This window comes from Clytia hemisphaerica, unplaced genomic scaffold (assembly GCF_902728285.1).
Source record: "Clytia hemisphaerica strain Z4C2 unplaced genomic scaffold, Clytia hemisphaerica genome assembly, whole genome shotgun sequence".
NCBI classification, from domain to species: Eukaryota; Metazoa; Cnidaria; class Hydrozoa; order Leptothecata; family Clytiidae; genus Clytia; species Clytia hemisphaerica.
Genome location: NW_027104535.1, coordinates 443,109 through 512,335, shown reverse-complemented (window position 1 = coordinate 512,335; position 69,227 = coordinate 443,109). Strand labels below are relative to the sequence as shown.

The window sequence follows — 69,227 nt, the reverse complement described above, 5'->3', positions numbered from 1 at the left end:
ATTTTTTTAAATCATTTTATTACTGGATTATTACTGGAAGACAATAAAAATACTTTTGAAATTAACCTTACTAGTTTTCGTCAATTTTGGCGATGGGGTCATCATTTGGGCCCTTTTGGTACTGGAATCTGGACACCTATATCTCATGATCGGCTTCTCCGTTTACTTTCAAATTAGGCATGTGATACCTTGACAATAACGCCTTGAAATTAACCTAATAAGATTTTGTCAATTTTGGTGATGACGTCATCATTTGAGTCCTTTTTGGTACTGGTATCCGGAAACCTATGCCTCGTGATGGGCTTTTGAGATAACGAACGAGATAACTCCTAAACCTATCAATTTTCGGTTCAGGTCTTAGGTTGCTTTGCATTCTAGCTCATTCTTTGAAAAAAATCTGCTTTGACAACCCCTGATATTATACTATATTCATGCTTGGGTCAAGGGCTATCGTTTGCAATTCTTAGATTATTTAAAAAGCTCCTACTTTATGTGACAGAGAAAATTCTTTTGGTTGATTTCAGGGCTTGAGCTTTAGCTTTAGAAAGAAATGTGTACATAGTCTAGAACTTTAGATGAGAAAAAAACCCTGAATGAAAAGTCTGAAAGAATCATATTAAAACGTCAAAATGTTTTTATTTTCCAATTCTTTTCAACCCAAGGCATTTTTTACAGAACAGTTATATTTTCAAAAATGACACAATATCAATCAATCCAAATAAAATTAGGGGAATTGGGTGCCACTACTCTGATACAGGAGTGCGGGCACAGATATCTGTAAAGCCCGAAGGGCTAGATTTGCGGCTTTTATCAAAAAGTGAAGCCTAGGTTTGGTAGGTTTTGTAGAGCGAGTATGAGAAATAATCTTAATGAATTAGTAAATCAGCTGGAAGTTTAGCTCTTCTAAGTGATTACACATGCACTTTCTTGCCTAAAAGAACCAACCCAACCCGCCGCCCACTCATCCTCGAAAAGTTCAAAATTGGAGCTAAAGGAGATAAACATTTAGAAGTCAATATTTCCAAGTTCTTATAGTTATAAATTTATGTTTTTCTAAACTTGCCAATAGATGAGCCATGATGCGCCGTTCAAATTTACACAGGAATTATGTTTTAGTATCCTTTATTGAATTCCTACAGCGGCGATTTGAAAATAATCTGTGTCGGGTTTGACAAATCAAAAGGAACGGTCGCCAGCCGTTATGAAATTACGACAAAGTCCAAAAACGATCATTGTTTTTCAGTCATAACACTGTGAAAATTTCTCCAATCTTGTTCAAATTTACACATGAATTGTGTTTTAGTATCCTTTATTGAATTCTCATAGTGATATGTTTGTAAAAAATCTGTGTCGGGTTTGAAAAATCAAAAGGAACGTTCGCCAGCCAATTTGGTGATGAATACGACAATAACGAAGTCCAAAACAGGATCATTTTCAGCCATACACATAACACCACAAAAACTACTCAGATCGTTTTCAAATTTACACTGTAATGTTGTAATTTTAGTATTCTCTTTTGAATTCCAATGGCTGTGTGTTTGAAAGTTTCATTGTCAAGTTTACAGAGTTTTATGGTTTTGTGCGTCTAGAAGAGAAGTTAGCCATAGTTATATGCAAGATTTAAGCACTCGATCAGCTGACGATTCAAGGCCAAAATTCTCCAAAGTCTTTTCACATTGTTAGACAACCAGTATGCATCAAACTTCTCATAAATCATGTCCGAAACATCATGAATAATGATGCAAATGATCAATTTTTCACTGAGATTTGCTAGCCCACTTTCGGCAGCCATCTTTTTCTAAATACTTTCGGCCAATCAAATCACAATATTATCAGAATCCAGATAATCCGTTTTTATTAAATCGGAATAGATCATCGGATTAGATAAACAAAAAAAAATGTCTTGACCGTTGTTGTCGGAAGAGAGAATTAAAGGCTCCTAGGCCGGAGCAAAAAGTTGAGAGTTGTCAAAATATATTTTGCCTTTTTTGACCTCCCCCTTTCTTGGCGGGGGTTTCAGGGGGTACCCGATTCCGCAATTCCGCCAATTTTTTCTCCAATTTCCGTCACACCGTCTTAAATTGAACCAAAATTCCGTCACCGAAAATTCCTTTGAAATTCAATATTTTTGTCGAAAATTCCGCAAATTTTGAATATCTTTTACCAATTCCGAAATTCCGCAAATTTTTTTGCTAAATTCCGTTTTTCCGCACTAAAATTGTCTAATTTTCCGTCTCCGTCAGAGAACCCAATTTCCATAATTCCGTCTAAATTTTCGCCAAATTCCGTCACTCCGTCCGAAAAAAGGGCCGATTCCGCTCCTCCGCCAACCACGAGCCCCCCCCCCTTTCTTTCACTTTTTAGACCAGTTTTTTTCTCTCCAAGAAACGGTTTGACAGACTTCATTTTTTGGCTTTGGTAGCAATAATTTCATGTCACTAGATCCAATCCCTTTTTGGAGAAAATCAGAAAGAAAACCGTTATTATAGTTTCATAAACTTTGCTGGGGTTTTAGAATATATATTACATACACCTTTCCCGAGTTTATTTCGTCTTTTTAAAAACACTACCTTATATCGGGGAAAAAATGTCAGAGTTTTATTTAGTCGGGAAGAATTTCGTCACCCCCCTCAAAATTTTCGTTACTTTCCTCCGACATTCTTCAATCATCGAATCATGGACAAAAGGTTTGTAGACTTCTGCAATATTTGCAAAATACTTCAATATCGATCAAAAGCAAGTTCCCAAGAGGTTCTGGGTGCTTTCCAAACCCATCCAAAGCTAAAAGCTGATCAAAGTCTTTCAAAGTTACCCACTGTAATCTAACCACAAGAGCTAGATAAACTGGCTTACACCAGTATCGAAAGGCTGATTTTTTGTTTGTGGTTCCCTCAAAAGCAATTCAAAAGCAATGCAATGACTTCAAAAGTGTTTTTCTTAACTTCCCCCTCCTTTCAGACACATTGAAGAGTCATTTTGCTCTATTTCTCATCATTTTTCACTGAAATTTCATTTGTCTACAACCTTTTGTCCATGATTGTTTTCCTCGTTTGAAATACTTGAGTCAAACTGCACTGAAGTGACACTACTTAGAAAATCTTTGTTTCTTAAAATTATAACGGGAATTTTTAAAAATATCAACAAGAGAGCTCATAAAACCAGAAAAAGTTTGGTCAATGCAATGCAGACAAAATAACACAAACTTATCAACGCACCGTATAGGATTCGAACTCTCAAAATTAGAACTCTTATTCATACCAGTTAACCGCTTTATCCACACGGCCACTAGAGATGATGGTTAATAATACCATACTTTTATTTGGCATGACCTGTATAATTTTATTTGCCCTGTCAAGGTATTACCTTTTTAAACAAATGATTTTAGATTATTTCAAACATGCAGGAGCCAATCACTCATCGAGATTTTTAGGACTCTTTAGTTGAAGAGTGACTCTTCTTGACTTATTCCAATTCTGTAAGGGGAATGTAACAAACGGGCTGTAAACCCTGCTAGTGCCTATGAAATTAGAATTTCCATCTGGGGGGGTTAGGACACTCTCTAATATCCTTAAAGTCTCAAAAGACTGAAAAGAGAAGCTTTTTCTTGCATACAGTACCCATATACGAGCCCATATACAGCAGACAGAATTCACAGAGCGTACACGTGAGGGCGTTTAAACACGATCGCGCGGAATGCGGGTCAAAAAATTCCCGTGAGCAATCTCGTTATTTATCAAAAAGTCACCAATGCTCCATCCCACCATATTCGGTATTCTATCGATCGTGAACATTTGTATGATTAGTGTTAGGACAATAAGAAGTGATTGAAATCGATCATATAAACATTATATTTAACAAAATCAGTTTTTGTTGATGCGCAAAATCCTGCTTTACCGAATTTTTCTTACGATGCCTGGGGACGAGATGGAGTTTTTACAAGTTCTCATTTGATTTGGTTGGTCGTTAACCAGTAATAAAACAATTTTGTTACTTTTTCTAAAGAACGCGTCATTTTTATTACTTCAAATGACCAATTATTATTTCATAAGCTTATTTCAAATTAACAAATACAACGAAATACAAACTTACTTTATTGTTATAACGTCGACAGGGAACTTCCCTGTGAACCACAAGTGGTTATTAAGCGCATAACGAATCGTCTCTCTGATTCACGCTTGAACGCGCTCAGTTGGAAAAAGCTGGTGTTTTATTAACCTCCAAGCAGCTCTTCGTTCTCCACGCATTCCACGCATGCGCTCTAAAGGGAATGGTTCTGTAAGAAGACCTGCGAAGGTTCTCGGGTTTTCGACACTCTGAAATTTCAGAGTACTTTTCACGATTCAATCGCGGGCATTCGCATAAAATCTATTGATTTGCTCGGGCCGTCATAGGATGTGTTAGTCTGAATCGCAGACCTCTTCAAAACCCCATGTAGTATAGGTCTGCTTAATGATCCTCTATAAGGAGCACGAATCCGTTAGTGGATGTCAGCAGCCTGTCAGGATGCGTGGGGTAAAGAAAATTGATTGACTCCGGACAAAATCCAAGATGGTGCCTGAAATTCACGTTTTGGCTGTTAGTCAACGTTTTGATTTTTTATGGATTTTGAGACTTTAAAAGAAAAGTTCAATGTTTCAAATGTTGTTTAATTAGTTAAGTGTAGCTTCGACTTACACTAACAAAAGTGACTGTTTTATACTTACTGACTTAAAAGCTTTGAAAGACTGTTTTGAAAGTTGCATTTTTTCACACAGATTTTGCTTGGATGTTTTTTCAACTTTGTTCAAGATGAAAGCCCAGGGGGGTACTAGGGCAAAATGAGTTACGGGGATGCGCCGTTGGTCAGGGTACCTTTTTTCACCTTCAAGAGTCCCAGATAGGGTCGCCAAAACACCAAAAAAGAAAAATCGGTCCCCGTAGGGTGCCTTTTTTGTGTAAAAAGTAGCAAATTTGGAGAACATTTTGGTATTTCAGTCCCATTCAGGTTCACTTTTTTCTCAAATTTCGGCAAAATTTTTCAAAAAATTAGTCCCACACGTAGGGTCTATTTTTCGAACCTCAGCGGAGCACCCCCGTCGCTCGGCAAGGGTAGTACCCCCCCCCGGATGAAGGTTCAAACATCAAACAAATTGGTATGTTCTTTTATGTAATGTGTACTTCTTTCCTGCTATCTCCTTGATAATTAACTGGAATAAAACATTTTTTCAGAATAATCATAACTTAACGTGTGTGAAATGTGTGTCTGGTGCTCAATCGAAAAAAATAATTAATTCAAACCCCAAGAGATTGACTAGTTTAGGCTCTATTTGTATTGTTGGATATTTGGATACTCTTTTTGGATAAAATTATGGTGAAATTTTATGTTTGTTGAGCTTTTTTAAGCGGTTTTGATGCTCAGTGTTTTGGGTTGCATACTTTTTTGGCTTTTTGCAATCAGACTTCAAAAACCTTTCATGAGAACTTTTTAATATTTGGAAGATAAACAAATACCAACTCTAAGTTCTGGAAATAATTTTTTGGCTTGAAAAGGTCTTAAACTCCAATTTAATTCATACTGTTTACGATTTCGTAGCTATAATATTTTCAGGTGCTCAAAGGGCATTCTATGAGCAAACAAGTTAATATTTTTGGTAGGTGAATATCAGATTGTTTCATGTACAATTGCCTGTTATCATCTATCAGAAAATATTCAATATTTCAAAAGATACAGAGGTTTTTGCTACTTAGTTCTTAAAAAAACTATTTCTTATAAAATGATAAAATAAATCTTGAAAACTGCGGGCCAATCGGATACCGGTATCTGGTCACGTGTCATAGTTTTTTTCCCAGACCGCTAACGCGGTTTTGTAAAATTCCACTGAATAAACTTTTCAGACCATATGCCTTCGCAATGGTGATCGGCTATGAGGGGGTGGGGGTTTCAGGGGGTACGCAAAACAAAAAAAGAAAAGAAAATTAGATTAAAGGCTTGGGGACACGAGAAGTTTTTTTCGCGTTAGTGCAATGCAACATGCTCCATCCATGGATTTATCATAGAACTCTGAATACACAACGAGCTGGTTTTTCATCGATTTCTCATGTTTTAGCCTTGTCCGCAGTAATAACATTACATATTGTTCACCCTCCACCATTCACTAATCATTGTTTCGTAAATTTTTTTATTGCTGTTTTCATCAAAACACAGCTATACAATTCCCAAATGAGACTTAAAGATCTCTCAAGAGAGTCAAATGCATCAAATTAATTGCTAATAATATGTCGTTATGACATTTCAAGCTATGAGAAAGATGCGACAAACATGCTATAAGAAATTGAATGTTGACACCAGAAATTTTCAAACTTCCACCTCGCCAAAACCACTGTGCCACTACGTGCTTCCAAAAGATTTTCATATCACTATGAAGCCAAGATACTCCAGTCAATCCTAGCTCTTCCCAGGAAAAAATTGGAAAGTTATTGCCAACCTTATTTTCAGCGTCATTCTAGGCTTTTTACTCCATTTTTCTTGTTTGATGATATTTTTGTCACATTTGATTTCATAAATGTATTCGTTAAGCTTTCTTGCTTTCATTTTCAAAGTTTCATCCAGTAAGTATGCAAAAACAAGAAGTTACAGGACTTTTTAGAAATGGGATTATTATTAAACATTTTTCAAAATCAGAGACGTTCGAGCCGCCATGACAGTTGTCCTTTGCGGACAAAGCTAGATCCTCAATTGTTTTCTAAAACAATGGAAAGACAATGGTTCGCTCTCCACCGTCGTTTTATTTGATGTTTATCCAGAGTTCTATGATAAATCCTTGCTCCATCCCACCATCAATGACAGCAGCAAGCAGAGAAACTCCCTTACTAATGTAAAGACACTTGTTTCGTCACAGACAATGGTGTAAGCCCACCCGACCCCTTGCACTGGTAAAATTGACCGTCCTCGGTGAAAAGATATCCTGAAATTCATTCTCCACTAGCAAGGTTTCAACATTAAATTCATTTTCATTTGAATCGAATGGGAAAAATTACCATCCAATCAACCTAGTATCCGTAATTCATGTTACCATTAAACCGCCAGAGACTATTTTGCGCTGTCAAAGGATCAAAAAGCGATAATACGCAGGGAACGAGCGGTTGCACTTCATTGCTATGCAACCAACTGGGGCTTTGAGCCTAACAACAAATTTTAGGACTTCGTATATATACCTTAAAGGAAGACATTTTTGCAGAAATCGGGAAGACCTCTTCTTACACCCCAGTGTCACAAACCCGCTGGGACAACATGGAAAAACGGAAAATTTGGCAAAAATTTCTTCCCAGTGGGAAAATACCCTGGAAACTCAGCCCCACTGGGAAATTGACTTTTATTTCAACCCCTTCCAAAACTCAAAGTTCAAAAATTGTGCTCCAAAACCATCCCACTGGATTTTTTAACCTCGAAACAATAGAATTTCTATCCACATTAGGATTTCAGGATCAGGTCCGGTTGGACTGGTCGCTGGTTGGATTCTTGACTAGTTTTTGAAACTGGTCAACAACCCACCCGACCTGGTCAAGGGCCTGCCCCTCAACTGGTCAACTATCCACCCGACCTGGTCAAGGACCGGCCCCCCAACTGGTCAAGAATTCACCCGAGCTATGCAAGAATCTACCCCCAACTGGTAAACAATCCACCCGACCTGGTCAATGACCTGCCCCTAAACTGGTCAACTATCCACCCGACCTAGTCAAGAATCTACCCCCCAACTGGTCAACAATCCACCCGACCTGGTCAAGGGCCTGCCCCCAAACTGGTCAACAACCCACCCGACCTGGTCAAGGGCCTGACCCTCAACTGGTCAACTATCCACCCAACCTGGTCAAGGACCTGCCCCCCAACTGGTCAAGAATTCACCCGAGCTATGCAAGAATCTACCCCAACTGGTAAACAATCCACCCGACCTGGTCAAGGACCTGCCCCGAAACTGGTCAAAAATCCACCGACCTGGTCAAGGACCTGACCCGAAACTGGTCAACAATCCACCCGACCTAGTCAAGGACCTGCCCCTAAACAGGTCAACAATCCACCCGACCTGGTCAAGGAAAGTCGGCTTTGCTATTAAACGATTTTCCGCGATTTTCCTTTATTGTTGGTGTTGAGATGATATTGATAGTGTCGATAGTTTAGTTTTTTTCTATTAAAAATCTTAACTTCTCAATTTAATTTTTAATCTCTGAAATCGTCGTACACCATAAAATGGCTTAGTTTAGCTACAGTGAAATGATCAAGAAGTATTCAGTCCCTTAACATAGGGACTGTAAGACTTCGGCTATTTAGTGTAATCGGGACTTTTTTTCGCACTAAAATCCGTTAGAAAGCCTTGAGGAGTGATTTTTACATGTCATATTTGATGTTTATGTTTGCTCTTTTTTATATGCACTTTCGATACGTGCAATAGTTTTACATTTTGCTTGCGGCCTAGATCGTTAATAAACGGCTCACCCACCCACTTGACCTTGATTGAACGTTCCGCGTTCAGTCGAATAACATGCGACATATATTTATTTTGTTGATCTCGTATGAAGAATTCTAAGTCACATGTATGACAAATTTCGTGTAGACGTTGATTAGATATCATTTTTCGATAGTCTTTTTCAGTTGGATTTACAAACTTTTGACCATTACATCATTCGCCGAAGAAAAGAACGATAACTAACGTTCAATCTATCAAATTGATTTTTTGTTAGGTTCCAGTTTTGACACGCGTACGAAAGTCGACTTCTCACAAAACTATTGAGGAAGTTGATTCGGTTGCGAAGGTTGATTCGCTGATTTTGAAGGAGGTTTGACATTTCGTTGAATTTAGCAGATGCTATTTGAATACGATTATTGACTTCTTCACATTCCCGGTATTGGGCTCGTCATGGCTGATGATTATCGATCCAAGATATGTGAATTTGGTGACGTTTTTGATTGGTGTCTCGTCGAGTGAGATAATTGTGTCGTGATAGTGTTGTTCAAGAATCTGGTGAATCAGAACCATAGTTTCTGTTTTGAGTTTGTTAACTACTAGCCCAAAACTTTCAAAAACTTGGTTTAGAATTTCAGAACCAGATAGAAGACCTTTTTTGTCAGTAAAGAAAAGTACTAAATCATCCGCATATCTAATCCATGGGAGTTCCGCTTGTCCAAACGTTTGGATGTTTTCATTTCGTATTTGGTACAACGGTTCGGGTGAGACTTTTCAAGTTGATGCAATATTTGTGTTTGAAAAAGTTGATATCATTTGATTTTTCTTTGAAGAGTCTCATGACAAAGTCAATATAGAGATTGAACAAGAAGGGACTTTCTGGTCCTCCTTGTCGAACACCAGATGAGGTTTGAAAGGTTTTATTTGCATCTTCGTAAGTCAGACTTGTATTTTGATAAAGTTTTTCAAGAATGTCGAATATTTCTTTAGCTTTTCAAAATACTTCCGTACCAAGTTTCTACTACATTCTTTGTTCTTTTCGTGGTGTTATCACAAATAAAAATGTACGATATATCGCAAAATGCAGGTTTGTGGCCCCATAGAATGCAGGTCTCATCGGCAAAAAATAATAGTGAATCGTGGAATATAGTCGTAAAGAAAGTGTAGAAGATACAGTCAAAAATTGGACCTGGTAAAATTTTCAACGCTGCGGTGCTTTTTGTGAAGTCGATTTTAAAAGGTGTAAGATACCATCGAATAGAGTGTAAGATTCTGAACAAGAAAATGTACAGCAACTTGCTTCTTACTTCAAAATACTAACGCAATTACGGCGTTTCAAAGCGTTTAAAATCACGGTAAAATGCGCAACTTGGAATTGACGTCAAAATTAGTACTTTACGTCAAAAAAGTCTGAAAACTGAAAATGCAGGTCTCAATTTATCGACTCCACGAAAATCGAAATCTTAAGGTAACCTTGACTTTGATATATTTTGAAAGCTGATACATCAGCGCACTTTTCTGTACCCCTTTTATCGACTTATCTTCAATCTAGCGATCAGCAGTAAAGAAATTGTAAAATATTCGAAGAAAAAACACTCCTCAAAATTTCTTAAATCCTCAAAATTATCGTTTTATCCTCGTTATATTTTGCTGAATTTGGTTTTTTTATTCAAGAACACAATGTAAAGTATCAGTCCGACTAATCAAAAGTCTTCTAAAGCGTGTTAGTGACTTGTAACTGACGATTTACGTCAGACCTGTATTCTGTGCGGCACCTGCATTGCTGTGGGCCAAGGACTGTACACGGGAAAAAATTCTCCTTCCCCCTTTGCTGGGTGTCCATCAAAGTAGGCTTTTTTCACCCGCGTTTGCAATTTTGGAGGTCCCCCAGTTAACCCTCAATTTACGTATTCACGTGCAAATTTTTGCACATTTCACGTATTCACGCGCGAAAAAAAAGCCATTTTCACGTTCACGCGGTAATTTTGCTTTTAATTCTTTTGTTAAACGATCGTGACCTTATTGGGCTAAATATGACCTTTTTATGGCCTCTTTTAAAGCTGTGTGACCTATTCTTATACAAAACATTTTCGCCAAAATAAAGTTTTTTGCAGTTTTATGACCTTATTCTCGATAGCGTCGACCCTTTACGGCAATGTTTCAGGTCTGCCACGCCAAAGTTACAAAGAACTACCTCTCTGGCGTATGGTGGTCTAAAACCTGCCTGAATTTACTTGTTAAGGGAGGGAAATGCTAAGTTAAGCCTTAGCTTTAAGGATCTTCCCCGGATTTTCTTCGTCACAGACGCGTATAAAATCGTTTATATTGAAGATAAATTTTAAATCGAGTTTTGGCCTAAAATCATGGTCTGGAAAGTCGCAGGCTTTAAAGAGATAGTGCAACCAGAGGCCCCAAATTCCAGAGTCAATTGTCTCATAGAAGGACGCGAGCGGAGGGAGCGCGAAATTTTTTTGACAATTTCCACTCTCTTAAACACGCTAAATGTTACCCAAGTATGCCTTCTTGGTCACACAATTCATTCAAAATCTTTGATTATATTCAACACTGACCATTTACTGGCAAAAACCTGGCACGGTGAGCGAAGTACCTGTCGTACACATTCATAGTTTCACGCAAAAGGAAGATGAGAAAGCATCTTATAATCTTAGGGCTAGTTTAGAACTACCTACTTTTGCAAATCATTGAAGGAGCTGTCTCCAAGTTAACGCGGTACTATCTACTGCATTTAGTAACAATATACGTGACTACAGAAAGACGACCATCATTAGCTCCGACGGAGAAAATTTTCTCATTTAGAGTCTTTTGTATTGGATCAAAACGATCTCGTTAGATGCAGTATTTGCATCACAAAAGTTGTCATTCAATATTACATAATGCGCCCTCAGAAAAATAAGGAAAAAATATTTGTTTATCTTTAAATTTTATAAAGTTTTGATTATTTTGAACAACTTTACATTGACAATACGTCAATATATCCAAGATTGTGCGAGTGAAGCCGGTGAAGCGAGCAAGAAAATTTTACAGATTTAGGTTTATTTAGTTTTGTTCTAGACAATAATTTTCTTTTCAAGTTCACGCTAAAAATCTCGATTCACGAATTCACGCTGGAAAAATCTCATTTTCACGTTCACGCTGATATCTCAATTCACGTATTAACGCGCCGAAAAAGTCCAATTCACGTATTCACGACAGAAAAAAGTGTCATTCACGTGTCACGCCAGCCCCTAGGCGAACCCCATTTAGCTGCCTTATCCCGAGTATCCATCACTCTGGGTTTACAACTGGGCCTTTTCTTATCCCGAACGCCTACCACCCTGGGTTTACAATTGAGCTTTCTCTTATCCCGAGTAACCATCACCCTGGGTTTACATTTGGACCTTTCTTAATCTCGGGACCCTGGGTTTACAATGAGGTTTCTCTTATCCCGAGTGACCGTCACCCTGTTTTAAAAAAGTCTTTACAATTGGGCTTTCCACTTTCACACGTACACTGAAGTTGAGCCCATAGTACTTTAGCACGTTACAGTATTTTGTGACGTTACGTCAAAAAGAAGATGCTCTATTGTCATCAAATTTGTTGAGTGGTGTCAAATTTTGAATATATAACTTCCACACAAGCTATATATTCGATTATAGTGGACTGTAAAGAAGCCAATGAAATCGGGTAATAATCACGTTTATACGCTTCTACTTGTTGGTTCTCTAGCTGACCCAACTACGTCAAAAAGTTATTTTCGTTTGAGTTTACGAATTAGACAATAACCAATGTCTTTACCTGAAGCTGAGCGCTTCCAATTTGTTCACGATTTTTGCGAACGACCCTTTAAATCACGAAATCAAATTCCCACAAAAAAGTTGTTTTGATCGACACAAACTATAATTCCTAAGAAAGGCTTTTCTGATTTTCTTGAGATTATTAGGACATGAAAACGGGGTTTTAAGATTATTCTACCAGTGGGGAAATCTAATTTCGCAAAAATCATTCCCTTGAAACAAATCAATTGTGCTGATTTGCAAAATTAAGTTCCATGGAGACATGCATGGCTTGTTGACCAGGTGAGAAGCAGGTCCTTGACCAGGTCGGGTGGATTGTTTACCAGTTTCAGGGGTAGATTATTGACTAGCTCAGGTGGATAGTTGACCAGTTGAGGGCATAGTATAAGAAAGCCGCGGCTGGAATGATGACGCTTTTGTTTTTGTCGTAAATGGATGTTCTATCTGTGTCTCCGTGGTTTATAAGAACTAAGTCGAAGGTAACAAAATCTTTACCTTAAAAGTGTTTATAATATGCAATTGAAGAACAACTACTTTTCAAGTCTCAAATTTTTCCCACTATCCTCTCTTATTACCTTATTTGAAGTATATTTTTATAAATTCCAAATAAATTTTTATAAATTTAGGACCAAATAACACACATTTTAATAAAAGAACTATTTTCCAAATGTTAAACTTTGAATGCTTGCTGTCATCTCAATACTGTTGTTTTTCGAATGGAATTTTTACAGAATGCAGCTTGAATACTTATTTACTAATACCAGTGATAATTTTTCAGAATAATCAGGAAGGCATTTCAAGGCACTCAATTTTCTTCAAGTTCTTAAAGCACTGACATTCTGACGTTCTAGTACTTTTAAACCAAGATTCTTTTCTTTTACTTTGATGTTATGAATGCTTGAATTATCAAGAGATTTGCGTTTATGAGCAAAATTACGTCTAACGAGGTAGTTTGTTAAAAGTCAAATTAAATTGACAATAGAAATTGTCACCGAACCATAAAAAAATTCGTTATTACGACATACAGGGTGTCCCTAATAAAAGTATCGAGTTTGAACATGCGATTGAGTAGAAAGTTTTAAGTGTGTATTCACAAAATTGTATTTTAAGCTCTCCCTCTTTTTTCTTTGTCAGTTATACGTTGTAACTACCTTTTGTAATGAGCCTATGTGATGGAGAACGTTCTTATATTTTAGCGATAACACACACAAACTTTTCTACTCAATCGCATGTTCAAACTCGATACTTTTATTAGGGACACCCTGTAGATAGAACAACAGAAATTCAGCTGTACTCATTCCAGCCGCGGCTTTCTTATACTATGTTGAGGGGCAGGTCCTTGACCAGGTCGGGTGGATTGTTGGCTAGTTGGGGGTAGATTCTTGACCAGGTCGGGTGGATTGTTGACCAGTTTTGGGGCAGGCTCTTGACCAAGTCAGGTGGATTGTTGACCAGTTTGGGGGTAGGTCCTTGACTAGCTCGGGTGAATTCTTGACCAGTTGGGGGGCCGGTTCCTGACCAGGTCGGGTGGATTCTTGACCAGTTGGGGGGCCGGTTCTTGACCAGGTCGGGTGGATAGTTGACCAGTTAGGGGGCCGGTTCTTGACCAGGTCAGGTGGATTCTTGACCATTTGGGGGGCCGGTTCTTGACCAGGTCGGGTGGATTGTTGACCAGTTGGGGGGTAGATTCTTGACTAGCTCGGGTGGATAGTTGACCAGTTTAGGGGCAGGTCCTTGACCAGGTCGGGTGGATTGTTGACCAGTTGGGGGGCAGGTTCTTGACCAGTTCGGGTGGATAGTTGACCAGTTGGGGGGCCGGTTCTTGACCAGGTCGGGTGGATTCTTGACCAGTTGGGGGGGGGCCGGACCAGGTCGGGTGGATTCTTGACCAGTTGGGGGGGGGGGCCGGTTCTTGACCAGGTCGGGTGGATAGTTGACCAGTTAGGGGGCCGGTTCTGACCAGGTCGGGTGGATTTGACCAGTTGGGGGCCGGTTCCTGACCAGGTCGGGTGGATTCTTGACCAGTTGGGGGGCCGGTTCTTGACCAGGTCGGGTGGATAGTTGACCAGTTAGGGGGCCGGTTCTTGACCAGGTCGGGTGGATTCTTGACCAGTTGGGGGGCCGGTTCTTGACCAGGTCGGGTGGATTGTTGACCAGTTGGGGGTAGATTCTTGACTAGCTCGGGTGGATAGTTGACCAGTTTAGGGGCAGGGCCTTGACCAGGTCGGGTGGATTGTTGACCAGTTGGGGGCAGGTTCTTGACCAGTTCAGGTGGATAGTTGACCAGTTGGGGGGCAGGTTCTTGACCAGTTCGGGTGGATAGTTGACCAGTTGGGGGCCGGTTCTTGACCAGGTCGGGTGGATTCTTGACTAGTTTTGGGGTAGGTCCTTGAGCAGGTCGCGGGTAAATTCTTGACCAGAAAGTCAGATTCTTGACCAGCTGAGGGTGGGTTCTTGACCAGGTTTTTTGTAAGATTTTACGAAATCGGGTCAGTAAAATAAGTCCGGGTGGATTCTTGACCAGTTTCAAAAACTAGTCAAGAATCCAACCAGCGACCAGTCCAACCGGACCTGATCCCAAACTGCATCTTTCTAGCAAAAAACTCATGTTTCAACCTGCTACATAACAACTGCCAGTCGGGTCTGCTACTAACATGTAATAGTTTTATTATAACCGTGCTTGAGAATCCGCAAGGAACTTGTAACATATTATATAACATATATATAGTTTATCAGTCGACTTGAATCATGATATATTACTTATACTTCACTGGATGCATTTTTCTCTGTGAAATTAAAAACGGGCGTCAGTCAGGGCGTACGGAAGGCGTTTTGACACGGGAAATTATGATGGAGAAAGCCCGTTTTAACAAATATTTCCCTTTTGGAAAACGGGAAATATTTAATAAAAGACATAACCATCCATTACCAACTAGAAAAACCTTGACCTGCTTTGAATAAAATGAATAATCAACAAACAAGTGAATAAAAATTAAAACTTGCTAGATAAACAAAGTGTAAGCCCTTCAAAAATCTTACAGCATAAATGCTGTGTAAATCTCAAAAAATACAGTAGCGGTAAGTGATGAGATAAAGCTATTTCAAAATTAATATTTCCTCCCTATTTCATAAAAGAATACTGTAAGTGACATGACAAGATTCTCAGAAAAAGTCCTTCCCCCTTCGCTGTAAAAATTTTGAATGAATCAACAACGATTCTTGAATCAATCATAAAGACTGGCAGTCTTTAAAGCTAAAATGCGCTTCAATGAATGAACACCAAATTTTCGTATGGTCTTAAGTAAAATTTTACGTGCATGTGAAAAAAGCTTTAGTAGAAGCAGAAAAGTCACCCTTGGCTTGGCACATCTCTGTGTTATTGAAAAACAATGGAGGGATCGTGTAAGACCCGTTCGGCTCCATAGAAGCCTGGGGGTACTAGAGTTGCAAGCTAACGACGGGTATGTGCCGCAAAAATCGTGGAAAAAACTGATTTTTCGGGATTTTGTGACCCTTATTGGAATTTTTGGCTGTTTTTACAAGCCTTAGGGGGACTGAACTTAGATTCTGTGATTTTTACGACCCTTCGTCGAAGGTCCAAAAAAGGCACCCTTAAGGGTGGCACATACCCGTACTTGCCTTAGTACCCCCCCTCCATAGAACTCATTCACAAAATTCTTCTTCTATTGCTTGTGGTTTCGATCAATAGATTAAAGCTGGTGTTTTTTTATGAAGAAAAATAACTCGGAATACTAAAGGAACCAAAAATTCCCGAGTTAAAAAAATGGAAAATAACTCCGAAAGTAGACTAGTAAACTAATCGGTTATTATTTATAACCTTATAATAAAACTGTCAATCAAATAATGTAAACACTAATTAAATATTCAGCGCGCGTGAGAGAAAAGGAAAATTCAGAAAAGAGACGCAACTTCACCCCTTCGATTCTTTTTATTTGGAGCTTGATTTTTTGTATATGGGTCTGTTTTCAACGACTAGTTTACTAGGCTACTCCGAAAGCTAAAGGAAGAAAAAATTCCCGAGTTAAAAAATGAAAAATAACGTCACTAAATTCCAAAAATGACGTCATAACTCGGGATAACTCGGTTTTTTCTTAAGTCGGTTTTTTTAACTCGGAAAAACGGTTTTAGCGAAGCGAGTTCAAGCAAGCGGACTGCATTCTGATTTAGAGAATGCAAATCATGGTTGATCAGTGTCAGTGATGGTGGTCTGTGGTGATACATACAAACTTCTTTATGGACTTTGCTGTTATCTTTGGATATTTCAAATGGTTTTAGATCTTGTAAGCAGGGAGACCAAGGCTTGCTGCTTGTGGCCCCAACCAAAGCTTGCTGCTTGTTGCCCCAAAAAAGCTCTAAGCTATATATTTTACATGAAATAATATCATCTGGTTGGCAAACGGTATCATACTCCACACAGTATAAGGCCAAAGGCCTTCTTAGGGGCTTTAGTACCCTGCGACTAGACTTAAGATTTAACTTAAGATCACCATAGGGGATCCTATAAATTGGGGGAACCAGTACAGTAGGGTGTAGGAGAATAGTAGATGGAAGCAGATAAGAAGGATAGTAGAAAAGGCGGTCATCGAAAAATTGTTATATTCGCGTCGCCCGCCCGCATCATATTTTCCGCTGACTTTCCAGTGCGGAAATGCGGAAAAAAATCCAGGAAAAGCAACTTGTTCTTTTAAAGTATGGCTTTTAAATTCTCAATTGCTCTGACGGCCATCGAAAAATTGTTTTGCTCGCGTCACCACCCGCCCCTGAATTACTGACGTGATTAAAAAACCCGAGAATTTTTTCAACCGCCCGTCCGCCCGCATGCATTTTTAACATCCGTTGCGACGCGAACAAAGCATTTTTTCGATGACCGCCAAAGAGAGGATGCGTCCTCCTGGTGGATGATATTGCTTGCCAATCGTTGTGAGACGTAACTTTTGTTTTTTCTAAAATTTTGAGCTTGGGATATCCAGTCTCTAGAAAGCCAAATTGCACTCAACTCAAGCTAAAGCTACCCTATTTATGGCTATAAATCTTCACGATGAACCGGCCTTACAAGTAGCCTGTGCTACGTCCTGTGCTGGTGGCCTGTCTAAGCAAAATGTAGTGTGCGTAAGCACACAAGCCGGCGCCAGCCTGCTGCTCCATGTTCGTTTGCGTAGGCTAAAATGGCAAAATGCAAAATCTTAAAAACAGGGCTGCAAATAAATATTTTTAGTCAATGGGACATCATGTCAGACAGAAATGAAATCCTGTCGGTCAAACTTAAAATCCTGTCGTATATTTTTATAGTGTATATTTTTTCTAAAATTATGCAGTCTTGAAAGTTACGGAGAAAGCAAGTAGGTAAAATAAAAGTTACCTTGGAACAGTTTGCTACTGTAACAGAGAAACTGATTCGATAAAAGTGATCTTCTTAGAAACACCCTTGAAAGTTACAAAGAAAGCAAGTTGATAAAAGTTAACTTAGAAACACTCTTGAAAGTTACGAAGAAAGCAAGTTGATAAAAGTTAACTTAGGAACACTCTTGAAAGTTATGAAGTAAGCGAATTGATAAAAGTGATCTTAGAAACACTCTTGAAAGTTATGAAGTAAGCGAATTGATATTAAAGTTAACTTAGAACAGCTTAGAAACACTCTTGAAAGTTATGAAGTATAAAGCAAATTGATAAAAGTGATCTTAGAAACACTGGAAGTTATGAAGAAAGCGAGTCGATAAAAGTTAACTTAGAAACACTCTTGAAAGTTATGAAGAAAGCGAATTGATAAAAGTTATCTTAGAAACACTCTAGAAAGTTATAAAGTAAGCAAGCCAATAAAAGTGATCTTCGAAACAAAGAAGGTTACGAAGAAAGCAAGTTGACAAAAGTAATTTTAGAAACACCCTTAAAAGTTACAAAGAAAGCGGGTTGATAAAAGTGATCTTGGAAACAAAGAAAGTAACGAAGAAAACAAGTTAATAAAAGTTAACTTAGAAACACCCAAGGAAGCGACTATTAAAAGAATAGGCTAAGTAAGAGACATGGGTGTAAGAGATTTATTTTCAACTCAATGGTTTATTCCTTTTTTCATTCCGGACATCATGACCGACACAAAAGATTTTCAATCGGTCAAATGGCTTTTTCATTCGGACATTGACCGATGACCGACGCTTATTTGTAGCCCTGTAAAAACGCTCTTGAAAGTTACGGAAAAAAATAAACAGTGCGTCACAAACAGCCATATATATAAACAAAACTCAACATTCTCACAAAAGTTGTCTTTTTGATTTCCCAAACATTCATCTAAAGCGTTCACTTCCACAATAATTTATGTAATTGCAATTTCGGTCAGTCCACAGTCGGCTTCAACATATATATACACGTGTTTTTATTTACGTGACGGAAGTGCCTACTAAAACAATCCGGAGGTAAGTTGGCGAAGCAACACAGCAGATTATTCGTAAAGTAAAGAAATATTTTTTCTTTGGCATTGAAAATCAAATATAATATATTATATTATATTTCCTTAATTCAAAAATCAAAAATTCATATTTCATTCCCAAAAAAATAAATAAAAAAATAATGAATTAATATTACATACTAGAACGCCCCCGTCTTTTACTCTCGTTTAATTTCCGATCTCGGAACGTGCAAAACGCCTGTCCGCCCAATATCCACTCAATCAGCTTAAATTCACTTTAATTGTCCTTTGACTTTCAAAAAATAGTATTTAAAAATTATGAATTTATAATAAGGCAAGTACTTTTTTATTTTCTGGTTTACGGACATTTGGAGATTATCTTCACAGCGCGAAAGGGGCCTATATACGGTACGATTTTCTTAGTACATTTTACCGCATACTGAAAATATACGGTATTATGTGGTGCGTTAATTTTACCGCATACATAATATCCGTTTTACCACATACTCAAAAGTGAGACTACGCATATTGTTTTATATTACCGCATTCATATCTGTGGAGTATAACAAAATCGGATACGTATAAAGTAATTTTTATACAACCGGATACTATACATTATATACGACTATATATTCCCGATACGTATCCATCATGAATTAACTAAACCGTATACTACGTGATATATGACAGCATACACAAAATGAATACGGTAGTATAAATGGTTATTGGAGTGTGTATACTACAGGATAGGCCAGGATACCAAAAGTGCGATTTTTTATTAGCATAATAATACCCTTTCATTTTTGGACAGGGATAGGAAATTGCAATGCATTAAACAATTCTTGATAATTTTTCTCCCAGGCTCAGCCTTTTATGGATTTGCATGTTTTACTTGAAAGTTGAGAAGAAAAAAGTTGTAGCAGGAGTCTTATTGTAAAATAAAAAGCACAACCACCCTTCAAAAACCAAGTACACGCTTTTTTTATAAGAACCAGTAAATTTTGGCTCAGACTGGGCTGTTCTTAATTTTTGGAATTTTTCAGGCTTAAATGTTCTTNTATTTTATAGTCCAGGAGCTGGAGCTCAACTACTTTTTGCCTTTGAAAATCTGATGGTGGAAAAAGTAGAGATAAAAAAAAGCGAAGATAGTATACGGCAGACTTTCTGACTAGATATTTTAAGGCTTTGTACCCTGTTTATAATACTATTTGACCCTTAAATGCTTGAAATTTAGCAATTCTAGGTTTGGGCTGTTCTTAAATTATTCTCATTTTTCAGCAATATTCTGATATTGAGCCTCATTGTTCTTTATAAAATTGTTCTAAAATTGTTCTAGTTCTAATCTAGACGGTCATAATCAATAAAATTGATCATCGATTTAAATCCATGTATAGATAATATTAGTCGCTTGATCAATGTTATCAATTTAAATATAATCAGTAGCTAATCGATTTTACCTCAATTAGCTATCAATTGCTATCAATCTAATCTAATCAATGCGATCAATCAGTTATCAATGTAGCTCATAGATCATTGATAGATAATCGATTTTAATCAATAGCTGTTCAATTGATAAAAATAGATTATCTATGGATTTAAATCAATCATCAACCGTTTGGTTTAATCAACAAAAACAGAGTAATAAAATTTGGTTGGTCCTGTATAGGCACGACCACTACAGGGAAAAAGCAACTATTGCCTTAACGGGAAATATTTCCCGAACGGGAAGGTGGAAAACTTCCCGAAATGGCTAAACTATCCAAATCGGGAAGTTTACCTGTTTCCCAATCGAGAAAGTGGCCTCTGAGCACTTTAAAAATGCCTGTGGAAAGTTTATTAAAACTTGTTCAGACTCTTGTATAGGAGGGAAAATAGATAATATTCACCAGGTAGTTAAGAAATCCACCGGGTAATCATTTCTTAATTCTACTTTCCCCATTCCCAATTAAAAACTTCTCTATTTGGAAACTTTTTCTCAATCGGGAAACAAAAATCTGCTTTGTTTACAAAAATTCTATTTCCTGCTCGGGGACAATGAAAAGTTCTTGACCAAAACGGGAAAAATTTATAATCTGGAAACAGTTTCTTTTTCGGGTTATTTTCACCTTCCCGTTTGGGAAATATTTCCCATGAAGGCAATAGTTGCCTTTTTTATGTAGTGGTCTACTGACTGCTGTACTAATATGGCTCTTTTTCAACTTGCTTGTTTAAATACAGTTTATCTTTTTGTTACTCCTGGTAAATATGTGCAAGTTGATGACTATTTTCGGCTGTTTGCAGAAATCTATAGCTCATCTTATCTTATGGTATTTCAAGCATGGAGGTATAAAGGAACAGGAGAAGTAACCAATTGTAACCAAGCTCGCCCTACGATTAAAAAAATTACGATGTATGCATGCTCATAATCTCATATTACGTGCATTTTTAATGAGCTCTTTTATTCATAGGTGAAATCTTATGGGCTCATTTAAGCTTTAGAAATTAGATGAGACGAGATTCATTGTTTCTGACATTAGTGTAAGAAAATATTTTGACTAAAAAAGGCCTGTACTGTAAACTTGGCAATCCTTCATCAAATGATAAGATTTTTTAATCAATGTTTTCTTTAAAGTGAACTCTATTGCTTGATACTTTCCTCCAAAATTCTCCAGCGATATGTCTACAAATTGAGTCTGAAATCGTGTGTGCTTATAAAGAAATTTTCATTTTCTGGCTTGAGAAAATATCTTTTCAAAACAAAATTGAACGGATAACAAAATGGAACATAAACTTGTTTCATGGACAAAGTTTTATCCAAATTTTTGTATATTAAAAGGCTAGAATCTTCAATACTGATAATTAGAATGTTTAGAACAAACTTGAGTTCTACTAAAATGTCTTATTTCATCGGGCAAGCTTAGAATTTCTTTTGATACATTTTATAAAGGAAATCAAAAGACTTTAACGACCAATTACCGACACATTCAACTCCTGTTTTTCTTTATACCTCTATGTTTCAAGGCAGCTGGGGATTTTTCAATTTTGATTCTTATATTATATACATTGTTTTTACAGATTTTAAATAGAAATAATTGCTTTTGAATGATTCTTTTTCCATGTCTATCGGTGATTTGTATGAGATGTAGACATTAAAAGAATGATGATGAACAAGGAAAATTTTGTTGCTTTAGTTCCTGAAACAAATGAACCAGGTATTGCGCTATTTCAATTAATTAACTTTTACAAGGTGTGTTAAAAATTAACGCCTATCTATTTGTCAATTTCTGGCGTGTCTATTTCTACTGAATCAAGCTCATGGAATTTGTAAGAAAATATTTGAAATTTAAATTTTCTAACCATATGGTAAAATATTATATATTGTACCGGGTGCGCCACAAAAAAGTTTCTCTCTTTGAAACTAATTTTCTCGAAATCTAAAATGTTTTAAAGAACCATTCCTTTCCCATTGGAAAGAAGAAAAATAAACTTAAATTTTGATGGGTCATTTATTGAATTTGGTTCATCAGATCGAAAGATATGCTCAATCGAATAAAAAAGTTACTTTCTGAAAGTGCTCAAAAACGTTAAAAATTGACCTATCAAATTAAACAGAAGCATAATTACATGATACATCAGTATTTTCGTTTTAGTAATCAAAATGATAATTGGTTGTCTAAATGACCTTTTGTTACACAAAGGAAGGTTGAATTACATTAAAAGGAAAAAAATTTGTTGAAAAAAGCCAAAAAATCTTGTAAAATTCAGAAAAATTAATAAAATATGGGTTTCGAGATACATCCAGCCTTACATAGACTTTATCCAGTCTACAACCAAAAATCTGAAGGAAATGTCGGTAAAAGTAAATTAAAATGATTTTGATGAAGATTCTCAACCCTTTTGACCCATCAGTTTCAAAATTTATGTGTTTAATTACTGAAAAATGTTCTTAATCATGTAAAGCCTATTGCGATTGTTAGTTTTAAAATAAAATTTTGATAGGTCGATTTTTAACGGTTTCGGGCACTTTCTGAAAGTAACTTTTTTATTCAATTGAGCATAACTTTTGATCTAATGAACCGAATTTATTAAATGACCCATCAAAATTTAAGTTTGTCTTTCTTCTTTCCAATGGAATAGAAATGATTCTTTTAAAATTTTTCGATTTCGAGAAAATCAGTTACAAAGAGAGAAACTTTTTTGTGGCGCACCCGGTATTTTTATTGAAAATGATTTTTTAGACATTTTCCTCAAATCACGTCTCAATGTTTCATTGTTCATAAATTTTGTGATTTAATTTTACCTTTAACAGTAAACCAAAGTACACTTTGAGATTATCTCATCTCCTACCTCTCAAGTTTGTTAAATACTTTATAGATTCTTCAATTCCAAAACTGATTTTAAAAATGAAAAAGAATATTCATAACTATAAATTCATTTGAGGTAACTACCAAACTTTAAGTTAAAGGTTCGACAATAAAATGTACAATACTCATAAACAAATTCAAGCAGTTGTTCGATTAGGATAATAGAGGCCTTATTAAAGCACACCAGGTACATACTGTTAATAAGACTCTTCTCTGGGTGCTCTTTTTATTTTAAATGTAAGTGACCCTTTACTGCCTTTTTTACCATATCAATCCATTCAAAAATTGTGTGGAAATAACTTCACATGATATTACATTATAGAATTTACTGACTCAAAATCCTCCATAGGCGTTTTGAGTACACCTTACAAAACACTTGGCAGACAAGAGAGACACAGAATTTTCGATGATTTGGGTTTCTCTGATAAAATACAAGCAATCCATGACGAGGCTGGAAATGAATTTAAATCTACTCGTAAAGATTCAGGAATTGTCTCGATAAGATCAGGTAAAAATTCGATGTAGAATGATAAATGGATATGATTGATAAGTAATGGGGAGTGCTATGAATATTGTTTTTATATAATGAGCTTAAAAGAATTAACCTGCTGTTACTAAAAGCTAAAGAAAATAAAGAACTTATATGAAATAATATCCTTTATTATTTGGATTAAGATTTCACTGAAGATTGCCATCCTGGATGACCATAGTTCGGACCCCCCCCCCTTTCTTAAGGGGGGGATGACACCTTCCAAAAAAGTGAAGAAGGGGGGGATCAGAAATTTTCAAGGGGGGTGGGGGGTAGCAAGGAGGGGGATCGTTTAAGAAGGGGGGCTTACATATATTGTAGATTATTTTCAAGCACTGTTATGAAATTTGGTCTGCCTGAAAGGAAGTCCTTTATTTTCACTAAAAAGTGGTATTATATTTACCAGATTTAATTTTTCTTTACTGTTTCCCTTCCCTTTTTACCATAAAAAATTTAGCCCATACCCTTGGGGGATAGGCATTTTTAAAGGTTGGGGGGGGATGCCAAGAAGGGGGATCATTTGTGAACCCCCAAGCGATTTGGAGTACATTAAAAATGAGACCGGTCTTGGTGCGGACAGATCCATAAAATGTGCGGCAAAAAAGCGGCGAAACGCTTACCGTGCGGTAAAATGATACCTTTGTATCGGCCAGAAATCATCAAAAAATATTTTCTAAAAATCCATTCAAACACACTCGATCGGTCACTAAAGAGCACCATTTGAATAAGTGCAGTATTCAGTGCGGTCATGGTGCGGACATTTTGCTTGGGTGACTTTTTGCTTACGAGTTGTTGTTGTTTTGCTTGCTAGAACTCGAGGCTGAAATTCTTACGGCAACCGAAAGAAATATAAACAAACGGCAGGGACCGCACCATCGTCCGCTTAAGTCGGCGTTTTGTACGCACGGACCATACGGTACTGTGCGGTCTTCTGGCCGCTTTTTTCAATTTTTACTCGCACAATTAACCAGTTGGAAAGCGGCACGAGGACGACCGCACCAAGACCGGTCTCGTTTTTAATGTACTCTAAATCGTTAGGAGGGTCACATTTAAGAAGGGGGGATCATTTAAGAAGGGTGGGATCAGACCCCTTTCCGCACTATGGGATGGCATGAAACTTTGAGTATGAAATTAACATAAATCGTTTTGTTTACTTTATTATTTGTCATTTCAGTTGAAAGCCAGCTTCATAATGTCAGATCACGCACCATGTCAACCATCGAACAGACATCCAGATGTTTTTTAGCACAAGATGATATCATTCAGCAAAAAGACATCATGATATCAAGGTTCTTTACCCAAACAAGTTTTGGACTTTTCTTTTAAAATGATAATTTTTGAGCGGAATGAGTGTCCTCATTTTCCCTCAGTACCCCTTGTAGAAATCTTTGTTTAATAGTGAATCTCCGAAGAGTATTCCAGATTGGATACTTAATAGTATTGAATACATTTGAACGCTCTATTCAATACATCCTTTATAGCACAGATTCCTATTCTTAGAGTTTTTAATTCTTTCAACTTCAATACAAATTTAGCCTGCAGAACATCATTGATAAAGAGAGAGAAAGAAGTTTGAATTTGGAACAAAAACTTATTCAAAACAACCATGCTTATTTGGACTCAAGAAACAATTACTTGGAGCAGGAATATGAAAGCCAAGTAGAAATAATGAAGTACCAAATGCAAGAGTCCAACTCGAAAAATCATGGGGAATTGGAGAAGCTTCAAAGAAAACTAGGGTTAGGAAAAAAATACAACAAAATCATTTAAAAAAGCTGTTAAGAATTTCTTACATGTCAATAAGTGATAAGGATTCAAATAGTAGAATCTGTGAGCTTTTTTTACAAATGCAGTGTGTATAGATGTTTTGGCAAACGCGACTGTCTTTTGAATAATTAATTACTCCACATGCGTTACTTTCCCTCGGCCAATAAAAAACATGAAAAATTATCTTGTCTCTAGGTAACTGCTGTGGAGTAATTAGTTATTCAAAAGAGTGTCACGTTCGCCAAAACAACTATTCACAAAATTAATGATTGCTTAAGAATATTTGCCACAAATATTTTTTCAAAATTACAAAAGGCTCTTTTCTTTTCTCATGCAGAGAAAAAGAATATGAAGTTGTCAAATTGACGATTGCACTGAAAGAAAACAATCTGAACAAAGATAGTATCATAGATAAAATGAAAAACGAGGTAAGTAAGTTACTTGTACTTTTTACTAAGTTGTTTACTCATTATTCCAAATTTTGCACATAACATTGACATCATTTTCCCATTCTTCACCTCTTACCTCATTATGAGATAGTCCTAGTAAGATTGCATTATTTGCAAATTGCAATTTAATTACTTCTACCTCTTTTAATGCAAGATTGACATAAGAAACTTGTGCTCAAATAGACTTCCGCGTGTACCAGCAACATTTTATAACCTTTGCTTTCAGCTTGAAACAGCCAATCAAAATTTGTTATCAGAAGAAAGCCAAGCAGACTGCCTTAAATCAGAAATGAACTTTTTGAGGTAATACTTCATGCCATTTGTGGTCTAGGTTTGTTTTTAATGAAATCTGAATAATTTGGTTTTTACTTGTTTCTTTAAAAAAAAATATCTTGACAAAGATAATTTTAGGTGATCCTAAACTAACTAACTGAGGTTTTGTAATTATTGATTTTTATATCTTATGTTGACTTTTTAAAATAATGATTTATTTGATTTCCTTCTCTTTATTTTTTAGACAAGAGAACACCAAGCTTGAAAGTTATCTTAGTAGCTTACCCACATGTGAAGAGTTTGCTGAGATGAAAAAGGAGGTGTGTTTTGGTTTTTCTCTTTTATTTTCAAAATTTTGATTTTTAAACATAGTAGTTCATACTTTAAAACTTAAATTATTTTTTTCAGATAAAGGCTTTGAGAGAAGAGCGAGACCAGCTTCTTACGCATAAAGAAAACATTTGTAGTAGTTACAAAGATACCAAACGAGAACTTATTTTCAAGGTTAATTTCCAATTTATTAATGATTGTATTGATTCACTTGATTAACTTCCCACAAAAATGTCAGGCTCTTGTCTTTTAAATGCAAAGTTTACTAAATACATGAAAATAAGGACTAGATCATTGATAGAAAAATTCAAAATGTCTTTATCTTAAAGAGAAATTATGTGAATTTTTTAGCAATCCCAACTAGACAAGGCAGGAAGGAAGATCAACGAACTTCAAAATGAAGTGTCACAGTATGTAAATTTATTTTCTGAATTTTTTTTGTGAAAATTTGAGTTGTTATTTAGCAATTTCTTTGCTCTGATTTCTTCTTGTTTATAATTATACTACTTACAAGGTTACATCCTCACACCTAATAATATTATAAGCTTCTTGTTGATTAATCTTTCAATCTTTCAAAAAACAATTGTCTTCTGACATAATATTGAGAATTCCCAAAAAGTTGTTATGGGCAAAATAATTGTTTTCTCAAGACAGCTAGGTCTCTCTTGGCCTTCCATTTCGTTATGAAACCGCTGTTCTGGTGCTTGGCTACACTGTTCTGGCTATATTTGAGGCTATTGCTTTCAGCAGCTTTCAGCAAGAATTTCATATGTATGTTTGAATATGATACAAGAAGACCCCAAAATGAATGGATGAAGCTATTTGCTATCATTTAGTGCTCTTTTATTTATGCTAGGTTAAATCGGCATTTGGAGAAGTATGACAGACTGGGTCCCATATCCATAAGTGATTTTCAGAAACAACAGAATGATATGACAACATTACAAGCAGAAAACACTGAACTGAAACAGGTTTTTTATGCTATTTGAAGCCTTGAGATTTATAATAGATTATGGTGACTTTAGATATCTTTTCTTTCTTAAAACATACTCATAAAAAACAATGTCCTTTTATCAGTAAAGTAAACATTTAGTCTTTTTTCTAGAATCTGGCTAAAACTCAAAAGAAGTTGACACGTTTCCAGTATGAACTAGTTGCCAGAAAGAAAGAAAGTCAAAATGAAAAGCAAAAGCTACAGCATGATGTGGGATGTTTTCAAGATAAATTACAAGAAAAAAGTGCTTTCATCACGCAGGTTAAAAATTTTTAAACTGTACTGTACACTCCAATCTATCATCCTTCCTGCAGCTTCCTGTTCAATATTAAATCTTTCTCATATGAGATGTTAAACCAGGATAAGAAGTACTATTGTTTTGCAATCTCATCCACCTTTTACTTTGATTTTTTTATAGATTCAAGCAAGAAATCAGGAACTTTTAAAAGAAAAATTGATGGTAGAAGGGAAATTGAAAAAGGTAATAAAATATCAAATATTTCTAGGACCTGTAAAATTAAGCGTATATTTCAGCTTGTTTACACCAACAGTGTCTCTCTGGGGTTAGGTGGTTACTGCATTTTAACATGCAAAATGATATATTTCTACTCCAGCAGAACTTCGAAAATCTTTTGGAAATTTTATTGTCACATAAATAACCTAACCTTATCTTTTTACAGCTAGAAGATAAATATACTGACGAGATGGAGCAAACCCTATGTTCTGTATTTTCTGCTGTAAGCTGTTTTTTATTGTATTATTAAATTTAATGTAAATTTTTATGAAAGCTTGGGTTTTTTCTTTATGCTGTTGAATGACTGGTATAACAGTCTCCAAGACATGTTTCATCAACTTGGTCTTACCAGATAACGTTGAACCAACAATTAATGTTATTTTATTTGACTATAATATTTCGAACTGGCCTATCTTCAGGTCTAAAAATAGTTAAATTAAAATCCAGTTTTATGTTTGATTATTTCGTCTTAGATAGTAAGAATGTGCAGCCAAACATAACACAGTTTGAAAACAAAGTTTGCCAAGGCAATATAAATTCTTTGATATTTTTTAGACATTGAGTTGTTTTGACGAGGTTAAAAACTTTGTAACACTTTGCCAGAAGATGTCATTGGGTGAAGAACCAGATATCCAACTTTTGCTCGGTCTAAGAGGTATCAATTTTTACTTTGATATCTTTTGTGAAGTCTTAATAACATTGTTGTGGAGCAAATTATCCATCCACTATTTTTGTCCATCCTACTGAATCTATTGTTAAATCAAGGATCCTTGTGTTAAGGTAGGTTATACTCTGTTACAGTGTGCAAAGTTGGAATCACAGGTGAAAGAGTGGATTTCTCTAGCACCTCTAGGGAGATATGTGGGATAAACTTTGGAGAAATTTTGGATTCCTTACTTTAAAAAGATTTTTATCAGTGGTATTAGTTTTACTTTTTCATTTTCATGTTTAATTTCTTTGAATTTTCATTTAGATTCACCAAGGGAAGAACAAAAGAAAGCCAAATCTGATCTTAATATCAAAGAGTTAAAAGAAAGACTTGAAAAGATATCACAAATCAAGAATGATTTAGACGGATTGAGGTCAATGATTGCTGAAAGGCATGCAGAAGAGATTGGGAAAAATATGTGTATTACTCAATAACATATGCTTTATGGTATTCAATTTGTTTGGGACGAGTTGTCTTTGGAGTGGACATACTTCTTATTCCCTTCCTCGTCTGTAATTCACATTACATCATCGCAACAAATGGTTTCATGAATGATGTCTTTCTCTTTCGCCACTGAATGATGGCCTTAGAATCACCAAAAGATGTTTATTAAAGTAACCATTGAAAAATGAAGTAATCAAAGCCATTAATATGATGTAATGTCATTAATAAAACAAAAATTCCTGGTTTTTGGATGGCATATAAATATGGTTGAAGTTGGATATCGTCGGTTCTAAAAAAATGCCTTTCTAGTTAGCCCTCAATTTTAAGAAAATGTCACCTTCTAAATATTTTTATGCATGGTCCCTTAGGAATTTCTCTATACTTTTTAGACCAAACTAAATAGGTTTATCTTTGAGTGTCCCTTTCTTTTGTTTTAGTTTGGTTTGTTATTTTTTACAGATAGTTTATAATATATTGTTTCCTTAAGATTTTTTAAAGACTTTTTATTTATTTAATAATGTCTGATATGTACATAATATTAGAAATAGAGATATTACAAACGATGTGCTATGGTATAAGGTAACAAGAACTAAAAAAGCTTTAATTTACTCTAAGGATTTCCATTGTAAAATTAGATTATTAATGTTTCTTGTCACTTAGCTGCACTTTTTATTAAATTATGGGCATCTGCACCTTCTAATTATATAGACGAAAAAATTTTGTACATAATTTTTAGATGATAAACAAAATGTTTCATGGGTATACCAGGTGCACCAAAAAAAAAGTATACAACTTTGTCAAGATATTGTGAGCTTCAGGATTTAAATTTTTTGTTCATTCTTTTTTTATCGCATAGAGGATGCTCTTTTTATCGCATAGAGGATGCTCTAACTTGAATTTTGAGCTATCATGCACTAGGTTTGAAAAAGCAATTCGAAAATTATTTCAAAAAAACTGACTTTTTTTAATGTCGAAATTTCAAAAAATCATCAAAAACAGCGAGCAAACTTTTCTCTTGACACTTACCTTCTTTACACATAAAAACACCAAAAAAAGCAACTGTGTTCATCAAAACTCGTAACGGAATTTAAGAATATGGTAAAACAAGCTATTCCCATGTGGTATAATATGTTTTTGGAAAAGCTGAAGAAAATTTCTTGGAAATCTACAAGAGAGGTTTTGATGTGTGTGCTATATGGAGATTTTTTTGAAAAAATAGATCACCATTCCTCGACTAGTTGCTAAAATAACTTGGGTCTGCATTGAGTTCTATGGTGTTGGAAATGTTTATGACGTGCAAATAATATGGAAAAACTGTTGGCAAAATATAAGATAAGAGAAAAAGAATAATAAAAACAATGAAATTGTCTTTTTGTCATTTTGTTTTATTTATAACGTGATTGCTGTCTTTACCGATTTTTTGAAATTTCGACATGGAAAAAATGTTATTTTTTTGGAAATAACTTTCGAACTACTTTTTCAAATTTAATGCATGATAGCTCAAAATTCAAGTTAGAGCATCCTCTATACAATAAAAAAAGAATGAACAAAAAATTTAAATCCTGAAGCTCACAATATCTCGACAAACCTGTATTTTTTGGTGCACCCGGTAGTATTTAAAAAAAAACGAGTTTAATTAGATATCTCCAAATTAATGCAAAAATAATGATACGTGCTTTGAGAGCGGATAATTTTTTATCTAATAATTCGTTTTCAATGCTCTCAAATTTCTACATAATACAAGCAAGTCTCTAATTTCCTTTAATAATGGAAATATTCAATTTTCTAAATTCCAGAATGATTTTTGAAGTATTAAACTAACTGAAGTCACTGTGTGGCAATTTCCAAGTTCCATTTTTGCTCAATTTTTTTAGCACTCTGTGACTTTATTTTTCTTGTAACTTGTAGAATAAACGTTTTCAGGGGTTTCAAAAAAAAGTTCAGGGAACAAGACTTGGGCGTTTTACTCAAAATCATAGAAAGAATTCACAAAGATCTCGAATCATCTAATTATTTTTTTAAACTTAATAAAAATAAGATATTAATAGCATTCATATTATAGAGGTATAGAGAAAATTCAATATAAAATCATGGTGTGATGTGCTTTTGTTACACTGAACAGTTTCAATTTCAATATTTTATAATTCTGATCATCATTGTTGTCTTTTACAGTCAACTTTATATCTATTTTTTTCTACTTATTCCTTTTAGAATGACTTATAAAAAAGAAAGAATAATAAAATAATTCAAAAATATATAGAAATGCAAGATGAGATTTAACGAATCTGTACAGATATTGCATCACACATGGCTTGATATATGTTCGGTATTTTACAAACGATATCCAAACCCACAAAGTAAACATGTATTAGGCGAAGATGTCATTAAACGAAGTTTAGATGAAAACAACGTTCTAAAAACAACAAGGATTTTTGCCAAAACAAATGAAGTACCTGGATGGTTGATGAAATTTCTTCCAACGGCTACTGTTTATATCTTGGAAGAATCACATATTGATATACAGAATCATTTAATAACAACATATACTCGTAATATTACCCATAATACTTTGTTATCTGTAGAAGAGCGTTGTGTGTTTTCTATAGATACTGATAACAAAGAATTAACAAGTGTTCAACGTCGAGCTTGGATTGAATCTTATTTCCCGGGATTGAAACCTGTTTTTGAACGTTTCGGATTGTCCAGATATAATTCGAATATACAGAGAATGCATCGCGGGTTTACAAGTGTTTTAGGCGGTGATTCGTCGACAAGAAGGACTTCAACGACTGCTACCTCACAATATCGACAATCTGACGTTCATGTTAGCAATGGGATACAATCCACATTATGATAATATGATGAAACCCATGATAATTTTAACTGTCACTTACTCGTGAATAGAATTGCTATCCCATGAATCTAATTTAAAGCTCGCTAAGCTCACCCTTCCCCAACTTTCAATGTTTGAAGGAGGGAGGGTGGGCACTGAAAAAAAGTACTGTACTATTTTCGCTTAATGGGACCTATGTATTAGGATCGGAATTCGTCTTTCTTCCTGATATTAAGTATTTAAAGAAGTTGAAACGTAGTAACTAGTATGATAAAATGAAATTTCAAAGGTCTTGAATTTAAAATTGGTCATTTTGTTTCTTTCAGAGGTGGTTCTAATTTTTAGTGCTCCTCAGTTTCAATTTTTCTTGTTTGTTTCCAAGAACTTCTCTATTTTTTCTAAAATTGTATTTTTTATATAAATATGAAATTTATGATAATCAGGATTAGATAAAATTTCCTTATAGTAAAGATTTCTGCTAAAAAGCTTCTAATTTGATTATTTAACATTACACAATCTAAGTTCTTTATAAAAATAAACCTTCAAACCAGAATTGTAGCCATTCTCTTAAATTTTTTTATCATGATAGAAATTTAATCATTATTCAATGAGGTAGTCTAGCAAGCTAGACGACTAATTTATACATATTAGAAATAAAGCAAAAAGTAATGAATGGAACAATTTTAGTCGTCTAGAAACCTTTGTGCACTAACTCCAAACAAAAGAAAAGTGTCAATATTGCAATTATAATTTTTTCCTGCTCAAAATAATTCTTGAGAAAAAAAATATGTGTGGATTTGCGTATTGAAAGTTTTTCATTTGAGTTGATTTCGTTTTGAGAGTTTGTTGTTGCTTGATAAATTGTTTTCTCGCTACGCAAGTTTCTGCGTAGCTAGCCCCTGTATCTATAAGGCTGGAACACCGGATTGTTCCAGTCGTTTATACAAACTAAATCCCGTATTATTATTATTATTATTAGTATTGGTATTATTAGTATTACACGCATTATAAACGACTCCAGTCTATCAATGAGGGGACAATCGAATGATTGTTGACCTACAAAAATCTGACTATGGTAATAGTCAAATTCATAGTTTAAGTCATTTCATATTCAATTTTAAGAGAATTTGGAGGATTCTATAATGTCCCTTTTTCAAATTATTATCTTCTCTTTAGAAGCTATAATTAGGTAAGGCTTTTTGAAGATTTTGCTCAGGACCTAAGATGATTTCTGTAGGCTTACTACGAAGATGATATTTTCTTTCATTTTCAATTTTTTAGAATTTTCAATAGAATAAATTATAAAATAAAAATTCAAGAAAGATGTCAGCAGCCGCCAAACAACTCCGCCTGCCGCCCATGCCAAAGATATCCGATCTCATTCGCATGTACGGTTTACGCGCAAAGAAACAACTCAGTCAAAATTTCATCCTCGATTTAAACGTCACAGGTGAGATATGCTATTGTTTCGTTGAGTTTTTATTAATTTTTGTTGAGCTGATGCAATTTTATCTGGTTATCGTTTTTATTCGTTATGTTGATGACGTCAAAAGACAATTGCTCAATGCAGTGGCTTCTTAAACATGACCTAGCTTCACTTATTTCAAATAATAGTTATATTATTTGTAAAACATCACGGTTGAACACTTTCAGTTGCTTTGCTTCTGGGCAAAGTCAGTCTCAGATAGCGTCATTTCAAGGCATAATAGGCGTACAAGGCTTATTATAGAAGTTCGAAATCGAAATTTCCTCCTGCCGGTGCAAACTGGTTGCGCCTCCTTTATAGACCCTATATTTTGGTCCCTTAACTCTCCAGATCATTGCTAGGGCCCTGATTCCACCCTGGTTTAGTCGAACCCATCTCTTTTATATTGTTTTTGTTGCAAGTGGTGTTTTGTATTGTTGTTGTAGTATTGTATTCTATGTACCCATTATTTTTCAGATAAAATAGCACGAAAGGCAGATGTATTCGATTGCCATGTGATCGAAGTTGGCTCAGGCCCAGGCTCTTTGACACGTTCACTATTAAACAATGGAGTCAAGCACGTGCACGGTGTTGAAATCGATGAACGGTTTCTCCCTTCACTTGAGGTATTTTATGTTTTATAAAATTCTTCCTGATGAGTTTTATTTGAAGACAGCCTTTTAAAGAAAAGAGAAGTGTTTCATACAAGACTTTTTAATTTTTGCTGGCTTCTATTATATATGTCGATGGAAGCTTTACTTCACTTCTAATTCAAACCCTTCTTACCTCTGTTCGTTGTTGAATCTATTCATGAATCTGACAGGCTCATTGGTTTGTTATCTTTGTTCTCAATCCTAACTCTCTTTCTCTTTTGCGTTGTCACACTCTTTTTTTACATAGTCTAGTACTCCTGGCAATGTAACACTAGTTTCTTGAGGGCGAGGGGTTATATTTAGGTTTGTAATGTTTTAAGCTTTTGTTCGTTAGTTTACACGTGTTTATGTTCTCATATTGTAAAGAAAAAACAAGAGGACTTTTGAGCTCTGGCGAACCGCGTGTGTTTTTCATCATCTTTTTATTTTCTGGACATCCTGGATGCTGAAGAATCTCAAATCTTTTGTTTGAAGGTATTAAGAGACGCATCACACAACCACCTGACCATACACCATCAAGATATTATGACCTTCGATATGATGTCTCCTCTTCGGAATAAAAAATCCGTTCATATGAGACAATGGGAAAGTGAAGGTATTTTGCTTAAAAACTCATTTAATCATAAATTAATACTACAGTCAACTTTATTCAATTTGATTCTTTCTATTATTATCGAATTAAAATATTTGTCTCTCAGCTAGAAATCAATATAACACACTTTTTGTAGTTCGAATCCTTCCCTAATTCGAAGAAAATTTTTGATCCCCTGAAGATCGAATTAGAGAGAGCTAACTGTAGTAATTTCATTGTTTTCAAAGGAATCGAGGATTACTAATTTTTTAGTCAAATTTTGCAGGCGATCTTCATATTTAGGTGAAGCTTATCCCTGGCCTAGAAAAAGCATCTGTCTGTCTGTCTTTCTGTTAAATTTTGTCTTTCGAATTTCCAACAAAATCCAAAAATGAACGAAGGAAATTTGACTGAATTCTAAATTCATCTAATGATGGATTAGATTTAATTTTAACTAGACATTTCTCTGTTATAAAAATTATGAAATGATTTTTATTGTAGAGGGTTTTATCTCATTAGAGTGTTTGATAATTTAATAGAGTGTTATATAATACAATAATAATGAAATGATTTTTAGAAGTACCAAACGTGCGGTTGGTCGGTAATCTTCCATTTGCAGTTTCCATACCATTACTACTACAATGGTTGCAAGCTGTTGCCGAAAGAAAAGGACCTTTTCAACTTGGTAGAGTCCCAATGACCCTTGTCTTCCAAAAAGAAGTTGGCCAGGTATATTATGTTTAAAATATCACTGGTATTCATGATATTCATGACGTTATCTTTTCTACGGAAATACCCCGGTTTTTGCAAGTAGTGGCAAATTTAAACTAGACAAAAGTTGTTAAAAATTTGCCACTACTGGCAAAACCGGGGTCTTCCGTAGAAAACATTACGTCATGGATATCATGAATAAACGCTTTATTCTAAATTTCTGGAAAGGTTTTTAATGCCTTTAATAAAAGGACCTACCCTCATTTTGTCGAAATTATTCTCAGGGTTGAATTTTCTTATAATGGGTGCTCTTATTATACGCTTAGTTTATTTTCTTAGATAAGACTCGAAGTCAATTTTTTTTAAAGGATTGGGGCTGAAATTAATATAATACATGCAGTGGAAACAAAAAGTAAACTTTCAGTTGTTCTTGATTTTTGTTCGTGAATATCTTTTCAGCTGGTTTTCAATTAATTTTATATTTACGTGGTAATGCTCGATGACTTTAAAATTAAATTTCAAAATTTGATGAAAATGTTTTCCTTTTAAGAATTTGGTAGCAGAAGAATTCAATTACCATCGATCACGTTTATCCATAATGGCGCAGACTTATTGTCACGTGACCAAAGAAATGGTACTACGATCGACTGTTTTCACACCTGAACCACAGGTAATTAATTAATTATACTGAGGATATTTATTACCCCCTAAGAATCTACCTGTAATTTTACAAGGTTACTTTTGTGCAAGAAAATTTTTCTAACAAATTGATTTCATAAAATATTTTTATCAGATTCTTGAAAAGAAAAATCCGGTAAGTTTTGAATATTACTTTGCTTCACTAGCCTTGAATTCCCTTCGGTCGATTTAACATTTTTTCGGTCACCTTTGTTTGCTGTGTGAATCTTAACTACTGTGCGGTGTAGAAGTTTTCAAATTATGCAGCTATTAGAAAGTTCATAATTTGAGGTTTAAAAAAAATTTTGGTTGGTGTCTGTTCGTCTGTCTGTTTGTCCTCCATGTTTAAACTTGGGACAGCCTTGAGACTTCAAGAATGTTGTAAAAATGTTTTAAATTGGAAAAAGAATTCTCTCTGCCTGACAGATAGAACATTCGTTACCCTTTGCCGAATTAACTTAAGAGAAAAAAATCTTGGCAAGAAGAAATTTTGGCGAATGCAAGTTTTTTAGGAGAAATAGCTCTAGACAAAATTGAAAGAAAATTAAATTTTATTTTGGCGAATGACCTATAAATTTAAATTTGTCGAGAAGAAATTTTTGGCGAATATGGAGAAATTTTAGGTGATTTGCCAAATTCACCAAAATTTCTTTACTTAAGGTACAATTCAGTTTCATCTGTTATTTAAAACTTAATAATATTTATATTTTATTGGCTTTCATTTCTTTTAGGTCGATGCATGGTTGATACATTTCGTCCCTCGGATTCAACCAAAAGTGGACGTATCGTTTGACATTCTCGAGCAAGTAGTCAAAGCGATTTTTTCAAAACGAAAGAAAATTATCAGACATTCGATAAAGTAAGTTGTCATACATTCATAAAGTTTTTGGACCTACCCCGGTGGAGGTCCTATAAATTAACCTTTGTCCGTTCGTCTGTTCGTCCGTTCGTTCGTTCGTTATTAGCTTTCCTCATGATTGGCTCGTTAGTTTTTTCTGAAAAATTAGGTCGTTAATTTTTGGACCTACCCAGGTGGGCTGTAGGTCCTATAAATTAACCTCTGTTCGTCCGTTCGTCCGTTCGTCCGTTCGTTACTAGCTTTTCTCGGGATTGGCTCATTAGTTTTTCCTAATTTTTGGCACAAAGATGCAAAATGGTAATGCCCAAAATGTGACGGAGCCCGATTTTCGAAAAAAATTCATTTCCGGCCGAAAATGCCGGAAATATGCCGGAAAAACCGGTTTTTTGGCATTTTCTCGAGATTTCATCATTAGTTTTTTCTGATTTTTTGCACAAAGAGGCGTATTAGTAAGCCTAAAATGGATTAGTCCGATTTTTTGAGAAAAATTCTATTCGGCTCAAATGCCGAAATATCCCGGAAATCGCCGTTTTTGCAGATTTTCATTGGACTTTTTCCTTATATTTCGTTGTTTTTTCACACAAAACATTATTTGTAGCAATCCCCACCATCAGCATGGTTTAATTGTCATAAAGTGATTTTTGAAAGCCGGAACTTTCTAAAATCGCCGGAAACAGCCTATTTTCCGCCGGAAAAACGGTATTTCTCTGAAGTTCTCGAGCTGTACTTATATTTTTTCATGAATTTTGCACACGATGCAAATGACATACCTAAAATGTGACGGAGCCCGATTTTCGAAAAATATTTTTTCCGCGGCCGAAAATGCCAGAAATATGCCGGAAAACCCGTTTTTTTTTTACATTTTCTCGAATTTCATCTTTACTTTTTCTGATTTTTTTGCAGAAAGATCGTATTTGCAATGCTCAAAACATGGCCGAGTTCGATTTTGAGAAAAAATTTTTCCGGTTAAAATGGCCGGAAATCGCCGTCTTGCAGATTTCATTATATGTTTCCTTGTATTTCTATGTTCTTCACACAAAAACATTATTGATAACAATGCTCACCATCAAGCATGATTCAATTGTCAATAAAACTGATTTTTGCGACCAGAACTTTCTATTAATTTTTCCCTACAACCCTTCCCTCTCCCCCCATCAACAATCAATGATGAATTTATTGCGTTATGCATTTTCGCTAAACGATATATTTTCTGACTGATTTTTTTCTCCTCGCATTGCTATCTAACTTTCATCATCAGGTAGGTCCATTCAGCATCTAGCTTGTTTCTGATTTTTTGCATGAAAGTAGGTGAAAGATAGCTCAAGCAGATTTTTGCAAAAAAAAATTTTTGGTTCAAAAAACGCATGTTTATCTATAAGAATCACTATTAATAAGCATACATCAATGTTCTTAGTCAAGTTACTCAATTTTTTTATGAGATAGATGTTTTTTTTGCTCAGGAGGGCTTACTTCTAAAGAATATGTGTGTTTCGACATGAAATTTTGGTTGCTTGGCGTGTTTTCATAGAAAAACTGGCCAAAATCTATATTTTTTTATAAGCACATTATCAATTACTTAGGTATTAGCTTTTCTCGAGATTGGCTCTTTCATTCTTTATGATTTTTTGAACAATGATGCATAACTATAAACCCTCGAATGTGACGGAGCCCGATTTTCGAAAAAAAAAATTTGGGCAAATTTGGGCCAAAAAACGGCTAAAAAACGGGTTTTTTGGACTTCGTGAAAAATTAGGTCGTTAATTTTTTCTGATTTTTTGCATGAAAGTAGGGTACCATCATAGGTAAAAGATGGCTTAAGCAGATTTTTGCAAAAAAAATATGTTGGCTCAAAAAACGCATGTTTATCTATAAGAATCACTATTAATAAGCATACATCAATGTTCTTAGTCAAGTTACTCAATTTTTTTATGAGATAGATGTTTTTTTTGCTCAGGAGGGCTTACTTCTTAAGAATATGTGTGTTTCGACATGAAATTTTGGTTTCTTGGCGTGTTTTTATAGAAAAACTGGCCAAAATCGATATTTTTTTATAAGCACACTATCAATTACTTAGGTATATTAGCTTTTTCTCGAGATTGGCTCTTTTATTCTTTATGATTTTTTGCACAAAGATGGATAACTAACCCTCGAATGTGACGGAGCTCGATTTTTGGAAAAAAAACTTTGGGGTAAATTTCAGCTAAAAAACGGCTAAAAAAAGGGTTTTTTGGACTTGTTTTTTTTCTGACTTTTTGCGTGAAAGTAGCTAAACGATGGCTCAAGCAGATTTTTGTAAAAAAAGAATTTTTCAGCTCAAAAAACGCATATTTATCTATAAGAATCACTATTAATAAGCATACGTCAATGTTCTTAAAATTACTGAATTTTTTAATGAGATATGTTTTTTTGCTCTCGAAGTCTTGAATATGAAAGAATATTTCAAGAGCATGAAATTTTGGTTTCTAAACGTGTTTTTTTTTATAAGAAACAAACGACTAATTTTAATAGATCGTCACTATTTGTGTTCTGAATGATTGTTTAATGGTCACGCTTATGTAGATATCAATTATATATGTGTTAAATGCATAACCAGGTAGGTCCATAAAAGTATCACTTGTTTTTCTTTGAATATTGAATTGTCCATCGTTTCTAGCCTAGCTTTATCATTCGTTGCTGTTTGATTACTAAAGTCTGATCTGCTAGCATATAGGTTGCCATCATTCCTCTTATAATGTTATATGTTACAAGGAAAGCAAATCAGGGGCGAGTGTACCTTCGAAGAAAATTACCAAATGACTCATAAAACAATAAGCGACAAGTACTTTACCATCACTGGGAAATAAATTAGCTCTCAACTTCAGTCGAGAACGAGTGTCCTCGAACCGAAGAAAACAAACTTGGGGAATATACATTTGATTGAACTTCGATTGGCATACGAACTCAAAAAATCACTATCTAAAAAAGAATTAACAAAATAACTATAGGAAGTCCAATTCTGTTTCTAATTCCTTATGTGAAAGTACTTATACTTGTTATAGATGCAACAAAGGTCTAAGGAGTCCTTCTCAAAGCGTTATCATCAAAATTGATTTTATCGATTTTCACAGACAAAATGTGCTAAAAGGGCGGTGACGGCTGTAAAAATAATATTTATAAAGAATGGTTTGAAATTTTTTATAGCTTAACATGATTTTTTTATATGAGAACAAAAATATCTAAGAACTTTAGCTTCGATGGCCAAAATATTAAGAACAAGTTAAGAAGAATATTTTTAAGCGTAAAACTCAAAAAGTTAAGAACACGCAAAGGCTTCACCAATTTTGGATGTTCTTATTAAAAAAAACATGTATCAACAAGAATTTTCTATTTAAAAAAGTCAAAACCGATCCATTTGAATATATCAAGTGTGTTTTAAGTAGCGAAAGTCAAAATTAGATTTGGCTACCTTTATGTAAAGTAAAAATTGAGTAATTGAACTGATTCTATACAACGCAAAGTCCGTAAATGACTCAAATTTGTTTAACATTTTTTTTGAGCTTTGAATCAGTTGACGCGCAATTAGTCTTTTGGTTGCATTCTACTATACTCGATTGCTTACATTATTTCATTAATTTTATATGATATCATCCAAAACCAATAGAAATTCGATCAATTTTATATACTCCGAACCTTATTACTCATCGATTGTTCGAATTAATCAACTTCAATCTGTAGAGCAATCGAAGTTCAATTTGCAAGACTATGAAATATTTTTTAAATTAGATTTTATAGCCTTTCTATAATAGATTTTGAAACGTTTGACCGCCCTAATAATAGGACTAATAAGGTTTAAGCTTCTTACGTAAATTTAGATTAATCCCGACTGCCTGAAAAATGCAGCCACTTAACACTGTGGGAGGGATTTGAGAGGGGACCTTATCACAAACAAGTGGCTTTTGTAAAAAATTTGGTGCATTTTTTATAAAAATAAAAATCATGCACTTGTCAACAAAATGCACAATGGAATTTTTTATCCTCTTTTTGAATCCTATTTCAGCGATAGTCAACTAACGTCATATATATAAACAGGAAAAAATTAGTACACTTGAAAAGTACTTCATTAGAGGGTTTACTTTTCCGAAGGATTAAGAAAAACAAATCATGTGTCTAAGAAGGACGTACAGAAAACGTCTTTTGAACATTTCGCTCGTACAATACATCTGATTCTGAATTACACGAGTCACCTCACCAGAGAAAGCACAACACATTCTTTTTTTATAAAAACCAGCAAATTTTGGCTCAGGCTAAGCTGTTCCGATTTTTAAGTTTACCATTGACTCGTTTGATTTTATTGGAGCTTGAAGTCTCGGCTAAATCATTGCTGAAATTCAGAATGGGATTGTTCTTAAATTTGTTCCTGGGTTTTGGCCGAAAATCAGTCTAATGGTCTTATAAAATTGTTCTTGTTTAAAAAAGATATGTATATATCAGGTTTAACGAGTTTCTGCGCGCCAAAAAATTGTCATATATTATTTACTAGTGATAATTTCTGTAATCACTGTGTTTAATCCCAGTTTCTTCCATTTTCCTGTGTGACTTTATCGTGTTATGTTTTTATCGTGTCGTCCTTCTGAAAAATACCTTTAAAGGAGGGGGTTATTGTCCAGAACCTACTATATGGCATAGATTTATAAAGCCCGAAGGGGTAGATTTTGTGCTTTGGCTGAAACGTGTGCCGAGGTTAGGTAGGAAATCCTACCTAGGTCATGCGACATTACAATAGAATTTCAGCGCTTGACCAATAAGAAGCTTCGCGGGTTTTCCAAAACAATAGCAACAATAATTTTTGCGATGTTCACTTTTTTCTGCTTGGAAATACTTAAGCACGCCATCTAGCCCTTTGGGCTTTACAGAAATCTGTGAACCAGAATCCAGAACCCAATAAAGGGCCCTCGTGATTCACTTCTAAAATATCTCATCTTATCATCCCCCTAAATTTTTATTGAAGCCAATTTAAAATTCCATAAATATTGAGACAGATTAACCCGACATCGGGCCTTTCATTAGCTTGTTGCTGACTGTGGTGCTGTATGACTGTTTATGAAGAAGCAGCGCTTTGTCTATTCAAGTTCACACGGCGCATTGTGAACAATTATTCGACTATTCTTATCCGGCTGGGTTTTCATGCCTCTTCGACTTCTTGTTTGAATAAGAAAAAAAATTTACAATTGAATTACAATTAGTTGTTGTCACCAGCAGTTGTTACCAGACATTATGATGACGAACTGCAAAATTGAAAATTTGAATGTACCCATCATCCCTCAGCAGTTAGAATCCAAAAGCACACGTGTTCTGACAGTAGGCAGGTTGACACCACCTCCTTTTTGTAGCGACCGTAGTACAGTGGTAGAGCATCCGGCTACGTTCGCAAGGTTGTGGGTTCAACCCCCAGCCGGGTCATACCAAAGATTCCCAAAATGGTACTCGATGCCTCTCTGCTTAAAGCTCAGCAACTAAGAGAAGGATCAAGGGTAAGTGGAGAAATCCAGGGAGAAATCCAGGGAGAAAGAGTGGCGCCCTCCCCTACCTTCGGGTAGATAGCTATCGAAAGAGGAGCCTTCGGGTCGCCTCCGACTGCGGTCGCAGACTTACTTACTTACTTTTGTACTTAGTACCCCTAAGTTCTAAGTGTGAATTCATCGATGCAATGAAAATTGAACATAAAGTTCTCAAAACTTCGTAAAAATTACCTACATTTAGAAAATTTGGCAGTCTGTAAGGCAATGAAAATAAAAATGTACTACCAAAATTTTATTTTAGATTTAGATTTTTGTAATTTCAAGGTCGGTCGGTCCCGCAAAACAACTAATCAAATTGGTCTGGCCTAATTTTAACAAATCAATGGTGGTAAAAGTGATCTACAGTTAAATTTGATTTTTTTGTGTGCACTGAAAAGCTTTCACTCACTAAAAATCAATCTAGCTGATATTTATGATCTGGTAGGTCTGAAGTGCGAAACAGATAAAGCTTTCAAATTTAAAAAAAGTTGATTGATTTCGACCAGCATTTTCTACAGTTAGTACCCTAAAAGTACTGTATTTTTCTATCTTGAAATATATAGTACACCAACCGTCACTACCCATTGATTGACCTTAAATTTATGGTACACCACCCTCTACATGTACTAACCGTCATGATGTCTTATACCAACTGCTTGACCCCCCCCCCCCCCCGAATAAATAATTTTGTACTATGTGTATTCGTACCGTTTGTTTATATAGACAGTGTAAGCCTGTGTAAGCCGAGCCTCTCAGCTACTCTCATATTTGCTTTGGGAACTGGTCAAGATTTCTTTCTTTAGGTATGTTTTAGATAGGTTTTTACCGACCCATATTACGGGTATAAAATTTGGATGGTTGAAAACTAGCTGATATCAAACAAAGTCTAGGCTATGTTCAAACAATATTTATTAGAAAGAGGATAATTTTAAATTTGGGCCAATTTTTGCCAAATTGTGCGAGTGGTTACGTAGAAAGTTATTATTTGGTGTAAAATAATCACCGGTCAGTAAAACAAACTTGAAATGTTGTACTGCTCACTGATTCTAAATTCAACTTAAAAAGTCCTATGTTCAACAAGATTGTCGTTCGAGTCCAGATATTTTTTTTTGGGGGGGGGGGAGCTTGAGGGCTCTGACCATAGTGAATTTTTCATATTTGCCACTTACAAAATATAGATTTCTGCCTAATGTAACCAACAAAACTATGGAATCTGAATTTAAAAATCCCAATGAAAAAAATTGATGAAGAAGAAAATAAAGAATTTTGTGGAGAAGAGTATTTCCACTTCGAGGACCTTATTTCTGGCGAAGAAAAAATATTTTGAAAAAGATTTCTGTGGTAGACAATGTATCTTTTATTGAAATATTTCAAATAAGATGAACAAATTATTAAAAAATTTTAATAAGATTTTTTTGTTAGAAACAATATTGGATGAGTTATGAAATATCAGGGAGGGGGGTTTACTATTTTACAGACCGGTCTGTGAAGTAAAAAACATCCCCTTGAAACCATATTTTCATTGGTTTTATTCAATAAATAGACCCAGTTTCAATATAGATTCCACAAATTTAAAACTTCAAAATTCAATCTTCAAGCCTTATTTCTGATCTACAAAATACCGTCCAAACATGCGGATGTTCTATTAAGGGAATGTATGGTTACAAACATGCCTCATTTTCTTTCTTCTGAAGCGAAAAATAGACAATTTTATTTGCACAAACCACCAATTGTTGCTGAGTGAGTGATAATGAAACTCATTGAAGTATTTCTTGGATCAATAAGAGTTTCTCTCAAATAACGGGCATACCCTTGGAAAAAGAGGGGTTCAGTATGATTAATAGTTTTCTGGTCAATGTACAGCACATGACCCGAGAATGTAGGTGAAATTTGAATCAGACCTGAAAGATGTAGATTTTAAAAAACATTTAATGTTTTCAACGAAATTTTAAACTCCCAAAATCCTTTCCCAGGGGTTAGTTTCTTTACTTTTGATAGATAGGCTAATTTTCTGTTTTGTTTTGTTTTGCTAAAATTGTCCTTGAAGTTGACTCCCATTTTTCGTTATAACCCCCAGAATGTAGGTTTGGTTTTATGGCCTTAAATTTAGTAACAGTAAAATGCTGATATTTTCTTTCAGTTGGAATAATTATAACAGCAAATTTTAGAAATATTTTGCGCCAAAACAATATTCTAAAGAGCATTTTGTTATTCTGAAAATCGGATTTTTTCGCTTTTTGACCCCCAGAATGTAGGTGAAAAGATTCGGTTGTTGAGAGCGGAATTTCAGTATTTATTGGAATTTATTGTTCTCTAAGTGAAATTCATGCTTTAGAAATAATACTCTGACAAGAATTTAACAAAGATATTAATTTTATCGTGCTACAAATGAGGAAAAGTAAAAGAAAGGACGAAAAGAAGAGACAAGAAAGTTGTTTTCATTTTGTATGTTGAAAGTTTTGTGTTAAAATAATATGTGAATAATGTAATAACACCCCTGCCTCACAGCCCCGGTGAAACTTTTTCCCATAGCGGGGACAAAAGTTTCTACTAAAGTCCCAATGGGGATAGAAATTCGATTGTTCCAGACTTAGGCAGACTTTCTGATTAGGCTGGGGTCCCAGCGGGTCTGGTACACGTTGTAAAAGCTCAAAATGTCAACATTAATCATCTCTCAGGTAGTACTTTCATGTGTAATGAAAGTACAACAAACAAGTTTTATATAATTTGACTGACTTTTAATGTCGGGTATGAAGGCCACCAAATTGTAGGTCAACTAACCCCAAAAAGTGGGTCAAACATTTTCGTCAAAATATCTAACTTGGAACAATAAATATTGAAATGGACTATTTTCCCCATTTTATTAGTTCATTAGGAGTAAGAAAATACCCTATCACCAAACCTTAACTCCAATAGATTTCGATTTAGAGAGGATTATATCTAAAAAATGCCTGGATTTGGGTTGTTTCCAATCAACTTCGATTCAGATTTGCGTTGGAAAAATTAGTTTAAGCTAAAATTTTATGCTTATAAATAATAAGTAATATGTGACAGTATGCAACAACTGAAACAACTTTTTATGAAATTGAACTATCGTTAGGGCTACAATGCTAAAAAAATGAGAAACCTCTCGGGGTTTACTAAATTCTCGGGGTCAGGTGCTGTATGTATCCTTTCTGTATTTTCGTTCGAGAAATTGCCTCAATTAGGGAGCGGTCATAAAGTATCTACTAGAGGGGGGTGGAGGATATTTTGAAAAATCGAAAAACAATTTCGCACCCCCTCCCCTAACCTGGAAAAAATTTTCGAACCCCCCCCCTCATAAGGCCCAATATTTTTTCGCACCCTCCCTTACTAAGAAAATTTTTACGCGAAAAAGAATTCATCCAGATGCGGTACAAAGAGTATTATAATTTGTTTGTATGACAGTTTTTTATGTCAAAATAAGGTAAGGGAGATAGTTTAGCCCTGTTAAGTTCTCAACGGTCGTAAGGGGCTCCTTTTCGGTTTTTTCAAAACTGCATGTACTTCCACCTCATAAACATACCTATTTTTGGGCTTTTTTGAAGAAGCTTAATTTAGCCGTCATGAATGTGTCCTGTCAGATGTCCCATAATGCACCAAACTCGAAAAATTGGGAAAATCCCTGAAAAATCCGCCATTTTGATGACGTCATTGGCAGAAAAACTTGAATAAGTTCAGGTAGAAAAAAGATTTCGAGCTCAAATTTCGACCAGAGACGTATATAAATAAAAAAAAATAGAAAATCGGAAAAAAAAATAGAAAAAATGCTTACGTCAGCAAAAACGGCTGAAAAACCATTTTCGCGAAAAAAAGCTGACGTCATCAAAAAATCAAAACAATTTCGATTTAAAATGCTTTTAATCTTTAATTTGAATCTCTGGTAAAAATTTGAGCTTGAAATCTTTTTTCTACCTGAACTTATTCAAGTTTTTCTGTTAATGACGTCATCAAAATGGCGGATTTTTCAAGGATTTTCCCAATTTTTTCGAGTTTGGTGCATTATGGGACATCTGACAGGACACATTCATGACGGCTAAATTAAGCTTCTTCAAAAAAGCCCAAAAATAGGTATGTTTATGAGGTGGAAGTACATGCAGTTTTGAAAAAACCGAAAAGGAGCCCCTTACGACCGTTGAGTTAAAGTATAACAGGGTTAAGACAAGAATCATCAAGTGGTTTTCTCTGGAGCTTCTGTAAAATTTGGAAAAAAATACGGTTTATTTTCCCAAGTAGCGACCTGGCTTAATTTTCTGGGGGTGCAAACTATGAAATTGGCGCCCCTGGTATTTTTTGTCCTTAATTGCGCCCTCCATTATCAAGTGAAAATATTAAACTGTAAGAGCAGTATGCTTGAAAGTAATTGTAATTTGAAATGTTAAGGTGTTTTGACATTAGCAGATGCTAAGGAGGCGCAACCATGATTTGCGCGGACGGGCGAAAATTTCAATATTTTTCACCACCATTTTAGCTAAAAGACACTTTGTTTTGACAAATCTCTTTTAAGAAGTACTTTTTCAAACCACTCTGATGAGCTGTGAGAGCCACTAATCTACTTCCCTCACCTAGCTCAATGTTACAAACCAAAAGGGCAAGGCGATGATGCCCAAATAATGCCAATATGAAATGTACATATATCCAAGGCCGAAAAATTTTTGAAATCTTTAAACGTAAAACTATGAAATTAGACTTCCTACATTTTCTCTTGAGTCTTCCAAAAAAAATTGGAACCCCCCCCCTAAACCCTCAAAAAAATTTTGGAACCCCCCCTAAACCCTCCTAGTAGATACTTTATGACCGCTCCCTTACAATCCAATTTAAAAAACGTTTTTCAAACTTTTAAAACGCAAAAAAACTTTGTTGGTGTCGAGATTTTTCAAGGTCAAGGGCGGAGGCTAAGAAGGATAGATAATACCCCTCAATCCATTCATTTTAAGATATCTCGTTTCTGTAGGTTACAGACAAAGATTTATTGATAACTTTTTTTTTTAACTTGTTGCAAGACAGATTTGTTAATGATCGAATATCTTCAAGGCGATATTCTATTATCTAGCTTTGGATTTGAAACCTCTGCTCGCCCTCAAGCGTGGAAATATTTGGGTTTATTGAACAAGAATCTTATCTAGCCAAAATATACCACCTGTAATGGACCCAAGTGTGGAGAACAGATTTTTCATCTAATTTTCCAATAAAAATACTCTGTCTTTCTACTAAACATTCAAAAGATAAACTGTACCAGTTTCTGATTGTTTTTACAAAATTTGGGATAATTCGATGTTTTCTTTTCCCTAACGAATCCTTGCTGAAAGAAGCGCTGAAAGCTTGGATTGCAATCAAAATACCTCTTTTTCCTTCTGACAAAAAAGGACAACCTTTTTATAAGCGCCAGGCATTTAGTACGTTTTATTTAATTTTAGGTACTATTTTTAATGATCACAAAACATAGTACCTTTTTCACTTCTATGTCAAAATAGAAAAATCAGTCCCTCTTATGGTACCTTTTTTGAGGAATTTAGGAAAAAGGAGGAACATTTTGAGAAAACTTCGACAGTCCCATTCACTTTTTTTCACAAATTTTGACAAAAATTATCAAAAAACGAGTCCCATGTAGGATCTATTTTTCGAACCTCACCGGCACACCCCGTCGGTCGGCAAGGGTAGTACCCCCATCCCTGGGACAACTTGTACAGAACGAAATTGTTAATCTTCGTGAGCGGTAGTGCTTGATTTTATAAAGACCGACATTTTCCTTTTCGCTCTTATCAAATGTATAAAACTGCACACGGAGTATAACTTTTTTCGGGGTTATTGCTGTTTGATTTTGAACAGAAAAGACCAAAAAGACAAGGCTGGTCAAGACTTGGGCGAATTATCGTAAATAATTTGGGAATGGGATAATTTTGGGCATAAAACTTGCGAACTTTTATCACTTTATGATACTTTGCCTTTATCCTTTTTTAACCTCCATTTTTTCTTCACTTTTTCTGTTATAACTGTCCTTTGCACCATAGCTAGATAGGCGCAAATTGACAACTAAGACAGAAGTAATTGATATTTTTGTACATTAATTATTTATACAGTGAGTGGACTCTATTAACCTCAATCTTTATGATTTGAATTTCTCCCTCATCAGGGATATTTTTTGGTCCTTTTATAAAGTCTTATCCTGTTATACTGGTCCCTTGAACCTCGAATTATCCCAAGAGGCTATCACCGGCCATCATACAAAATTTGATACGTTTACGAAAAAATATGTTTTGTTGAATTTAAATTTTTTTTTTTTAAATTTGCCTAACAGACTAACTATTTGGGCTGCCGAAAATGTATAAAATGAGAAGAAGACCTTTCGGCTTTTATGGCCGTGTATTTTGCTAAGATCGTTGAAATTTATTTTCTTTTACCTTTTGAAAATGATCTTACAAACAGGGGATTGATACTAAAATCTCAGACATATCGGAAGATTCAAAGGATTTTCCGGAAATCTCTGCATATCACCACTCCAATTTCGAGAAGTGTATTTTTAGTACACAAATTTACGAAATAATAATTTCAGACATTTTGACAAGCCAATTTTTGGACCTACCTCGGAGTCCCTTTAAATTAACCCGTTCGTTCGTTCGTTCGTTTTTTGGCAGAAAGATAGAGGACAAGGTTCTCTATAAAATGGTATTGTTTAAAATCTGAAGGAGCCCGATTAAAATACAGCAATATTTTCAAAAAACTTTTATTTATATAGATTATATACTTTTGAATTAAAAGAAAAATTGAAAAAATTACAAAAATTGCTAATTTCAATACCTTTCTTAGAGTGAACTATTTCCAAAAATTAAAAAATTAAAAACATTGAAAAAATGAAGAAGAAGAAAATCAACTTGTTGATTGTGCTACTACTTCTCACTCAGGCTTCTGTACCGCCTATTTGGTAACTTATTACCCATTGAATTTGACCTTTTTTGATAATATTCCACTCGGGATTATCTTTTTACCAACGAGCACGAAAGCGCTATCTAAATCGAATTCTATTAAAAGTTATGGAATATAGCTGCAGAATATATTGAGACTTTAATTCCATTATACAAATGAAGGTTTGTAGCCTGTGATCTATGTATGTATGTGAGGAATAGGGAAGTTTCACAGTCTAGAGTTCAGTGGCATCATTTACACGTGAAGTAATGTTTTCATTTCTTAGTCTTGTATAATGGTTCTGACTGACCACATTTTTGTTATTGTAAGGGAGAAGGTAGGATTAAAAAGCATACAAAAAGTCTTTTGGCACTCATCATGGCTCCATCATCTTTTTTACTAGTTATCGTCTTTTTTTCCCGCTAATTAGACATTTTGTATTTGGGTGGGGACAGATTGAAGTGTTTTTAAGGATAAAATTTACATTCGGGTGATTATTGTTAAATTTTTGTGTATTGCTTGTTGGTATTATTTTCTTTGTATTATTGGGATCTCTCTGATTGGTCTTTACCATGGTTTTAATATATAAGCGTATACCCATTGAGTTTAAAACACAAAGAGGCTAGAGAAGAATCTTTAACCTTTCTCAAGCAAGAAAAAACGAAACTTTACGATTTGCGCCGCCGAAATTTGGCGATATGTATTACTTTCAATGTGGTGTTTGTATGAAAACCACGCGTTCGATAAGTTTTGGATGGGAAATAAGCCCGGGGGGGGTACTACCCTTGTCGATCGACGGGGGTGCTCCGCTGAGGTTCGAAAAATGGACCCTACGTGGGACTCGAAATTTGCGAAAAAAGTGACCCTGAATGGGACTGAAATTCCAAAATTTTCTCAAATTTTCTCAAATTTTCTACTTTTTCCCCAAATTTTCCAAAAAAAGGCACCCTACGAGGGACTGATTTTTCTATTTTGGTGTTTTTGCGACCCTACCTGGGACTCGTGGAGGTTAGAAAAGGTACCCTGACCAGCGGAGCATCCCTGTAACCCATCTTGCCCTAGTACCCCCCTCCCCGGGGAAATAAGTTGCCTCGTTTCCCGTTCAAGAGTCTCAAATCTAGCCCTTTCAGAATCAATGCGTATACTTTCGTCTATCATTTTCAGTTTACTTTATAGTTTGGGATAAACGACTTTCCATCGAATTTTAGATATTTGTTCCGAAATTTACTAAGCTTTTTTCTGCTCATCCTCTAACGAAAAAGATTATTTATAGGAATTATATCTATATAGTTCTGCGATTCAAACTAAAAAATCACCCAGTGGTTAGACCAAGTTTATTTCCTTGATTACCGAAGTTAAGAGGTACATCCTCGTTGTTCGGGAAGTGTTTATTATGCTAAATACCTAGTCTATACTAGACGTCATGGCATTATTGTCTACGCATAAACGGAATAAAAAATCACGGTTTTTGATGAAATACCTGGCGCTAGAAGAAAAAAGAGGTGTATTGATTGCAGTCCAAGTTTTCAGCGCCTCTTTCAGCAAGGATTCGTTAGGGAAGAGAAAACATTGAAATATCCTAAATTTGAAAAAAATAAATGTTTTAAAATTAATATTCAATTGAAAATTTAACCTGGATAAATACCTTCATTTCTTTAATATAACACATCTTTCTATTCAAATTCAAATAGATACAGTTGATTCTCTTTAATTCAAGGGGGCCAAAAACTTTCTTCGAATTACAGAAAGATTCGAATTGAAGGGAGTAATTTAAACTTGACTGTATATTATTTTAAGTTCATTCGAATGGTATACTTTTTTACAATTTCTGAGTTTTCTCTTATTCGGTCAATACGGTGAATCACAAGTTTTCTTCTAGTTATAATGCAGAACATTAAAAATGTTTAATTTAAAAAATTAATTTAATGTCTGTCTCAAAAGTACGTGGACACTTTCCTTCTACTTACTTTTTATATTTCATGCGTCGAAGATTTTCATAAATTTTTTTGCTGATTTTGGTTATTTTTGGCCATTTTAGACCTTCTTTAAAAACAAAGTTTTAAGTTATAAATTAGCATTTTATATTGAACAGATTTGAGAATGTTTTATCAATTTTTTTCAGATTTTACTGCGAATAAACAAAATCCCCTCTAATTTTTAATTGGGGTAGGAAAGTCTATTGTTATTAGAAGACGGAACACCCAAAATAAATTAATTGCTCTCATGAAATTAGAAAATAGAAAACTTTAAAGTTATTTTTTAATCGAATGATTTTTATCCACAATGGTTTATAATGAAATCATCCACTGGGAAAGATTCTTTTGGTGACAATTTATGGCATTAGGCTCGTTTTTGTATTCCCAATGATTATTTGAGGTGTCAGAAAAGAAACAAAATTTATCGACATTTTAGGGGGCAGAATCGATTTCAAAGCCTCGAAGGGGAAAGATCCGAAACTGCTGAAATGAAGCCACTTATTTCTTTTCCAGAAAACGTGACGCGCTTCACATTTCTTTGAGCTTGAAAAAGGTCAAAGATTCATCTCTTGCACCTTCGGGGCTTCGTATTCGTGTATATATTTTTTTCCCTCAAAGCGTACCGACTGCCATTTTTATGGAATGGAATTTAGGGAGATTATGGCCATGTTTCATAAATCTTTGACAATTAGGAAATTTTTACGAAACTCGTAAGAGGTCGAGGGGTAAACCTGGTGACGAAGAATAGTTTGCTGAGTCATTCTTCTTATAAATTTGATTAATGATGGATTCAGCTCGATGTTTTTCATTGCCAGGGAATTCTTACTAATACGTCAAAAGACAAAAAAGCCGAATGGGATAACTGAAGTTTTTTCAACAAAGATTTCTAATATTACACGATTTGAAAAAGTTGTCATCATCATTCGATCTAGGTCCCAAGGCCTACATATATGACAGATCTCATGTTGTCATATTAGACAAAAAGTAAGTCTCACAGCCAGAGAAACAAGTAGCGGCAAACCAGTGACACTATGACTATCGAGGAATTTAAAAAGGGAGCCTTATGGCTTTGCATATACCCGACACCCATTTTGCCTAAGTACCACACCCTATCGCGAGGCGTAGTTGGTCCTCTATGGATAACCTATTTTCGTGTTGGGTCTTAAACAACTTCATGTATTTATCCCATTATCAAGGATTTCTGATGCACACGTGTTTGCAACGACGAGAACCGTCTAGTTATGCCTAAAGGAGATTTCAGCAATTTTCCAGGTAAAAATTGCCTCGAAATCATTATTTAAACCTGGTTGCAGAACCCTGATTGCGGATTTATTTAAAATCCAAATTAAACTCGAAAGTCCTTGGGAAAATTCATATGAATCTAATTGTGTGCTTAATTTTAAGGGAGTGTGTACAATGATTTTAAGTGGCAATTAGTCAAGAGAAGATATTTAGAATGATCGTAATAAAAACTGAAATTAATAAAGTGTTGTTTATTCTGGGATAAAAAGAAAACAATCCAATAGTTGTTTTCTTTGGATTGCACGTTTGTTTATTCTTTTGAAACCGTCTCTCGCATCCCTAAAATGCTCTCCACTGAGAGTGTCCGCTTTCGTTTGAGTTTCAGACATCTGATTGGCTGCCACTTTGTCACATGATTTATATCTAACATCTTAGTGGATGTTTCTTTGCCACGTGATTTGTATCTAGCATTTGATTGGTTATAAGCAACGTGATTGGTGCTTAGGATTTTTTACTGGTAAATATCTTCTTTTTTTGTCTGGCTGTCGCAATTGTGTAAAATGAGTGAAGTATTTCGAGAGTGATTCACAACAATTGGTGCACCAAAAAAGCGTTCTCGTCCCATATAAGGACTATCAATAGGAGTGGCACTTTTCGTCTCATATTTGACCATCCAGCTTTGTTCAACACTTTTCGAATGTTGGATGAAATATTTGTCAGGTTTGTTCGGAGAAATTCAAAAAAGAAGAAGAAAAAGTGTTGGATGAAGTTCGCCATCAAACATTTGATCTAACATTTGCGGCAAGATCAAAGACTTTTTAGATTTTTATTTAACGTTTTTAGTTTTTCATCTAACATTTCATCCAACATTTATTCAAATGTTGAGATGGATTTAATTTGCTATCCACCAATTTTAATGATCAATTTATTTTGTGTTAATAATTTGGACGTTTACGCCCTAGTTTCCGCCCCCATTCGCCCTAGTTTCCGCTTGTCCTATCCTATTGTTAGATGATAAATTGATCCTTGTCTTATGATTTCAAGGTCTCAAATTTCTTAATATTATCACATCACGATAATCTTTATGGCTATGTTCCAGTCCTTTTACTCCATCAATAATTTTTTAAGGTAGGTTTTTAAAAGAAAAGTATAATATCGGCTGCAGGCAGTCTGCACAAAAATAATTCATAATTGTTGCGACATTCTAAGTAGATTGCAATTTTCTTTTTAACTGCGAAAGTGCACTTTGAATTTTAAGAATTATCGGTAGTCTATGACTTGATTTTCGAAGGTCAATACATTGAGAAGATTCAGAAGATTGAACAAAAAAAACGATATTGTTGCTATACAGTATTGTCTTTATTATAAAACAGTGTAAGGAAGCAGAACTAACAAGGTGATATTATATGATTTGATATTATGATTGTTATATGTTATATGATGATATATATTATATGTTACATGGATAATGTTTGTATAATATATATCATAGTAGGTCTACCATCTTGCCCTGACAGTAGATCTCTACTGACCCCTAGTGCACTTCTCCTTTGAGTTCCTTGCTGGGAGATTGGGCCGAGTGAGTTCTCCATCTTGTGCCATGTGGTTTTGAGAGTCCATTCTATTCAGCAAGGACAGTTGAAGCCTGACCATCGACAAGACAACAATGAATCTTCATTTTCATCAAACTAGTATATTGGCATAATAATCCAGATCAGCTAAGATAAAGTTTGGAATTATTTGGACAGTATGTCTGCATTGTCAAATATATATCTAGTCTTTTTATAACATCATGTCTTCACCTATTGTGCGATCTCATCCAGCCCACACTAGCGTTTTCCGCTTTCTCGCAACAGTATCTTTTTTTAGGGGGAGGGGGTTCATTTCATTATAAAACAAGTTTCAAAAATTTTCAAAAACACATTTTTTTTTGAAAATCGGGCTCCGTCACATTCGAAGGTTTATAGTTTATGCATCTTTGTGTAAAATATCATAAAGAATGAAAGAGCCAATCTCGAGAAAAACTAAGACCTAAGTAATTAATAATGTGCTTTTAAAAAAATATCGAATTTGGCCAGTTTTTCTATAAGAACACGCCAAGCAACCAAAATTTCCTGTCTAAACTCATATTCTTTAAAAGTAAGCCCTCATGAGCAAAAGATATATATCTATCTCATAAAAAAATTGAGTAATTTGACTAAGAACATTGATGTATGCTTATTAATAGTGATTCTTATAGATAAACATGCGTTTTTCGAGCCAACAAAATTTTTTTGAAAAATTCTGCTTGAGCCATCTTTTACCTACTTTCATGCAAAAAATCAGAAAAAAACAATGATCCAATATTTCACGAAGTCCAAAAACCCGTTTTTTAGCCGTTTTTTGGCCCAAATTTGCCCAACGATGTAAAAATAATAGATATAATACTTGCATTGATTCTCAAAAACCATCCGTGTTACGGTTGTAAAAATATTAATGACATTTTGCATCGTAAAAAGTGCAATTAAATAAAAACTTGCTTCATTTGCAACCTTCTATTGGACAGAATTGATCACGTGATGTATATTTTTCCAAAATTTGGGTTAAAAAAAGTGTATTTTCCTATAGGCAGCCTCACAGAAGGAATTTTTTAATTAGATATTATTGTTCTATAAACATTCATCTGTTTATTTTGTATCAGGCAACCTTCATGGGGACTTCATGCACTTTTCATTCGTGAGATATCGCACTTCAAATCACACATATATTTTTCAGATAACAGCATTTTAAGAGCGTTTATTTATCCAGATGAAGATTAAGTGGTATCAGGCCGATCCGTAGTCAATTTGTCTAAAGATTGGTACCTTATCTTTTGAAAAAAATTCCAAAATTTGCAGTAAATAACAATTCAAATTTTCTAATAATTCAGTGGATGTCAAAAAGTGTGTCAAAATCTAGCTAAAAGCATAACACGCACTGCACACAGAGCTTTTTAAAGGAGTGCTCATTTCAATAGGAAAACAATGGTTGTTCTCTTGGGAGAAGTGCCTTCTAGAGGTAGTTGGTTATCTATTATTTTTACATCGTTGATTTGCCACTTACTATTTTGATTTCAGATATAGACCCGTGTGTAGAGCAAGCTACAGTTTCAGATTCAACTCTTGGTCAGTTCTGTTTAGCTTTTTCCAACTTTAGTAATATCAGTGACTAAAGTCTTGTCAGTAACATGAGTTTGTACATATGGTTTGTAATAACTGTTCGTATTTGTTAGAAACCTCTTTTATCTCAGTGTTCATATTAGAGGAATCCTTTTCCATTTGAACGAGCTGAACGTCGGTTTTTGTATCGAGTTCAACAGTAAGCTTGCAATTGATCTCCTCGATTTTGCGTTTGAGATCGGCCACGGTGAATATCATGGCGGTTATTTTGGTGTCATCATCTTGGTTTGCACGTTTGATACGAAGTTGTTCGAGTTTGAAATTCCAATTTTTCGCTTCCTTGAAGTAGGCTTTAATTGAGTTTAGGGTGATCGTTAATAGTGCGATAAACTTCTCATACTGAATTTCACTATACATCAGATGTTTACGGTGTTGTCGAAGAGTGTTGCGATGTTCATAGTCCAGGAGCCAAATCCTATATTTCCTTAAATAAGCACTTTTGCTTAACCCAAGATTCTACAGGATAAACTATATATTTTTGGAATCCTCAACTATCCTAGTTTAAGAAATGGTAGGTCCCCAAAGCCAATTCCTGGTCAATTTTTCACAATGGACCCGAGTTTAGGGGGTATTTTTTACCCTTTGTAAGGATGTGTTAAGGAAAACATCTTTCCATGTATGGTATAATTTGCTATATCTCATGAATGAATTGACCAATTGCTTTGAAACTTTGCCAAAAGTTTCAAGATAGATTGGTGATCATCATTGGCAAAAAATCTTTGTGAAAAATTATTTTGGGGGGGGTTTACCTGGGGGAAAATAGAGAAATTTTGGGTATTTTCACTGAATTTTGACACTTTATAAGACTGGGACCTACCAAAACAACTTTTAACGAGGCATAAAATTTGTTTTATGATAAAATTTGATGCGATACACCAGAAAAATTTCTTGTCAACTGTATTTAGTATCATTTTCGACGCTTCAGGGGGTAAAAATGCCCATTTTATTGAATTTTTACATAATTTGAGCAATTTTTACTGCTTATCTTGCCTAAAATATCTTCGAAAATAGTTTTAACTTGATCATTGTGTAATATACACTAGAAAATTACAATGCTGACTTGAAACTATCACATTCAGAGTGCAACTGGACAAACCAGGGGGTAAAATTGCCAATTTTAGACGATTTTTATCGTTTTTATTGATTTTTGTGCCCATGTGACCCATAGAACAGTATTAAGGTGTACAAAATTTAATTTTTAACTACTGGAAACATTGATACTTTCTGATAGACAATAGAGGAAAGCAATCTGTGGTTTTCATTATCTGGCATTGGCATATTTACCCCCTGATTTGCCACCTGTATCCCATAACTTCAGTTAAAAGCATCGAAATGTTGTGCAGCTGTCATCAAAAGGACTAAGAAATAATAAAATTGTAATTTAAAAGTTTGCTAGAGCTGGTTTCAATCCTAAAAATTTAGGTTTTTGAGGAACCTTCTCAAGAAAAACATCCAAACTCGACTTCGCGACTGCGAACTAGAAATGGCATATTTACCCCTGATTTACCACCTGTATGCCTGATGACGGACAATGAAAACTTCAAAGTGCTTTCCTCCATTGTCTATACCAAAAATATCCATGTTTCCAGTAGTTAGAAATCAAACTTTGTACACCTTAATACTGTTCTATTGGTCACATGGGCACAAAAATCAATAAAAACGATAAAAATCGTCTAAAATTGGCAATTTCACCCCCTGGTTTGTTCAGTTGCACTCTGAATGTGATAGTTTCAAGTCAGCATTGTAATTTTCTAGTGTATATTAAACAAGATCAAGTTAAAACTATTTTCGAAGATATTTTAGACGAGATAAGCAGTGAAAATTGCTCAAATTATGTAAAGATTTAATAAAATGAGCATTTTCACCCCCTGAAGCGTCGAAAATGATACTAAATACAGTTGACAAGAAATTTTTCGGGTGTATCGCATCAAATTTTATCATAACTCAAAGTTTGTGCCTCATTAAAAGTTGTTTTGGTAGGTCCCAGTCTTATAAAGTGTCAAAATTCAGTGAAAATACCCAAATTTTCCCTATTTTCCCCCAGGTAAACCCCCCAAAATAATTCTTCCCAAAAATCTTTTGCCAATGATGATCACCAATCTATCTTGAAACTTTTGGCAAAGTTTCAAAGCAATTGGTCAATTTATTCATGAGATATAGCAAATTATATCATACATGGAAAGATGTTTTCCTTAACAAATCCTTACAAAGGGTAAAAAGCACCCCCTAAACTCGAGCCAATTATGAAAAATTGACCAGGAATTGGCTTTGGGGACCGACCATTTCTGCTGAGGTGAGGATTCCAAAAATGTATACTTTATCCTGTAGAATCTTGGGTTAAGCAAAATGCCATTTTTCAGGTTTGGCTCCCGGACTATCAACCAATTCGTTGACGGCGATGTCAACATCTTTAGTCGCACAGGAATGGACTAGTGTTTCGTCTATGATGTCATTGACATGTTCAATTGTCAATTCGATTTGAGATTTAGCTTCCATCGTTGAATGATGGTTCAGACGGCTTTGAAGGCTGGTCTGAGTTGATCCGAGTTTAAGGTGATTGATCCTGTTGACGTGGAACTTTCCCTCCAGTCAGATTATACGCCCGATAGTTGAAGCGAGAAATGTTCCGCCGGGGTCGTTCTGACATGCGGTTGGGATGGTAAAAGGTGTCCGTTTGAATGTAGAGGCAGGCTTGACACAGATTAAGGGTCGGTTTGGAACACGCACACAATAATTAGTTGAATTTGATTGATTGATATTGTGTTGATTGAGTTCAAACTAAAAAGTACAAAATGAAATTGATAAATATTTTGAACTAAAATGACAAATCCTTGACTAAATATGACAAAATATCCTAGATATCCTCAAAATGCTCGTGATAAACCTCTAAAATCTCTCAAAATGTGAACAAATCATAGTGACAAAATGACAAGAAAACATGACTGAAATAACCTAATTCCAAAGGAAATTTTAGGTAAATTCTATAATTGAAAATTGTACTGAAAAATCTTATGCTTATCCTAACTTAAGAGACACTGAGAACCAAAGTCCTAGACAAAACCACAGAAAAACAACTCTCTGATCAAAATTGAAACAATTAAAAATCCGTAAAAAGATAATTGCTTTATGCTAATTATAAGAAAATGTGTTTTCTCTAAGAAATATGCGTTCTTTTTATAAGATCAAAGTTCATTAACACGAAAGTATAATGATTTTGTCCATTTTATAAGCACAAACATTAAATCATTTCTCTAATTTAATTGGTTTAAAATCGGCAAACAAGCTAAGAAAACATCTGATTTTAGATGCAATTTTTACTATGAAGGAATTGCAAACTTTGCTTTGCTTATAGATGGTTGAGGTTTTACTATTTTTACTGATGCAGGAAGTTTGCAAGTTTATTTACGAAAAGTGCTATAGTTTTGGACAGAAAAAATTGAAATGAGTGCACTTACAGTAAATATAGTAAAAATAGTGATGAAACAAATAGGCCCCAAATTAATGTTTGGTTATTTACCATGTTTAGTATTCTCAGCTTGTCTGTTCTATTCCCAATCGAAGGTTATTTTACCGAAGATAAATAATGGAAGAAGGAAGTTAAACATCTCTTTCTAAAATCTGATTGTAACCTTGAGTCAGTGTGTTAGTTGTACCTTTTCTTTGTCATATTGATAGGGGGTGATGAGCATAGATTTATAAAGCCCGAAGGGCTAAATGTCGTGCTTTGACTGAAAAGTGTGCCGTGGCTAGGTAGGAAATCCTAGGTAGGAAATCCTACCTAGGTCACGTGACATTAATATAGAATTTCAGCGCCTGACCAATCAGAAGCTTCACGGGTTTTCGAAATCAATAGCAACAGTATTCTTTTGCGATATAAAATTTCTTTTTCCTGATTGCTTTTAAAGCACGATATAAATCTGTGGTGATGAGTAGCGACTCACATCTTTCAAAGTACTTAAAGGGACACCAATATACAACAATATAAGAACAGAAGGCTAAATTTGTTTAACATTTTTTTCGGGGTACACTACGAACATATACTACAAAACTCCATTAAACATTAATATAGTCCCTCCTCGGCCAAGAACTTGAGTTATATCGCCCGAGGTAATAAACTATGTAGAAAGGACAAAGTAAACGAGATTTGACGTGGAGTATCACTGAACCTTCCAGATTCATGGATGTTTTCAACGACAGAAAGGATTATAGTTTGATTTGAAATTGAAGTCAAGCTTTCATCACCGTATAATAAAAGCCGACAAAAATTAGAAGAGTTAAGTGGAAGAAAGACGATACCTAAGTCTTGTAGATTGTCGAACAGAGATAGTCTAGTATATATAGAGCAATGCAATAAAAAGTGGTGAGTATTTTCAACTGAGTTAGTTCGGCAACCACAGAAAGGGTCTAAAATCGCGAAAACCATGCCTAAATTTGTGCTTTTTGAGTTGACTGATGTGAACCCTACCCAAAGTTGGTTTAGAAAGAATACACCTTGATTGCCAGAAACATCAAAAACATGAGATTTTTTGGGTCTCAAAGATTTAAAAATTGCAATCTTAAAGGTCTTAACAGAAGGTTAATTATATTACCGTCCAGGACATTCCACTGGGATCCACGCTTTTTTATATAAGAATGGCGTTTTTTAATTCATGATGGATATTCTTAACTTTTTTGGGTAAAATCATTCTAAAATATTTAAGATATTCTTACAGCATTCTTAGGTTAAGATCTTAATTCAGACTAGATTCAACATTAATTTTGGACCCCCCCCCCTACATTTAGTACAAACTTCTCAAGGTATGAAATGGCATTTTTGTGAAAGAAGTGAGCCTTACTTGGGGGTAATTGGCAATTTATAATTGAAAATGCTCTAAAAATGGCATTCTTAGCTTCAGTAGCCAAATTCCATGATGGTGATATTCTTAGCATATTCTTAATTTTTTGGCCAATTTCATAAACATTGTTATAAATATTCTTATAAAAAAAGCATGTATGTTGTGAGGTATTACGGAAATAAAGTTTTAGTTATATCATGAACATGGTTATATTGAGAAGATGAATAGGATTTCTTGTTCTTATCTTAACCCTGGTGCTTTAAGCCTTGCTGGCAGATAGTTACGTAGGTAAGACGGAGCCTGCTTTTTCATAACCTTATAGAGAAATATCATTCTTCTGGCAAAGGGTCTGTCAGCAAGACTTTTAAGGCGAGGATTATTACCAAGAAATCGATTAGCTAGAAAAAATTAAAGTTAATTCTATCTCTTAGTATTGAATTCAATAGATTTTGAGAAAGTTGAAAAAAGACGAGCCTAAGCCAATATTTATTGGTTCTTAACTTGTCTGGCACCTCACCCAGATGCAGAAATTCTCAGCTCTAAAGGTCGGGAAAATTTTCAACATCTGGAAGGTTTCGATTACGGAATTTTGCAAGACCGTGTCAATGATGTTGCAGCGGGGGGTCTGGTAACCCAGCCCTCGTTTTCGGGGATTGGCGGGTCCAGCCTAAATATTTTCAGCTTTACGCGCAAGGGTAGTTGAATCCGACTGTGGATGCGGTACATCAAAGGCCGACTATCATTCCTCCCTGATGGGAAATTGACCCGCTCCTTTAGAGCTTTAGCGCGGGCGGCCGCCAATCCGCCATCGGAATATCAGATAAATTAAAGAAAGCGTGTAAGTATTTCAGTTGAGAACTTAAAAATCAATAGATTGACATTTACACCGTACCAATCGTGCTCAGAAAGACTGATATCTTAAGTATAAAGTTCAAGTACTTTTCAAAGGAAATTTGGTTTCTTCATACGGACTATGATCTCCTCTTCAATTGATATAAGTCAGTGAATGAATAAATGACATCCTATGTATTGACTGATACATTTTGATCGGATTAAGAGAGTTACTGAAGAATTCTGATGTAATACCATTGTTATAATATTGGTAGTTTGAAATCTCCTGTAAGGACATCCCCACCGATTATTTATTTTCAGCTATCAAAAGTTATGTCGCTCTAAATAGCCTGGCTTAAGTCTATAATTAACTTGTTTTGGGGGGTTTTAAGAAGGACAATTCCACGTAATTAGGCCCCGCTTGTCTCTTTTACTGATTTGCTAGTTCTCTCTGCCATTTTTTAAAATCTGTTGAATAGGCGCCGTGTTGTACTCTAATTTTGTGTAAATTTTTCTCTGGAGACCGGATTCGTGAGATTTTCTGGCCGCGCGAAAATTTCTGACAATAAAGTAGTATTTTTATGTTTTTGCATCAAACGGCGACTACGTCTTCAGCATCGATCATTACATCATCCAAATATAAACTATTTATAGATCATTTAAGAAATAAAAACTCGGCGATAAGAGGTCTGTGACCTGAGAGGACAAAAATAAGTTTTTACATTATGGAAGTAATACTTGAGTTATGGAGTATTATAACTTTGATTGACCTTGCACTCCAGTCAGGGGGTAATGCAACCTTGCATCTGAATACCGATAGAATGATGATAATATTGGGACAAATTTTGACTTCATTCGATCAGATATTGTTACAGATTTTTTTTCATCTTTTCTCGTGTTAATCCATCAATGGAATCTCTTTAGTACTTTTATTAATTTACATTTTTTTCGTAATCTCCGTTTTTTTTCTGGCTTGAATACACTATAATATTGTGTTTGAGAGACGATCCTAATGTGATTAGAGGTCTTAATCCGTTTTTAAAATTATAAGGATTCGTTGATAAAATCGGGTTACTTAAAAAGGTACAGCTTTTATATAGAATTGATATTACCTACTTATTTCCTTTACTGCAGTTTTGAGTAAAAAAGTTAATTCGTTACAATTTTCTTTTGTCCGTGTCACTAGATGTGTACAGGGATTAAGTTCGGAGTGAAGCAGATTAAGGCTTTGTTTCCACTATTAATGCTGTTTAGAAAATTAATGCGATGTGTCATTTTTTTTCCGTCTTAAAATTCGTAACTCTTGATTTCTTAATGATGAAAATACTATACATTAAAATACTTTAAGGCTTCTCAAGCAGGGATCTTATAGTTTTACGTTTTTGAAACTTCTTGATTTAAAACATTAGAGGAAAAGAATTGTAAAACTCCCGTAATACCGTGTATCATGAAAATATTGTGATTAGAAATAGCAAATTAAAGATATGAAGAGGAAAAGACATGAAAACCACGAATCTCGCAGCCCTGGTGGAACTTCTTCCCACAGCGGGGTATAAATTTCTATCGAAATGACAATAGGGGTAGACTAATAAACCACGTCCTTGTATTTCGCTGCAGCTTAAGCTTGCAATGGGCTCTTGTCTATATATGTTCATTAAATAAAATGTCTTTCCAAACCACTCTCCCGCGGCAATTTCTATTTTCTATGAAAACACTATTCCCGCGTTCCTGTGTCCAAGGAAAGACACACGCTTGCTAGTCTACAATATGGGTAGAAATTCTATTTTCCCAATCATAAACATCTTGAAACAGCTCACCAAAGCCCATAGAGTTACCCACTTACCGCGAACTATCCTCCCAAGGTACGCTATAAATTGTTCTCCTAAAAATTGTCTTTCCACAATAAGGAAAGAGTATCGAAATAATCCAATAGGTGTTAGCTTTTTTGGTAATCGCTGGGAGGGAGAGTAGTATCCCACTTCTCAATGCTCAATGACCTGGAACTGGTCCTTTCTCTCACAGACCCGGTGGGATTTTATCACCCAGTCGGGCGAAAATAATGGACCAAAACTCGATGGGGATAGATATTCCCATGTTTTTATAGCTGGGAATTTGAATTGTTTTCAAGTCGAAAATTCAAAGGGAATGGAAAAATGGCATAATATTTTGCAGTGGGAGATTTGCTTATCTGATTATTTTCAGCGGGGACAAAAATTAGAGTATAATTTTCCACTGGGGACGATTTTCTGTCCAATTTTTTCAGCGGGAAGGGTTCCCAGTGGGTCTGTGAGAAGGGGGTGTCTCTATGATACATTTTCCCAAGTATCTGTTGAGATGCTAAGTTTATTTGACACCTGAACCATCTTTTACACTATTTTCAGCGCTTCCAGGATAACTTTCGATCTAATAAAATAAATTCCACAAATAACCTTTCCAGACTTAAGTTCATGATTATTTGAGACGAGATAGACTAGAGTAATTTCACTTCAAGGAGGGTAATTTATTTCTGACTTGATTCTGGTTTATCAAATCTTGTCTGTCCTTCAATTCATCTAGAGTAAAGGGCTTGAGATTGTTTGATAACATTATAAGATCGGAATTTTGGATTCACCTATCAGAATTCCTTTATCCAAAGACATTTTTGATGGGGCTTTAAGACACATATGAGAGGCTTAACTTGTCCACAAACGATAAGAACTTCAACGTCTAGGAACTATTTGAGCAAAAATCAAAGCGTTTATTGTCATAATTCCAACCACTTGGAATAAGAAAATCTTTACATTAGTGAAAAAAGGGTTTTTTTATGAACAAATCTGAAACACTTATCTGGGCTTCAAGTCATATTTTGTGGGTAAGGTTTAAAATGCTCTAATCTTTCAAAAAACATTTTATCTTTGGATATTTCAAAAAAGGAATTTTTAAAAAGCCTGAAGCCAAATCAAAAACGCGATTCCAGCATTTTGTTTTTTCTGTAATCGGTTAATGCGTAACTGAAGAAGAGAAACGGGAAACGATTTTCTTTTCTTTGAGACAAAAAAGAATTTTGAGTATCGTCTAACCCCGATTTAACCCTCTTGTTACTTTTTTGGATTAAAGATATCGTTTTTTTTTGTTTCTTACATTCCCGCTTGACCCCAGGAAAGAATTATCGAATCGGCTTTTCGAGATACAGACAACTTGAGATTTTTTTTCATACTAAAGATGGACAGAGCAGATTGGTCCTTGAAGGAAAATAGAATTAGTAAAAAAAACAGATTTTGATACATTCATTTCTGCTATAAGAACTGTTTTTTTTTCTACAAGTCTTGAATTGGATAACCTAATTACCTTTAACCCTTAGAACCCTTAAACTGTGGATGAAATTTTTAGCCAAAAGCTCTCTGACCCAGCGCTTTACAACATGCCAAATTTTTGCCTGAATACCATTCTTAGAGGCATATTTTCTAAGGGCTAGGTTGGTTAGAACACTCATAAAAACTCCACCGTGATGATAGCACCGCTGAAAAGGAAAACGCATCAGCTACAAAAAATATACCCGGAGGAAACTTTTGTTGATGAGCTTTTTACATTGAAAAAAGAAAACTTCTATTGCTAAAGCTTCTTCCTCTTTACGTTCTTGGAAGGAATCGAAAAACACCCCCTTCTTACAGACCCCCCGATTGGGGGGTTTCGATTCTTTGGACCTCCTCTCACTGGAAAAACTGGCAAAAATAACGTCTGCAGTGGAAAATTATACTCGAATTATTGTCCACTCTTGAAATAATTAAATAGAACAATCTCTCATTGCAATTTCTATTTTACCCATTTCCATTGATGAATTTTCTGAAAATAATGGAATTCAAGGACAGAGCTTTTGGCTGAAAAATCTTACCAGGTCTGTGAGAAGGGGGCGTAGAAAAGGCGTTTCCTAATTTATTATCGCCCTATACGTCATAACAAAAGCACATGTTTAGACAAGACAATATTTAAAAGTATCAGATATCCTTTAGTTTGACGTTCCATTTTGAGAATCGATGTTACACCACAGCATTTGGTCGACCACACCGATACAGCGTCCCTTTAAAGAGGTCCCCCAGTCAACTTTCAAATCACGCAATCACGCAAAAAAATCAAATAAAGTTTAGTGAAAGCTTTTAGTAATTCAATAGCTTTATACTACATAATATTAATTGGGTTGCATGGTAGCACCATTGACGTCCAAGCCCGAAGGGCTGGACTCGAGACTCCTGGATGGGAAATGAAGCCACTTATTTCCCATCCAGAACGCCCGCGCGTGGTTTTTACACAAATGCCAGATTGAAAGTAACATCCATCGCTAGATTTCAAAAAATGCAGTCCTCAAAAACAAATTTACCACTAGATACGATCCGTTGACATTATTGCGGCGCGTTCTGGATGGGAAAAAAGTGACTTCACGTTTCAAAATCATACTAACTTTCGAGCCAATCACATGCGGTTGCGTCCCACGAAAGATGCTATGGATCCTATGGGTTCCCCCTACTATATTCCTTTAGGGAGGAGAGCGTGATGCGCACAGGGTGAATGACCTATTATGAGATTGATATTTGACATGTGGAAAGGCCATTTTGGGCCATCAGCTAGCAACGAGTTAAATAGCGTTAATTTTGAGTTACAAAGTTGCCTCTTTATTATAAATCATTCGGGAAGGGTGGATAAGATTTGAGAAAATTCTTTATGTTTGTCTGGTAGTGAAGGTTGAAAAGGAGGAAAGTTCTGGGGTATAATGAGGGGGCATTATTCGTTATGTATGAACAAAGGAAACAGTCACACTCTGTCCAACAACTAGGTGTAACTTTACTTGTTTTTTTTTTGTTCATCTTCAGGGAAAACAAGCTATACTATAATTATTAGAACAAGTCCTCTTGTTCTAAAGAAAAAGGGGATTTAGTTATTTTTTTTTCTCACAGAGTAAGATAGGGTAACGATTTAAGACCCCACGTTGATTTGATATTTTTTTCTTGTAAACATATATTCCGCCCTATCATCGAGTTTTCGACAATGCAGGTGTGACTAAAGAATTTCTTATTTAATCCGTCGTCTTAATAAGTCACCTTTCCTTTATCGCGTCACGCTATAAGCTGGAAGAGCGTCAACGAAAAAATTCAAAAAGAATCACTTAGTAAATACTGTTGTACATGCGCGACAATAAAAAAAGAAATTTTGGAAATATTTTCGTTTGTGTTTTATAGGATTTTGATCAAAAATCCATCGAGTCGGTACTACCATAGTGCCTTAAATCCCTTGTTTTGAGTTCTATCTTTATTGTATCAGAATAAAAATTTTCTCTTGTCAATTTTTTTTTGTTTAAAAAAAACATTCCTATATAGCCTGTCGTTTTTGATGAAAGGACTGTAATCCGTGGAAGTCTGTAAGCTTATCCCTTTATACCCTCTTTCTGTTACAGGGAAGTTTTGTGCCCGCTTTATTACGTTGGCTCTCTATTTTCTTATAATACTATCAACAAGAAGTATGTAGGAATTAAAAGCTCGTTACGTATATACTATTCTTTTTATAATATCATAATAATATACAGTGTCCAATCATATTTTTGAAGGCTTTATTAACACCTCGACTTAATTCGCTAAACCTATTTACGTTGGTTCATAAAAAAAAGTTGAAACATGTATCCCCTTTCTTGTCCCGGATAAGAGAAAGAGAGAAGCGATCGGGAGACGGGGGTTCGGTATCGTCAAAATTGACCATATGAAAAATTTGATGTCTTATAATGTGTTGGATTGGTCTCTCGTGTGGATAATCCTTAATCACATATTTTATAAACTTATCCCATTTTTGAATCTGTTGACCACATTTTCTTATAAAGGATCAAGCGATATGATTTCGGCTTACTCCAGGAATCATTTCTCACGCGGGGGTCCCTCTACCTGTATGACTTTCAAAACAATAAAAAGCTTTGTTTTATTAGTAGTATTAAAAAACAAAACAGATTTTGTCGGATTTTTTCGGATAGGCGGTAGAAATTATACATGACGACTAACTTTCCTCTGCAAAGAATTCTTTATGAAACAATAAAGGAAAAGTCTATTTAATTTTTTTTTCGATACCGTATTAAAGAGCTTTATTTTAAGATTTAGAGCGCTATATTTTGTAACACACACAAAAGTGACTTTTCGTATTATTGTTATTATTATTATATATTACTCCCTTTCTTTAATTTTTTTCAATCACTTTTAGAGAGCTGTTCCCACAGAGAGGGCATTTAGCTGATCAGTTGCTTCATGATATAGACATTGAACCAACAGTTCGACCACACCAGTTGACATTGGAACAATACAATTCAATCTCAACCAGGTTTGCTCAGCTTTGCCAAGAACATGACTTGACTACTGAACCATTGAAAATTAACAAGCCAAATGTTATACGGTGAAGGAATGTGGTGGATGGATGGTTTTTGGAGGATCAAGTATCCATATTGGATGATGCTTGTAAAATAGTATGCTGCTTTCGCCTCTTATAAATGTGTCTATTGGATGTAAGCGTGTTATAGATTTTTCATGCCAGTGAAGGTTTAGAAGGGATTTTCATGAAATTATCTTTTACAGAAATATTTTCAAATATTTAAACCTGGAACTAGTGCCATAAGAACATGTATTTTTGAGGTTTTCCGTACATAAGATTGAATGGTCAACTCATAAATACATGCATATGTCATTCTTGTCATTCATTTCGGGTCTCTCTTTTCTGGTAAATTTCAAATTTTTCATCGTGAATGGATGAAAGGTTTTCAAAAAGGTTTTAACTTGACATTTGTACTGAAAATCTTTTTTATGCTTGTATATCGCAGCGGTATTGTATTCGGTATTTCGGTATTTCTGTTTTCACTTCATTTTGATACTTTTGGCAGTGAGAGGAATGAGGATGTGATCTAAATTACACTGTAATTAAGAACTATCAAAAATCTTTCTTCCAACTACTTTAGGGGCAAAAAGTTTCGCAAGACCGAAAAATCGCGAAATTTTGCATACTTACATGAGTACTAATCTGCTTTTTCCTTATTTTTTTGTTTTTTTTTTTGCATCCAGTTTTCTCTTCAAATTATGGAAATGTTATTTGGGAATTGAGAGTCGTGACCAAGAGATGGAATGACATCATCAATTTGACTAATTGTAATTTCTTTCGAACAGTCTCAACACAAACAAACAAAGAAACAAACAAACAAATATGAACAAATTCTTCTTCTCAAAATAAATGATTTTCCTGAATATTAGCATCTATTAAACCATTTCTTTTTATTAAAAAACGATGGAAAACTTCACCAGTCAAAAAACCTTGACATTGACATCTTCAGACAACCTGACAACTTTGAGCCTTAGAAACGATATTCTTTGCCTAGATTTTTTTGGAACCCTTAGATAAGTAGAAAGTGATTGAGCACAGTCAGTACATTGGGATGCCTTGGAGTTTTTACAAGATACTTCAGCACTTTGAAATCTTCTACAGCCACTACACTACATTTTTCTTATAAGAATATTTCATAAGAACACATATTCATGATGAAATTGGCCAGAAAATTAAGAATATGCTAAGAATATCACCATCGTGAAATTTGGCAATTGAACCTAAAAATGCCACTTTAAGGGTATTTTTAGAGCTTGTTTACTTTTGAATTGCCATTACCTCCTTAATCTTTCGGTTGGGTCTGGATCCTAACCTAGGAATTCTAATAAGAATGCTTTAGGATGAATTTTATCAAAATATAAAAAATATCCAAAATGAAATTGAAATACCGTACCACTTCGAATAAACTCCCCATTCGTTTAAACGCCTCCTTTAATAAACGCCCTTCTAAAAACCAAAAAAATTAGTAAACACCTTGGGCGTTTATTCAAAGTATTACGATATACCATTTTTATAAAATAACAAGCGTGTAC

The 69,227-nt window shown here is 35.0% G+C and overlaps 2 protein-coding genes and 1 pseudogene across 3 annotated transcripts; all 3 read left to right on the top strand.

The window, feature by feature from the left end:
• Positions 1-21,705: 21,705 nt before the first annotated feature.
• On the top strand, positions 21,706-29,565 carry LOC136822524 (centrosomal protein of 85 kDa-like). Of its 2 annotated transcripts, none has more exons than XM_067078790.1 (15): positions 21,706-21,844; positions 23,319-23,504; positions 24,700-24,814; positions 25,061-25,264; positions 25,630-25,720; positions 25,968-26,044; positions 26,259-26,334; positions 26,423-26,518; positions 26,696-26,754; positions 27,201-27,315; positions 27,450-27,599; positions 27,757-27,819; positions 28,019-28,075; positions 28,408-28,507; positions 28,826-29,565. In XM_067078790.1, the coding sequence occupies exons 1-15, from the start codon at positions 21,790-21,792 to the stop codon at positions 28,993-28,995; spliced, it is 1,614 nt and encodes a 537-aa protein (XP_066934891.1). In that variant the 5' UTR covers positions 21,706-21,789; the 3' UTR covers positions 28,996-29,565. The 2 variants fall into 2 exon arrangements, with proteins under 2 accessions (XP_066934891.1, XP_066934892.1); XM_067078791.1 differs by having other exon boundaries at positions 21,712-21,844; positions 23,346-23,504; positions 28,826-29,084.
• Positions 29,566-31,274: 1,709 nt separating this feature from the next.
• LOC136822512 (PRELI domain-containing protein 1, mitochondrial pseudogene) lies at positions 31,275-31,859 on the top strand (annotated as a pseudogene).
• Positions 31,860-33,117: 1,258 nt separating this feature from the next.
• LOC136822532 (dimethyladenosine transferase 1, mitochondrial-like) lies at positions 33,118-68,589 on the top strand. The gene is made up of 7 exons (XM_067078798.1): positions 33,118-33,288; positions 33,781-33,929; positions 34,431-34,551; positions 35,105-35,256; positions 35,789-35,908; positions 36,648-36,775; positions 67,531-68,589. Exons 1-7 carry the CDS (start codon positions 33,162-33,164, stop codon positions 67,721-67,723), a joined length of 990 nt encoding a protein of 329 aa, XP_066934899.1. The 5' UTR covers positions 33,118-33,161; the 3' UTR covers positions 67,724-68,589.
• Positions 68,590-69,227: the final 638 nt, after the last annotated feature.

Excerpts from the sequence above, each read along its gene's own strand:
- LOC136822524 (XM_067078790.1), top strand. The coding sequence starts at position 21,790 with ATGATGATGAACAAGGAAAATTTTGTTGCTTTAGTTCCTGAAACAAAT. Across the intron at positions 25,721-25,967 it reads TAGATAAAATGAAAAACGAG|CTTGAAACAGCCAATCAAAA; the intron begins GTAAGTAAGTTA and ends CTTTGCTTTCAG. Across the intron at positions 28,508-28,825 it reads ACTTTTGCTCGGTCTAAGAG|ATTCACCAAGGGAAGAACAA; the intron begins GTATCAATTTTT and ends ATTTTCATTTAG.
- LOC136822532 (XM_067078798.1), top strand. The coding sequence starts at position 33,162 with ATGTCAGCAGCCGCCAAACAACTCCGCCTGCCGCCCATGCCAAAGATA. Across the intron at positions 33,289-33,780 it reads CCTCGATTTAAACGTCACAG|ATAAAATAGCACGAAAGGCA; the intron begins GTGAGATATGCT and ends ATTATTTTTCAG. Across the intron at positions 33,930-34,430 it reads GGTTTCTCCCTTCACTTGAG|GTATTAAGAGACGCATCACA; the intron begins GTATTTTATGTT and ends TTTTGTTTGAAG.